This window comes from Raphanus sativus, chromosome 1, assembly GCF_000801105.2.
Source record: "Raphanus sativus cultivar WK10039 chromosome 1, ASM80110v3, whole genome shotgun sequence".
Taxonomy (NCBI): domain Eukaryota; kingdom Viridiplantae; phylum Streptophyta; class Magnoliopsida; order Brassicales; family Brassicaceae; genus Raphanus; species Raphanus sativus.
Window position 1 is genome coordinate 22,317,844 of NC_079511.1, and position 71,904 is coordinate 22,389,747.

A 71,904-nucleotide genomic window follows, 5' to 3' on the forward strand; every position below is an offset into this window, starting at 1 on the left:
AGACTAGTTTTTGATGCAGGATTTTTGTTCTTCCAAAAAATATTTATAAGAAACAAACTTTGATAATTATATTAAAATCTGTTACCTAATATATTTATCGTTGTGTTGACATGACCCGTATGTATGGTAGAATCGTTAAATCTGGTATATAATTCAGTTTAGATTTAAATAAACCTCAACTATTTAAAAGCCCGATTAAACTCGGTAAAAATCTAAAAACCTACTATTAACCCGTAACCAGGAACTAATTGACCCGTGTAAAACTAAGATATATCCAGTGACATATAAAACATGAAATCGAACAAACTATTTAATTTGCAATTTTTTATTTTAAACTTTTGTACAATGTCATAAAAATAAAGATAAATTTTTTAGAAAAAACCAAAATAAATTGATAGGTTTTGATTATTAATTATGTTCTTTATTGATAATTTTATACAAATTTATTAATTTATTTTATATTTTAATTGGTGTAGTAATTCAATTATGAATATATAAATCTTAATTAAATGTCAGGCTTTTAGCGCGGGTAAAAATCCAATACTACAAATTATTATTACATATATAATAAAATAATATAGTAAAATTAAAATTTATAAAATATTTAAATGTCTAATATGAATAATAATATTAAAGTCAAAATAAACTAAAAACAAAAACATCAAAAAATTCTAATAACATGTGAAAAATAAAAATAAACTAAATAAAATAAATAATTGATTATATTTATTTTAAACTTAAATTAATAAATTGTAATAATTGTATACAGATCTTTGATGCTCAAATCTATTTCTACTTTAGTATGCATCCCTCAAATAATGATCCATTACGCTTACAACAAAATGATAAATTAGCTTGACTAAAAATTTGTATAACTTTCATAAAATTGGAGCATCACATTCATATATATCCACTATTCATCTAAATATTCATGAATTAAAATACTTTAAATATGATAATTTAAGTCAAATTGTATTATATAATGGATCATAATAATATTATAAAAAGAGCGAGACTAAGATCGGTAAATATGTACACTTGGATGGAACTAAGAAAACATAAGGACCAATTCTAGAAATGTATCAAGAAGTTGCTTCATAAGGTTAGAGTAGCCAGTTTACTATGTTAGTTAACAACTGATTGGAATAAAAAGCAACAATTACATGACAACGTAACAATGACAGCAACCTTAGCAACATGGAAAACATTTGCAGCACCTGCTACTAATATAAACAGATGAAGTTTATTCTCAAAATTTAAGAAAGGGATGTAAGATCCAATTACTTATGGAAAAATTATAAAAAACAAATGATTTCAAATTAAAATACAATCATAATCTAATTGCAACAATATGAATTTAAATAAATAGTTGCAAAGTCTGGATAAGTGATGCAATAAACAACAAACCATCTAAGAACACATAAGAGTAGACATAGCACTAAATAGCATAAAGGAAATAAAATAGTTACATCATCTGGACTATCAATATTTTCAGATTATATATACACAAAACATCATGAAAATAATATCTTTTAAAAGTATATAATTAACCCTTTAAACTATTAAAAATAATAATTTCAAACACCTAAAATTTAAAATCTTGCGCGAAGCGCGGATTAACCTCTGGTTACACATAAAATAAATTGATAGATTGAAGCAAAATTTTCTCTTTTTTTTGTAAATTTTATTGAAATAATTTTATGCATATACCAAAAACACTAAATATATTTTCATGAAAAAGTACATAACATTAGTTGTAACTTCGTCACTAACTTTATGATAAAAATGAATTAACTAAATGTTAATAACATTATCATTAACTACTGGAAGGAGTAGTTTAAGGTAATATTGTTGTATAATTCAAATAAATAATCAATACATATTTAGTTATATAAGGAAAGTGGATTTGTTAGTCAATAATTCCCTTACTGATTTTTTTTGCTGAATATTTATTTACACTAATTATGGTTTAAATATAAAAATAATGACATAGATGTAAATACCTGTAAAAGCAAAGTGGACAATTTATGAATAAATAAAAAATAATTTAAAATATGAAAACCAGTGTATAAAGAAAAAAATAATTTAATTAATTTAATTATTTTAATAATTTTGAAATATTTATATATGTTATTTTTTAATTTTAGATATTTTGAGATTTTATATAATTCTAAGAACTTTTTAAAACTACTAAAAGATTCAAATTAGTATTCAAACTTAAATAAATATTTCAAGTAATCAAATCTAGATTTATTTTGATGTAATATTAAAAAAATAAACTGAAAGATTATTAAACAAATCCTAATTGAAATTTTAAATCATTTTTATACTATAAAATATAACTTGAGATTTTTAAAGATGTCTAGTTCAGAAAAATAATTCACCAATGAAATGTCAACGCATCCTCAAATTTTTTTTGCAGCGCATAAATTCTTTTGACGGCATAGTCAAATACTTTGCAGAATGTTTTGCTACAGAACACAATTAGGCCCGATAAAATATAATATATTATTATTCTAGCTTTCTTTATGTTCTGGTGGTGCTGAAACATAATGTAGAAGGCATCAAGAACAATTGGTATCAATTTCTTATTTATATCTTTAATTAAATTTCTATATGTCTACCTATTTTTGTTTGGATGTATCAAGCCAACAACATAGATTTGTTCGGGGCAAACAAGGTTGTGGCACTTCGAATTCCACGGATGGAGTATTGAACTATATGTGAAACAACCAATGATTTTGTTATTCCAATAAGCATGGTCAAAAGAGTACTTTTTAAAATAAAAATAAAATTATAATAGTATAACATGACTACAAATTTATATTGTCAAAAACTGATGATGTTAATTTGAGTTATCTAATAACTTTGTTCTTTTTGTATGTTTTAGACACTCCACAATGTTTTGAGATTAAACACCCTATTTTTCAACTTTTAACATCTATCATCATTTTGTCTTTGTTCCAACTAATAATTCAATGCACATTCAACTTCTACTCATAACAATGATTTGCTTAATAAAATTCAACGTTCAATTTTACTAATTAACAATTATCTTTCTATGTTTAAATTGGATTAAATTAATTATATTTATAGAGAATATATAAATTTTATATAAGTAATAAAAATTATTTAATTTGTTATCAGATAATTGATTTTACATGATTACTATGATATAATAATTTCAAAAGTCTTTAGAAAGTGACATGTGACATTGGTATTTTTATTTTTTCTCCATTCAACATATTGAGTGTTTTCAACATCAAATAACCCTCATCATCAATTTTCATTATTCAACATGATTATTGTAGCGATTTAACTATTGAATCTTTTATTCAACACTTCCATTGTAAATGGTTTTAGTCTAAATTTAGTAACACGTATTCAAATTTAAATTATAGTATAAAACTATTTACAATGAATGTTTTGAATAGAAGATTTAACCATTGAATCACTAAAATTAGTATGTTGGATAATGAAATTTGATGATGTGAATTTTTTATTTTATTTTTTACCATCAACTTAACATACTCATGAATGATGATGTGGATTATTCAGGTTTAAAGCATTAAACATAATGAATAAGAGAAATGCGGAAACCACCAACAACACATGACATTTTTAACGATTTTGACCTTTTCATTGTAGTTATTTGACATTAACTATCTGATTATATAATAAATCATTATTTTTATGTGAAAATTTATTATTTTATATGAAAATATAATATTTTTTAATTTTATATAAAAAGAGATTAAGTTTACTTAATATGAACACAAATAGTTATTAATTAGTAAAATATTTTGTTAAGTTTTATTAAACAAAACTAATGTTGTGGATATATGCTGAATATGAGTTGAATTATTATGTGGAAAAAATGATGTAGAATATTAAAAGATGAAAATACAATGTTGAATCTTAATGTTTCAAAAATATGTTGAATCTCAAAACTATTTTGGTTAATATACAATATGACTTACTATTTTTAGAGTGTTGGCAGAAGATTAGAATAATATGCATTTTATCTTTCGAATGTTGATAGGGGAGGTTATCTAACAAAATTGATTATGCTGTCAATTTAATTTTATGGATAAATTTAGTTCATCTCATGGATATTGCTCACACATGAAAGAACATATATTTTGGTCTTCGAGTACCATGAAAACTAAAGCATAAATTTGTATCTCTTTAATAGTATAACTTTTTTACATATAATTTTTTTTTAAATTAAACGTTCTTTTACATACCTAAATTAATTCAGTTACATAGTTCAAATTATAAGAATTACAAAGTTATATATTTACTAAGAAAACAAGTCACTTCAAAATATTGGATTTAAGTATGACCTAGCTCATTAGTAGAGAGTTTGGTGACCATACCCAAACTAACACACAAATTGCCGATGCAATTATTCAAAATATCATCATTCATTAATAATAAAGTTGCAAATAGTTTGAACAAAATACCTACAACTACTATAGAAGATAACTATTATAAAAACCGTTTTTTTTTCTCTCAAACCGGGTGACTTCTGAAGCGATAAACCAAAAGTTAACACCTTCTCCATCATAACCTTCGGGCGGCGCTGGCTCCGGCGTTGGTACGTACTCTTGTTTTCTTACTGTTTTCTAGTTTGTGTTTTAGTGTGTCAATAAAGTATGATTTCGTTGAAATCATTTTCGTCAACTTATCGTATCAAGCGACATGTGTTATTGTCACACAGTCTCTTCTATTCCGGCCAATGCCGCATGATGGTTTCGCAGTGGGCATACAAGTTTATGTTTATCAATTGGCTCACTGGACGGTTACAGAGTTTAGGCCAGATTTGTGACGAGTCCATCTTCTCCCTAATTGGTGAGTTTTTGATCTACTTAATTGTTGAGTGTGATATTCTGACAAACAAAACTTGGAAGTTCTGTTTTGTCGGTGTATTTCCATGGCTGGTAAGTCATGGTGGTTTATTCTCTCCAAGAAATTCATTGAAAGAATTGAGAGTCCTATGTAACAAAAAAGGAATCTCAAACCGTCATGGACATGGAATAGATTATGTATTTCATGTGCTTTAGACAATCTATCTTGGATAATTGTGACTCCACTATCTCAGAGAGATAACATTCAACATTATTTGACAATAAGAAGGAAAATGGATCGTTTATGCGAAGGCATAGAATGTAAGACGATGGAGTTTGATGATTATCACTGTCAACTAGATGAATTTGGTATGGTATGGATAGAGAGTACAACAAAGGATGTTATCTCCTGGTGCAAGAGTGTATGGAATGAGCAGCGATGTAACAGATGGATCATACCCACTGATCTGTTAAGTGACAAAAGGCGATGGATCACAATAGATGACAGTCGAACACAAGATCAATTAAGACCGAGAACAAAGATATATAAAGTTAGAGAATCAGTCTATCCTGCAAAAGAGTTAGGAAGCATTATGTTATTACTTTTCTATTATCATGTTCAACTTAAAAATGTAATTCTTGCATGTTTAGATTCATGTAATATGTTAAATCTGTTTTCATATTAATAAAGATAATATGTTATAAAAAATATTGCTAGATTTTTTATAGGATTGCTCTAAAAGTATTAATTTATCATGAATAATGATTTTTTCATAGCTTAAAATATTATTTATTTTAGTACTTATATAACAATGCTTTTATCATATTATGAAGAAAGAAAAAAAATTGTTGAGGTTTCTTGGAATATTACAATTATATAGTCCGGAAGTGTTAAAGAACAAATCAGTCATGAATTGTTCAAACATTACATCAAGATATCATGACAATCCAATGATCTTTTAACAAGGGATTTATGCACATGTTTGATATATTTTGAAGATAAAATCACCATTTTTACTCTAGTTACACATTGCATGACAGTGATGCGGTTCAGTTGCGGACAAAAGGAACTTGAAGATATGTATGTTTTATAGAGCCCATAATCTCTCATTCCCATGTACGGATAAATTTGATATCGATGCCCACATGAGACTAGTCAAAAGACATATTATGGGTTAGGTATGGGAAAAAGAAGACATTGTTGAAAAACAAAGATTTCCATCATTATTACAAAGCTATGTCAAATTTAAGTCTGACCAGCTATGTTTTAGTCATCGATTTTGTATATATGATTAAAAACATTAATATGAATTTTTAACCTTTATTTTTTACATCGGTTAATAAGTATCCATACTATTATAAAAGAAAATACAATACATAAAGGTATTTTTAATTTGTGTGCTTTTAATTATAGACTCAAACATTACTTTAAAAAAATTGTCTGCTTTTAGTTATAACCTTATACATTACGAATATAAGAAGTATCTTCTTTTGAATCTACACATTACTAATTTTTACATATAATATATATACACACATAAATCACCAATTCAAAATATGGAGAAATAACCAATATATTTTTACGGTTTCTTAACTATAAAAAAGAAAATACCCAAAAAAATAAAAATACAAAATAAAAATAAACTAAGATCAGCAGATTAACGAAAAACTATAAATAACTAATAAGTCATAAAAAATATATGTAAATCTTATATTATTTTAGTTAACTAATGGACGATTTCCAATCAATGAAAAAAAATATCTATTACTTTGAAATTTATGTACTATTGATTTTAATAAAAACATCAAAATGTAAAATTTAAAACATTATACATGAAAGTAACATAACAAAATATTTTTAAAACAATATAATTAAAACAAATAATAAGGAAATAAAATTTACGTGTAACATGAAAAAAATATTTAGTTTGGATAAAAATGAAAATTATATGTTTTTATGCCAACAATGGAATAGCTAACTTAACTTGTAAAAGTCACCGATTCGGGAAGCTAAACTCGTGAAACAAAATATATACTAGATCTTAACCCGTCCGACTGGTCGGGTCTTTGTTTTTATGATATATATATATATATATATATAAATTTTTGAGAAACAAAAAGATAATGGGCATAGTTTGTACTAGTTTAGTTTACTATCGTAAATAATATATTTTGTCACTATATTATGAAAACTTGGTCGTTTATGATTAATGTTTGGAGTTTTAAAGATTTTAGTACAGTTTTTACAAAATTGGTTGATGTTTCATGTATAATTTTTTTAAGAGGATGTTTCGTTTTTCTGTATAGTAGAACCACATGCACTTTTGTTATATTGAAGTTTCATCACATGTGTTGGATCAGTTATATATTTATATATATAGATGATTAATCATTATATTAAGAAATTTGATGATTATATTAAATATTAATAAGAACATAAATCAAAAATACAAAATATATTTTAGATATTCAATGTTATGTTGTTTCATAATGCTTAAAAATACGTTAAAATCATGTTACTATAGAATTTTTAATAACTTATCTTCTTAAACTAATAAAATTCAATCGAAAACAAAGATTAAATAAATGATTGTAATATGGACCACAATAGTCTATGATCCAAGTAGTGAGTCCATTAGGTTTCAGTTACTTTTTTCCGGGAAAAAACTAACTTTTGTGATACCACATGCCACTGTTTTCGTTCAGAACAAATCTAATCTCAGAAGAGCTTTGTGTCTTTCTCACTGCATCGTTAAATATAGATACCGATCACTTTTCACTTGAATCTAAACGAAAGAAGTTTTTGAAGATCATCACTAAATAACACCTATATACATTGATTTCTATTTTAGATGATATTAGGGTTTTGTTTTGATTCTCAGATATTTGATAGATTATATCTAAATCATGCAGATCGGCATAAATGAAATTGGATAAGAAACAACGAACCTCTATTTTTGGGTGACCAAGCTTAGTTCCTGAAACTGAAAATTTGTTCCATAAAAGCATAGGAATCTAAAAGACGTTAAAGGGAGACAAAGAACAGAGGCGGGATCAAAAAGAAAGGAACTTTAATATACTAAGTTGATATTGATCTGTGTGTAGGAGAAAAGACAAACTCATTTGGTACCTTTCATTTTGGTTGGAATATTGTAAGTGTCCGTGGAACTAACTAATGTTTCAATCAGGGGCGGATCTAGACACATTTAGAGTTGGGGGCACAATGTCAAAAAGCATCAAAAATATAATTAGATTGGGAGTATTTTCAATTTTTTTCACATAAACTATACAATATCTAATCAAATACACTAGAATTATTTAAGAGAAAACAAAAAAGAGTAGGGGGCACAGGACCCCATACCCGTATGTTTGCGTCCGCCCCTGGTTTCAATTCTTTTTTAACTTTCGGCAAGAGACACTTAGATGCAATAAAGTGATGATTCTATTTCGTCAAACATAATGCCGCTAGTGAACAACAAAATGTTTGTATTTCAGGTATACAAAATTTACATATTGTGATTAGTAATTATGTGCTGGTTACAATATAATCCAAGTTTTTGTTAATGCCAAACACTATAGCGTGTTGGAGAAAAAAAATAACCTGAGATCAAAGATGTCTGTTAATTTAATTGAGTAACTCAGCAGGTTATATATCCAATCAATCTTTATGTATATTTCACTTTTTCTTTGTACTCTCTGGGTGTCTATTATGATGAAAGGCGCCAATGATGATATGTGGTATTTTTAGCCACGAAAGTACATATTGGAGAAGAGAGCTCCCTAATCAATGGGTCGCAGAGAAGAAAACACCCTTGCAAACCTCACGGGAATAACACGGTTAGTAATATAGTCTCGTCTGGTACAGTATTGCAACCATTTGAAATTCAAGAATTAATTAGAAGAAAACAATTTAGACTAATATTTAGTTTAGAACTAAGATTGAACCTTTGCCTTATAATTTCTGTTTGGATTATCACTGATTCTTGCATATTTGTGATTACTTGGGTGACTGGGTTAGATACAATATTGGAAAATAATTGAATTAACAGCAAATAAAATAAATTACATACGCATAAAAGATAAACTGCCAAAATACGTAAAGGTTCTTTTGTCTTCAATACAAAACTAAATATGTAACGCCCCGACCCGCCCACGGCTAATGGGCCACCCACGCCCGCTCTCTCGGCCCGTGGGCCCCATCCCATCCGACGGTCGGTCGTTAATTTTCCAAGGCTCGAAATCATCGTTTACTGACCCTGCAATCACCACATGACCTTTCCCCGTGCTTTGGCCTCACTCACACGGTATCGCGAATCACTTCCCGATAGGTCACCCATCCTTTCACTACTCCAGCCCAAGCACGCTTAACTCTGAAGTTCTAAACGGATGTATGACGGAAAAGGTAAGTCAACTTTGGTGATATAGGTAGCCAAATCAATTCTCTTAAGCCTTTTCACATATCACAACTCGGGATGTTACAAAATAAGCAAACATAGCTATCATGAAACAATGAAATGTTTTCTTTATTAATCCTAAATGTAGAATCCATTTCCTCCTGCAATGAAATCTGCAAATCAAATAATGTATTAGAAAGATAACATAACCGAATGGATGGACTTACATTCTGCAAAGTTATTTTTTTCTTCTAGGTTGCTTGATCTTGAATATACTCGCCAATTGTCCTTGAAGGGTCTCACTTTCTGAAGAAAAACACAACTTTGCTTGTTTAACATTTTCTCTCTCTATTTTTTTTTTTTTTTGCGTATTCTGAATATGAAAAAAGATGGTAAAGGTGAGCAGTATATATAGGTCACGAGTAAAAATAGGGGATATCCTTATTTTTTATTTAATTGTTAGATTTAATAGTTAGATTTTGTGGAGTCAATCACGGTTAAGATCAAGTTAATATGCGTATCTAAGTAGAATAGTTATAATCGATGAGAATATTCCCTTTTTAAACTTTATAATTTTTTAAAATATCGTTACAATTTATTGGATAAGGAAGGTTTGAATGTAAGTGAATCACGTAATTAGGCTTTTTGGAACATATATGAGTTATTAGGTTGGCTATATAAGTGGAGTTAATGTGAGTAAATCACGTTGGACATGTTTGATTTTTTTTAAAATGTAAATATTAATTCAATGGCATGGATATCTATGTCTCCAAACAATTTTTTTTAAAGAATACTATCCTTGTTTCCAAACAACTCTAAAATGTAATTCAGCTTTAATAAGATACTAGATCTTGACCCGTGCGACTGCACGGGTATTAATTTTCAGTTTTAGTTTTTATTTAATCGTTTTATATTGACTAAGCTCGAGGTGGGTATTTGGGTATCCACTCGAATTCGGTTAAAATCTATTCGGATTTGAGTTTTTTGAGTTTAAAGATTCTAGCTCTATTCAGGTATTTATAACCTTTGGTTCCGGTTTGATTCAGATCTTTGCGGGTTTGATAAACCGTTTAAACTATTTTTAAACTTTCAAAATTTATATATCTTTAAATTTCTCTAAATCTAAAAATAAAAATAATATAACATGTAAATTTGAGTAATGCAAGCCAAAGTACATAAATTAAAAATAGGTTTAACTTGAATATTTGGATGAAGAATAAATATATATTTTAAGTATTTTTGGTGTTTTGATTATTATTTATCTACTTTAAATGTTTACTTTTGATTATTTTAATATTTCAAATATTTTAAACAACTTAAAATATCTTATATTTTGGATATTAATTTGAAAAATAGCTAACATATTGAAGTATATAAATATGATTTAAATACATTCGAATATCCGAAATATTTCGTTCGGATAAGATTTTGGTATAGTTCTAGTTTCGGTTCAAATTTGCTAATATTTTTGTCGTTCAGATTTTTTAAATGAAGAGTTGATTTATAATTTCCAGAATTGTTTGTCTAATAAATATGTATTTTTTTTTTGAATTTGATATTGATTTAATGGAGAAGTTAATGAAGTGTATTTAATTCAAATTTAATTTTGGAAAACACATTAATCTAAGTGGAAAAGACAAAGCATTAAAATAGGAAGTATCATTCAATTGTGTATTTAATTGAAATTTAATTTTGGAAAACACATTAATCTAAGTGGAAAAAACATCATTAAAACAGTATCAATTAAACAAAATAATGGTTTGGAAAAGAAAAAATAAAGAAAAAAAGAAATTGTTTCTTTTTTTTCGAACTGTAACCCACGGCCACAATCTTCATCCTTCCTCCACAAACTGTTTTTCCCTATTCTATACATTTCAAGAATTTGATAGACGAATGTCAGCAAAACTCTCAACTGATCAATATGTTGATTAGGAAAAGGTTACACACATTACACCAAAAAAGGTTACACACACTCTTTCAGTCTCAATGCCTAATTCCAATCTCTTCTGAGTTCTTTCCCATCTTTGGACGCCAAGTTCAGAAACGGACTCAAGTTAGGATGTTAGCTGCTTCCGTCGATGAAGCACGATTGTAAACGCTTCATTAAGTGGTCTTCTCAACAGGATTTTCTGATAATGGAGACTCGACGAGGCAACAATAAGCAGCAATCAACGTCTCTGTTAATCTCTTGGCTGACAGAAATTTTGTCTTTTTTTTTTTAATTCAGATTTGCAAGGGAGGATTGATCAGCAAGGAAAATCCATGGATTCACTTCAATGTGTAATTTTTTTCAATCCGTAGTTTGAGACTAAATTGTTTTGTTTTAACTATTTGATTTTTAATTTCAGGAAGTGTTGGTTGTTGTGAGAGAAGTTTGCAAGAGGTTCTTGACTCCAACCTTTCGAAGTGCAATTTATAGGTTGACGATTTTTGTGGACATTTACAGAATTATTTAGTCAACTTTATCGATATTCACTATTAGACAAGACATTAAATAAACCGGAAAAGCTTCAAACTGTAATATTTGTGTCCAGCACACCAATTAAAATCAATGTAAGTCTTTAGAACTAACCTAATTTAATTTTATGTGTCCAGGTTTTTTTTTTTTTGACAACAAAAAGCTATTCAATTACTCAAACTTGAGGTGGTCTGGGTAACCAGACCGGAATAGAACAACCAAAGTAGCATAATGATCTATGGAAAGTACGAGCATTCCTAACTAATGAATCAGCTATCACATTTTTTGTTCTTGGTACATAGCAAATCTTGAAGTCTGAATATCACATCTTGATCGTTTGAATCATTTCCAATTCAGTAATAACTGTGTTAATGTATAAACATCTACTTATGATCCTCCAGAATTATTTAATACATATATAATTGAAACTTGGTCTTATTTGGAAGCAAAAACATACCCGTACGAAATACTGGGATCAATACTAGTCATGTATATAAAGTATACCAAATTTAAAATATTAGTGATGGAATCCAAGTATCTAAAATATTAGTGTTGGAATCCGTCCTGCAAAGAACCCTATTAAACTAAATCCGAAAACTTAAAAACTCATATGAACCCCAACGGCTCCAAACGCCCATATGCCTATCAAGTATCATTAATCAAATGAGGGTATATATTAATTTTTTTTTGTCAACGGGTATATATTAATTTTAATCGCCAAAAAGTGGTCGTCTCACTGACCTTTTCCGAGCCCAAATTTACTCATCCCGTAATACAAGCTTTAATTTATAAAGCCGGCCATGAATCTATAGCAGCAATGTTCATAGATAAATCGGATCTTTTGACAAAAAAAAAAAAAAAACCGGATCTTAATCTAATTAATATCGATTCATGTTTTCCTCTACGTGGTGTCCGGTATGGTTTACACCCATTCTACCGAGTTGTTTCAACGAACAGTTTTTGGCATTTTACTTATTCACCCCTCTCCGAAATCTTCCACAACGGACAAATCATGAATTACCCCGAGAGCGAGAGAGACAAAACGAATGATGACTCAGTCGACATCCCAATGAACCTTCAAACCCCTTCCTCCTCATACACAGAGGCACGGATCGAGAACAATTGATTCCTACACTCACATTTACAAATCTCCGTCGTTCGTGGATCGATCGTACGATCTGATCCCAGAAATCTCCGAATTTCGTTGTTACTTGAGATGGAGGCATTGACGGAGCTTTGCGACATTATAGCGGATAATCCGAAGCAATTCTCGGAGAAACTAGCTTGGATATGCGGCCGTTGTCCCCAAACCGAATGGCTCCTCGCCGAATCTCCTAGGGTTTCTCGTAGCCATCTCAACGCCGTACTAGCCGTCGCTCGGATCATCTCCAAGAACCCCGAATCGACCGACAACCGCGCCAAATCCGCCGTGAACGATTTCCTCAGCGCTGTCCCCGCGTCGTTCCGCCGCTCCTTCTGGCCCCACTCGTTCCCTCCGCAGTCCATCCCTGCGTTCTACTGCGATTTCTTGAGCTATCTTTCGTGCGCGGCGGATCTATCGCCGGAGTTCGCCACCGAGGTTGCTAGGTTTACAGGCGAGGTCGTGGTAGCCGCCGCGAGGTGCGGCTGCGATGGGGATGGTGATGGTGATCCGTCGATTTCCAAGGCTTTCTTGGTGGCGCTCTCTCGGTATTTCCCGTCGGTTCTGCAGTCTGATGGGGATAAGTTGATAACAATGCTGCTTGATCAGTTTGTTGTGAGCCGTGCGCCTCACTCGCCCAAGGAACAGCAGAACTCGGCCAACTCTGAGACTTCTTCAGCGCAGAGCTCTCCCGTTAGCAACAACCCTTATCCCTCTGGGAAAACTGAGGAGTCGAGTCCTGGCGATGGATCCACCGTGAGTTCTTCGTCTGTTGTGGTGAATGGGGGTAATATCGTGTGGAAGAGTGGTGTTGATCAGCTGAGTTTCGGATTTAGTGAAGGTAGTGGAGGCTCTAACCCTGTGTTTAGACAACAAGTGGCTTCTTTTGAGGATGAATCTATTGAGAGCTTGGAGAAGCAAGAGATTGCCTTTAGGTTGATCACTCATATTTTGGAGAAAGTCAAAGTTGATTCGAAACTTCAGGAGCAAGTGCGGTTTATAGCCAAGAGGCAGCTACAGTCCATGTCTGCATTTCTTAAGGTACGGTGGTATACTTAGGCCCCTTTATTAGGTATGCTAGAGACGAGATATCTCGGTGAAGCAGTCGCTTGCTAATAATCCCTTTAAATGTAAAGTTTTCGTGAGGGTTAGTACTACAGTGCTTACTTTGCGGATCATGAGTGGAGTATGGATTTTTTAGAAGAGATGATGACTCTGTTCTGCCTTTCGTTTTGCAGTCAAGGAAGCGAGACTGGAACGAACAAGGTCCAGTTCTGAAAACTAGAGTCAATGCGAAACTGTCTGTTTATCAGGCTGTAGCTAAAATGAAAATCAAGAGCCTGGTGTCTCTGGAAACAGATGGAAAAACTTCTAAAAGGTTGGTTCTGGAGACTCTTGCATTGCTATTAGATGCTGCCGATGCCTGCTTGACATCTGTGTGGCGGAAAATGAAGGCCTGTGAAGAGCTGTTTGGTTCTCTGCTTTCTGGGATTGCAAAGATTGCAGTGGAAAGAGGAGGCCAGCCACTTCGTGTTTTACTCATCCGACTTAAACCATTGGTACTGGCAGTCTGTGCTCAGGTAAATTTTTGTTTTCACTCAGACGAGCAACATATTCTACTCTATCGCTGGAGCTCTATAGAAGTACAATCGGACACATCATGTCACAAGTTTTGACGGATATTAATATATTATAGTTCGTTTCCATTAAATTACTGAACGAATTTTCTATGTATTTCTAATTGTTTGTTGGAACAGCCTGATCAAGGGGCTTTGCTTGAGAGCGTATTTAAGACTAGTTGTGAGATTATTGAATCTGGCTGGGCCAAGGACCGAGCCCCAGTGGACACCTTCGTTATGGGGTTAGCGTCAAGTATTCGTGAAAGAAATGATTATGAAGAACAGGTAACTTTTCAACCTTTCTCTTAACGTGGAGAAAATCATTTTACTTTGCCAGCTGTTAATCCGTCTTCCTTAGGTTTCATTTTTATTTCACCTTTCCACTAAGGCTCATCATATGGTGTCCAGGCTGATAGAGAAAAGCAAGTGCCTGCTGTACAGCTAAATGTGATACGGCTGCTTGCTGATCTCAATGTTGCTGTGAAGAAGCCCGAAGTAGCAGACATGATATTGCCACTTTTTATTGAAAGCTTGGAGGAGGGTGATGCTTCGGCTCCTAGCTTCTTGCGACTCCAAGTATGGTTCCATTTTCTAGCATGATATCCTGTATATGTTACTTTATCGAACTTTGGCAGTGATACCTTCATCCTTGTTGACTTATTTATTTATGCATCTATGCCAATTTTGTGCAGCTTCTTGATGCTGTTTCTCGCATAGCAACGTTAGGGTTTGAGAAGTCTTACCGTGAGACGGTAGTTCTGATGACCAGAAGTTACTTGAGCAAACTGTCGAGTGTAGGATCTGTAGAAAGCAAAACATCAGCAGCAGAAGCTACAACTGAGCGTATAGAGGTATTTTAAGATGTTTGTTTTTGATCTTTTAACTGTTATACTGATCCTTACAGATCCAATTGTGCTGTAGACTCTTCCTGCAGGTTTTCTTACAATTGCCAATGGTCTTGCGGATACAAAATTGCGTTCGGACTATCGCCATCGTTTGCTTTCCTTATGTTCAGATGTAGGCCTGGCTGCCGAGTCTAAAACTGGCGGGTAATTATATCATCTTAGCTTTGTATAAACATTAGAGTTTTTTCACTGTTTATGGTTTAGTTTATCTTTTAACGGCCTAGTCATATAGTAATTAAAAGCTTGAACTACTGTTCGCTGTTTAATAAAGTATATATACAGAAGAAAGTCCGCAAAACTACGAGAAATCTGCTGTTAACAGCTTTTGCCGGCTACTATGTTCCCAGCAAGGTTTATGTATTGCAATGAAGGATGATCAATGTTGTAATCATGCTGTTAATATTATAGATAAAATAAACATTTTCCTCTCTACGATTGTCCTAAAAGCTTAGAATAATCGGAAAATCTCTAGCGGATGTTTCTCCAAAGTTTATTTCTCTCTTCATAATGACCTGAATATTTATTACGCGCTTCCTTTTCTTCCAGGAGTGGTGTGGATTTTTTAGGGCCTCTTCTTCCTGCAGTGGCGGAAATATGTTCGGATTTTGATCCTACTTTGGATGTGGAACCCTCACTTTTGAAGTTGTTCCGCAATCTTTGGTTCTATATAGCCCTTTTTGGCTTAGCACCTCCTATTATGAAAGCTCCAACACCAGCTGGGAAGTCAACCTCTAATTCAGTGAACAGTGGGAGCATGAATGCTGCTTTGCAAGCTGTGGGAGGGCCTTACATGTGGAATACAGAGTGGGTTCTTGCTGTTCAGCGGATTTCTCAAGGCACTCCCCCTCTTGTAAGTCAGTCTAGAAGGTCATCTTCAGAGACTAATTTATAGTTCACCATTTTATAAGCCTTCTGATTACTGATTCTTACATCTCCCAATAGATACGTACTTGTTCTGTAGATTAACTGAAGCTAATTGAGCATTGCTCTTTGTAGGTTGTCAGTTCCGTTAAATGGCTTGAAGACGAATTGGAACTCAACGCGCTTCATAATCCTGGTAGTCGTCGAGGAAATGGAAATGAGAAAGTAGCTTCAACACAGAGACTTGCTCTTTCAACTGCCTTAGGTGGCCGAGTTGACGTTGCATCAATGAACACCATTTCAGGTAAAACAAGGAGTTGTTGTTTAATATCTGCTTGAAGGAGTTTGGTTTGGCTATCTTAGATGCTTAGAACTTATTTTTACTTTATTATTTTAATCCTATTAGGAGTGAAAGCTACCTATTTGCTTGCTGTCGCTTTTTTGGAAATCATACGCTTTATTAGCAACGGGGGTATCCTTAACGGAGACTCAAGTGTATCTGCTTCTAGAAGTGCCTTCAGCTGTGTCTTCGAATATCTTAAAACTCCAAATCTTACTCCTGCTGTTTCCCAGTGTTTGACGGCAATTGTGCATAGATCCTTTGAAACAGCAGTCACATGGCTGGTATGTAAATACTTGGTCGTATTATTGTAGCTCATATTTAATGCTACTCTAGCTCGTTCATTCCTTCTGTCCTTTTATATATGCACTTTGATCATTTTGTCATTAACACCAGTTCTGCTTTTCTGTGTTTGCTGCATCCTCACTTATACATTCTAGCAGTATATGAATTTTACATAAAAATTCTATCTGCTTTCAGGAAGATCGAATATCACTTACTGGAAAAGATGCTCGTAATAGAGAATTGACAACGTATGCACATGCTTGTTTCCTCATAAAGAGTATGTCACAGAGAGAGGAACACGTTCGAAATATCTCTGTGAACCTTTTGACTCAGTTACGGGACAAGTTTCCTCAGGTAATTGGGTATACGTTCTCTTGTTCAAAAGCTTATTTGTAGGTTCACCATGTTTGTAAGAGAAAAACGAGCCGTTATATTGCATATATATGATGAATATACTATACTGGTAGATGTATGGAGAGGTAGAGTTATATTTATCCATGATAGTACTTTCAAGGCGAGTATTCACAGAAGAAATTTCAGGAATAAGGCCCAAAACCTAAGTAATATTATCAAATTAATAATTATAGGTTACGTTTAGCGTTTCATTGAACAATTGCAGATTGAAGTGTTTTTTTCCTACTGGCTTGCAATAATATCATGTGTTACCCATTGCAGATTTTTTTCCTTTCTTTTGCTGAATCTAGTTTTTCTCTTTCTATTTATCTCTACAAATACCAATTTTCTCATATATAGTTCCATTAGACACCAGTGGTGTAGTCTGTTTGTCTTACAAGGACTTCCAAATAAGTTGTGTTTGCTGTTTCACGTTTAGCATGGACATTTTTTTCATGGTTTACTTTTTGTTCTGCATATTTCCTCTCCGTTGTACATCTAATAATCTATTCTTTTCCTTCTGTTAACTGGTGTCTGTCTTGTTTCGGTACTTGCCTTTTGCCTTCTTCAACTGTTCTTTTTGAAGTTATCCCTCTGCTTTATTTATCGTCTGACAATGAGAAAATGCAGGTCCTCTGGCATTCTTCGTGTCTGGATAGTTTGCTGTTTTCTGTTCATGACAGTACATCTTCAACAGTTGTCAATGATCCTGCTTGGACTGCTGCTGTTCGATCTTTATACCAGAAAGTTGTTCGAGAATGGATCATAATATCGCTTTCATATGCTCCATGTACCAGTCAGGGTTTGCTTCAGGTTTCCTTTTGTTTACCAATTCATATTATCTTCTATTTTCACATTCAAGTTTCCTTACTACTATTACGCCAGTTCAATCTGTTAGTGTGACATTTTTAAACAGAGACTTACTGTGGAGATATAATTCCTGTCTCTGTTATGTTTTCCTTCCTTCTACTATGCTTAACGAACTTGTTTTTAGTTTTAGACTTCTCTATTTCTTATAATGATTCAAGAAGGTAGGATTCATTCAGTTGTTATCTCCCTTAACAACCTTAATTGCTGTTTCATTGTTTATGGTGTTGGTTGCGTGGTCCTTTTAAGATGTACATTTTTTTTTTTTTTACTTTAGTGTCTGAGATTGTCATGAGTCTGTTTTTTTTTTGGTGCACAAACTATGAATTGCTTTAGACATAGGGGCTTAAGTTGTTGTTTCCATGAATTTTTTTTTGTATATAGTCTCAAGGCTATGCTCATTCCTTGTATTCTGCTTAAGTTAAATTGTTCTTGCTGTTTCTCTTAGTTAAAATAGAGTTTCACGGTCCTCTCTTGTTTTTAATATCAACCACAGGATAAGCTGTGTAAGGCAAACACATGGCAGAGAGCACAAACTACAACGGATGTGGTTTCTCTTCTATCTGAGATAAAGATTGGAACTGGGAAAAATGAAATTTGGTCAGGGATAAGAACTGCAAATATTCCAGCGGTTATGGCTGCAGCAGCTGCAGCATCAGGGGCAAACTTAAAAGTTTCTGAATCCTTTAACTTGGAGGTACTTGGTACTGGTGTAGTCAGTGCAACAGTAAAATGCAACCATGCTGGGGAAATTGCTGGCATGCGAAGGTTGTACAATAGTATTGGTGGCTTTCAATCTGGCTCAGCGCCTAGTGGTTTTGGTGGTGGCCTTCAAAGATTAATATCTGGGGCATTTTCCCAGGCACCACAACCAGAGGATGACTCATTTAATGAGATGTTAATCGCGCGGTTTGTGCGTCTCCTTCAGCAATTTGTTAATACTGCTGAAAAAGGTGGAGAGGTGGATAAGACACAATTCCGAGAAACTTGTTCTCAAGCAACTGCACTACTTCTGTCAAACCTGGTAAGGTTTTCTAACCAAGAACAGATGGGTGGACGAGCACCTGTATTCTAATTTCTCTTCTTGTTGCATCAGGGGGCTGAGTCAAAAACGAATGTGGAAGGCTTTTCTCAGTTACTGCGTCTCCTTTGTTGGTGTCCTGCATATATATCTACTCCAGATGCTATGGAAACTGGAATTTTTATTTGGACATGGTTGGTTTCTGCTGCTCCTCAACTTGTTTCTCTAGTCCTTGCCGAGCTTGTTGATGCATGGATATGGACAATTGATACAAAGCGAGGACTCTTTGCGTCTGATGTGCGATATTCAGGCCCAGCTGCAAAATTAAGACCTCATCTTGCCCCTGGGGAACCAGAAGGATCACCTGAAAGTGATCCAGTTGACCAAATAGTTGCTCACAGACTGTGGCTTGGATTTTTAATTGATCGTTTTGAGGTTAGGATCTCTCTACTTTTTCTTATATAGACGGAACTCATGTAGGGATCACCTCAATTATTCATGTAGGTGGATCACCTCAATTCTTCTTAGTCGTCGGTTAAGAAGATCTAGAGTATTGTTAGTGGTGATAATTTTATAATACTAGTTGAATCAAATATCACTTTTCTGTGAACGACCGTAGGCGACAAAGTTGTGGTCTTGGAGTAATTTTGTTTCACTTAGGCATTTGCTTACTAATCATCAAGGAAGCATATAATTATTTAAGTGAGTTTCTTATTCCAAAATGCTTCTTTAGGTTGTTAGACATAATAGCACGGAGCAACTCTTGCTGCTAGGTCGAATGTTACAACGGAGTACAGACCTTGACTGGTGCTTTACTCGCCACCCTGCAGCTGCTGGTACCTTTTTTTCTTTGATGCTCCTTGGACTGAAGTTCTGCTCATGCCAAACACAAGGCAATATGCAGAAATTTAGATCTGGACTCCAGCTATTGGAAGATCGAATTTACAGGTCATTTTTTTCTATATATGGTGGACCATTGTTTTTTTTGTTGCACCATACATTTTGTTATTCTTTCTTTTCGTAGATCTACTATCCTGCGTCTTTGATCTGGCGGCACACATTTGATTTACTTTCTTTGCTTGACTATATATTAACGTTCATAGGCTCTCTTACTGTTTTGTCCGCCTTAGGATTTAACTTGAATTGCCTTTGCACACTGCATTGAACTTTATGGGCTAGTGTCTGCTATTTTAATAGCTATATCATAGACTGAGAGGAAACTGAAAGTAGCTATGTTTTAGGCTTTATTTTAATCAGCCATTTAACATTGCATGTCCAGGTGTTTTCAAATGGTTTAATGCTTAGGCCAATTTCTCTGTTATACCTTTGTTCTATTTCTATACGTCAATAAGAAATTTTGTCTTTTCTACTTGTTCCAGGACTTCCTTAGGCTGGTTTGCTCATCAACCAGAGTGGTATGATGTGAATATTCCGAATTTTTGTCAAAGCGAGGCTCTTTCTGTTTCAGTTTTTGTTCACTTTTTATCAAACGAGCTATCAGATTTAAGTCAATCTGATCCCAAAGGGAAACCTCGTGAAATTGGGAACTTGATTGATGTGGTACAGTAACCATCTGCAAACTTTTTTACTTTCTCGGAGTAGCATAGTTTTGACTGAAAAACATGATATTAACTTTTGCTGCAGACCGATCAGTATCATCCCGTCTGGGGTGAGATGGACAACTACACTGTGGGAAAAGAAAAAAGGAAGCAGTTGCTCCTAATGCTCTGCCAGCATGAAGCTGACAGGCTTGACGTATGGGCCCAACCTATTAGTTCAAAGTAAAACTTGGTTTCCTTTTATGACGCCTTCACTTCTCATTAGTTCTCTTTGACGTAAATGATATTCATTCTTCCAATTGGCAACCTATGTACAGGGACAGTCCATATTCGCGGCTGAAAATAAGCTCCGATAAATGGACCGAGCATGCTAAAACCGCCTTCTCAGTGGACCCTCGCATTGCTTTATCTCTCGCTTCAAGATTTCCGGCAAATGCTGCTGTGAAATCCGAAGTCACTCAGCTTGTTCAGGTATGAATTACAGATGCTACTCCTCAAAGACTGTAGAACGACAGACCTTTTATGATTTTTATAGTTTAAGAGGGGTATACTGTACCTTTCGTTTTAAGTTTACTAAGAGCTTGCACCATCGCATAAAATCAGCGAGGGTGGTGCAACTGGGAAAAAGTTTGGCCATGATACTTCTAACTGAATAATTTATCGAAGGGACTGAAATTTCTGTTAAGAATCAGATTGCTAGGGTTGTACATGCTCTAAACCTCTTGGTATACTAAACACAATTTTGATATCATGGCTATTTTTTTTTAATTGATCGTCTGATGTTTATGAGCTTTCTCACTGAGACTCTTTTATTCAGACACATATTGTAGATCTTCGTACAATTCCCCAGGCATTGCCGTACTTTGTTACACCCAAAAATGTTGAAGAGGACTCAGCGCTGTTGCAGCAGTTACCACACTGGGCTGCTTGTTCAATCACACAGGCTCTTGAGTTCCTCACTCCTGCTTATAAAGGTCATCCACGTGTCATGGCATATGTACTAAGAGTTTTGGAGTCCTATCCTCCTGACCGAGTTACTTTCTTCATGCCCCAGTTGGTGCAGTCTCTACGCTATGATGAAGGGGTACGTCTTATCTTAATATACGTAGAGTCTCTATAAGCAGTTTGGGGTCTACGATATTTCAATTATATCATTCGTCAATGGTCATGTGCTAGTTAACCTGAAGTTTTATCATATTGCTTTTCCAGTGCTGTCGTTGAAGTGTTTCATATGTGTTTTATATCTCAAAAAATAGAAATTCTGCATGTTATCCATTTATGATGTGAAAAAGAAAACCCAGGAACTTTTGTTGTGTTGGTCTTTTATCTAAAACTATTATTTTAAAAAGTAGAATTGGATTATCAACCTCACATTTTCAAAACCATGTCCATTCTTTTGTAATTAGGCCTCTGATTGCTACGGTTTTTCTTGTCACAGTATCCTCAAACTCTACAGAAATTATACTTCTTTCCTTTTTTTTCCTGGATTTTAAGATGTTTAACATTTTGATTTGTTTTTGAATGCAGAGGTTGGTGGAAGGGTATCTTCTTAGAGCTACCCAACGAAGCGACATATTTGCCCATATTCTCATTTGGCATTTGCAGGTAAATTTAACTTAGTGGACTTTGCGAGATCTTTGTTTTGCTTGTAACCTTTGTGGAAATTTGTTAATTTCAATATCTCCTGTAATGCCAGGGTGAGTCTGTTCAGGAAACACCAAAGGAGGGAGCTATCGATAAGGTTTGCCCATTATTATAATTTTCTGCTTATATTTCGTGGGTCTTAGTTTTTGTGGAGTCAGCTTCTTATTCCTGTTTGGCTAGTATGTTATATATGTTACTGCTGATATGTAGCTGAACGATCTTTCACAATATTAAATAGCTAATTGTGAGTATCCCGAGTTGCAGTATACGGTCTCTTGCAAAAAAATATCTTAAAAGTTTTCTGGTTAGGTTACTTTTCACATGTTATGCAATGCTTGAAAGCATCCTTGATTCGACATGTTGATCGCTGGTTGTAAGCACATAGTTCCAAGACCAAAAATGGTTTCATGAGTGCCTATAGTTCTGTATTAGCATGAATTTGTAAAGTATCTTCTGGACAAATAATTTAGCGAGACAAAGATTAGGTTGTTTAGACAGAGATGGCGGTAGAACTTTGTTCTATAGCTGTGGACTGGTCGGCTGTAAAAAATCCGAGCTCACCTGTTGTTTCTGTAATATTTCAGAATGCATCATTCCAAGAAATTTTGCCACAAGTTCGGCAGCATATCATAGATGGTTTCAGTCCCAGTGCCTTGGACATGTTCACTAGAGAGTTTGACTTCTTTGACAAAGTTACGTCGATTTCCGGGGTTCTATTTCCCCTTCCAAAAGAAGAGCGCAGAGCCGGAATCAGGAGGTATGCTTTTCTCTTTCATGGTATGGGTTGGTATGTTAGATGCAAGATTAATCTAACACTTATTTATGGCAGGGAGTTAGAGAAAATTGAAATGCAGGGAGATGACCTCTATTTGCCAACTGCTCCTAGTAAGCTTGTTAGGGGTATCCGTGTAGACAGTGGGATACCCTTACAATCAGCCGCCAAAGTCCCTATTATGATAACTTTCAACGTTGTTGACCGTGATGGTGACCATAACGATGTGAAACCACAGGCTTGCATTTTCAAGGTAAAGCCTTCGTATGATTTTCATACAGTTTTCTTAGGCTTGTAGGTCGACATGAAAGCTATTCTACTGTGATGTGTTTCCTGATTCTTAGAGCAGTTGCCCATACAAAATAAATCAATTTGCTTGTCATGCGCTTCCACTTGCTAAAATGATGGAAACCCAGCATAGCCAGTTTGTATTTACTGTCAGTCTGAGTCGCTCTTGTATTCAGGTCGGAGATGATTGCCGACAAGATGTTCTTGCCCTTCAAGTGATATCTCTTCTTAGAGATATATTTCAAGCGGTTGGCCTTAATCTTTATCTTTTCCCATATGGAGTACTCCCGACTGGTGACGAGAGGGGAATCATTGAGGTAAACTCAGTCTAAAATGTGTAAATCTTGAACTTATTTCTCTTGCTGATTAAACTAAATATGGTGGCGTAAGAACTATTCATATCTCTTTTCTTTCCTTATATGACAGGTTGTGCCTAATACACGAAGCAGAAGTCAAATGGGTGAAACAACGGACGGGGGTTTATATGAGATATTTCAACAAGACTATGGACCCGTGGGCTCAGCCACCTTTGAAACAGCAAGAGAGAACTTCCTCATCAGCAGTGCCGGCTATGCTGTGGCTAGTCTTTTACTCCAACCCAAAGACAGACACAACGGAAATCTCCTCTTTGACGAGTATGCTTCCTAACTCTCTCTCTGGACAATAAAAATATTATGTGGGCAGTTTCTTGAAAAATAACACCATGTATCACGCTAATGCAACACCATGTATCACGCTAATGCAGCGTGGGAAGACTTGTCCACATCGACTTTGGTTTCATATTAGAAACTTCACCAGGTGGAAACATGCGGTTCGAGAGTGCTCACTTCAAACTGAGCCACGAAATGACTCAGTTACTAGACCCATCAGGTGTTATGAAAAGCAAAACGTGGCATCAATTTGTGAGGTAAAAAAATCTCAGAAACTTTCTCAAAATCCTCTCTTTTTGTTACCAGAGAGATAATCTTAAGTCTTTTCTGCATAAAAAAAGCTTGTGCGTCAAAGGATACTTGGCTGCTCGCCGGTACATGGACGGAATCATTAGTACGGTGCAAATGATGCTAGACAGTGGATTGCCTTGCTTTAGCAGAGGAGATCCAATTGGTAACCTGAGAAAAAGATTTCACCCTGAGATGAGCGAACGAGAAGCTGCACACTTCATGATCCATGTCTGTACTGATGCGTATAACAAATGGACTACTGCTGGATACGACTTGATTCAGTATCTTCAACAAGGCATCGAGAAGTAAACCACAAACAAAGAAGAGGAATTTGATTATTGTAAACCATAGTTGCATTATCATTTGCAGGTAAAATCATCCGAATTAATATTCATCTAATTTTTATTTCTTTTCGTTAGTATTGTTATTTTAAGTAGTTTTATTTTCTCTCTTCTTTTTGTTCTCTTAGGGTTTTGCTATTCACAAAAACAAAAGGTAGGAGTGTTGTGTAACGAGTTTAAGATAACGTAAGGTGCAAGCTATTAATATATTTGATTCATTTTACGTATATCATTCCTGTTGACATCAGAGCCTATTTGGTTGTTTCACTAACCAGAAGATCTCCAGCATCAGAAAATGATGTTATAAACATGTGGGAAAAAGCTATTATTCTCTAACCCTAGTTGCTACCAACGAGAATCCTCGTCCAGCTCTCCCCCTCTTCTGGCTTCCCCTTACTTTTTTTCTATTCAAAGACATCGAGAAAGTTTCATTTCGATTCCAGCCTCTGCTACGAAGACTAAACAGTACCCGAAGTCAGAGCTCAAACTTTCATTATCCTCAACCACTTAGAAATGACTAATTATTAGTTGCTCACATTCATGGAACCAAGCCCTCAACAACAATGATGTTCTTGGATCGTAATATCACAATCTTGAATACATATGCGGGAAATTCTACATCCCCTATATTAACCTTGAAGACAGCGAAAAGGTGATCAACTCTACATTAATTATGGGGAAATCGACCAAAAAAACACTGAACTTTGCAGGAATTGCCAAAAGAAACCTGAATATATGGGCTGGTCAAACAAAACACAAACTTTTCATTGACTTTAGAATTAATTAACAATGTTTTCGTTGACTTGCCAATTTAGCACGCCGTCAGCAAATTTAACAGAAAAAAATGCCAAGGTACTTTACCACTAGGCTAATGGCTCAAACAATAAAACTATTAACACATTTAATTATATTTGGTACTGATTGAATATAAAAAAAATTATCTAAAAACATAAAAAGATCTTTTAAATTTCTAAAAACTGAAAAATTAATTCCAAAAAAGAAATATTTCATTTTTCGGATTATAAAAAAATTGAAAAAAAAATCGAAAAAATTCCCAAAAGTTAAAATATTTCAAATCGGAAAACATATAATCAGAAACTATAATTTTTTTTTATTATTATTATTATTTATTTTTTTATAGTTTCTTATTATATGTTTTCAGATTTGAAAATTTTTATCACTTTTTTTTTAATTAGTTTTCGAATTATTTTATTTTTTCAAATTTTCTTTTAATAATTTGAAAAATGAAAATTTTTCTTTTTGGCATTTTTATAAAAAAAATAAAAAAAAATTATTTTTTATAGATTCTGATTATTTTCAGATTCAAATTTCTTTATAATTTTTTTTTGTTATTTTTCGATTTTTTTTTTATTTTCAATTTTTTTAATCTTAAATGAAAATGTTCTTTTTTGGAATTTGTTTTTAAAAATGTAAAATTTGGAAGATTTTTGATTTTTAAAAGTAAAAATAAAATTTTATTTTTAATTTCAATTTCAAAATTAATTTTATAAAAAAATTCTTTATTTTTCAAAATTTTGGAATTTTAAAGACCTTTTAAATTTTTAGAGAATTTTTTATATTCAAAATCAATACCAAATAAAATTAAACGTGTTTGTTCATACATTAAATGTGCCACTAGCATAGTGGTAAAATACCTTGCCATTTGATCCAAACAACCTGAGTTCGAACCTTAGAGTCTACCTTTTTTATTTTCAAATCAAATAAAACAAAACGAAACCGTTAACGTTGGGTTAACGCTGTTTTAACTCTCATTTAACGGTGTGCTAATTTGGCCAGTCAATCGTAAGTTTCTTAATAATCTAAATAAGTCAACAAAAGTTCAGGTTTTTATTGGCCAGACAAGTATACAGGTTTTTGTTGGCAATTCCTGCAAAGTTCAGTGTTTTTTTGGCCGATTTCCCATTAATTATGCAAAGCAAAAAACGAAGAGCATTTTCGTGGTGGGTTAACAACAACTGGATCTTCCATCTATTAAAAGAAACATATTTTACCATGATAATCTTTTTTGGTGCAAATGTTAAAATTCATACCATTTTTTGAGTTTTACATTGTTGCAAAGCAACTTATTACAGAAAGCAAGAAAAAGAGAGCATGAACACAGGCAGAGAATTAACAAAAAGGATCAACAAACCAAAAATAAAGCTGAAGCAACGAAAGAGCTTGAGAAGGATCCCGGGGAACGGAAAGAAGCCTATCACGCAATGAACAATCGACAAACTTGTAGAAAGCCAGAGGAGAAAGGGAGACATTCTTGAAAATGGGAGCGTTACGGTCCTGCCAAAGGTAGTAAACAATGACCTGCAGTATGAATCTAAAGAGCACCTTAACTTGAGAGGAATGAATACCTTGGTACTGGGAGCACCAAAGGACCACCACCTGCATGTTTTCCGGAGAAGAAGCAATGAATCGACCGCAGAACCTAGACCAAATTCCAACGGCGAATGGGCATTCGAAGAAGAGATGCTGGTGAGACTCAGAGCCAACATCACAAAGAACACAGGAGTCAGGAACCTGAAGCACCCAAGACAGTAAGCGATCTCTAGTTGGTAATCTCGCCAGCATAGCAAGCCAAGTAATAAAAGAACACCGAGGAATCTCCTCCTTGAACCAGGGAACCAAAGGATAATCAGTCGATCATCCACAAAGTTTTAAATGGCCCATCACCCATGTAAGTATCCATAAATCCAAAAAGATTGCAAGAAACAAAAGAGACGTGTATGTACTTTCTTGAGAAATTTGGATCCATGTCTATAATAGACCATGAAATTAAGCATATAACCATAAGAAAATTTAGGTTTTATGATATTATGTAATAATTGCCATATTACTTTTGACTTGTACACATTTACGTTTGAACAATTTTTTTCCCTTTTACAAATATGTTTTCCCTTCTACTTTTAATTGTTTTTAATTTCTATTAGAACAATTGTTAAACTTTGTATTATACATTAATAAACAGAGATTTTTTCTACATAATATATTTTGAAACTTTCAAAGCAAACATATATTTATAAATTTTATACAATATTCCATAAACGCTATATAAATCTATACTATCTTACACATACGTATTGTGTAGTCAAATTTTATTTTCAAAAAAATTCATTTTTTTATATGTGCTTCATTCTATTTAGAAATATAGAATATAAACGTAGTATACAATTTTCTCTTGGGTTTATTGGTGAGATAACCAATTTTGTAGATAAAATTAAGAATATATCACTTGATTTGATATTATTTAATCTCCTAGCATTTTCTTCTATTTCTTTTGGTTTTATCCATTTTCTAAGAACATCTGTCAATTAAATAAAAACAAATAAAAATTATTGTTAAGAGAGTGGTATCGACGATGATGTGACAAAAGTGTTATGATATAAATAGAATAGAACATGGTAAATTGATATAGTTCACATTAATAAAAGCATAAATAGTTTAAATATATTATACTATCTATTCCAAAATTAACAAATAGCATAAACATAACTGCTATGACAGACAATTTAGAAATCTAGTATATAATCATTAATTTTAAAAAAGAAATATACTCTAAACCTAAATATCAACATGTACAAATAGAATAAACAATAAATAGCATAGTATATATTGTTCAATTTTGAAATGTTTACATTTGTAGGGAATGAAGCAATGCTTACCCCAACCTTAACCCAAAACTTCCATAAACTAAACCCAAAACAGTAATCACTAAACCGTAAAAGGAAATATAAACTCTAATCCAAATATCAAAATATGCACATAGTCCATAATATGAAGCATTATCAAAATAAAATAGTAACAAACGAAATAGGATAGTATATATTAATGTTCAAATTTTGAAATGGCTATGATTGCAAAGAAGAAGTAATGCTTACCCCAAAATTAACTCAAATCTTCCATTAAACTACATTAATCACTTCCCATAAAAGAAAACATAAATCATAACCTAAATATCAAAATATGCACATAGCGCATAATATAAAGTATTATCAAAATAGAATAGTAACAAACGAAATAACATTGTACATGTTGTTCAAATAGCATAGTACAACTGAAAACTTACATGACAAATGAGGGCACGTCGACCGTAATTTCATCATGATCTGTAGATTTCATCATAAGCAGAGACGACATATGTAGTAGAGATTATGGATTTGGGTTGGTAGTGGTGGCTATGGTGATGATAGCTCAATGATGAATGTGAATATGAATGAGGTGATTATAATTATGAAAAGATGAGATATTGATTATAGAAAAAGAAGTGGTGATTAAAGACACCATAAATACAAAATACAAAGTAGAGTCGTTGATGAGGGTTAAGAGGATAAGGCGGTGGATGGAAGAAGAGTGATGGTAGATGATAATCGAAGAAGAAGAAGAAAAAATATATATTTTCTCTTTCATTAACCGGTAACTAAAAAGGTAATATAGTATATATTTCATAAATAATGGAAGTACTTTTTTGGTTATATAGTTAATTATGGATTGTTTTGTGGTTATACATCCCAATTTCTCTTTTCTCTTTCTCCCACCCCTATATGCTGAACAACACTTTTTCCCCATTTTTTGTCCTCTTTCTTTTCTTCCTTGCATTCTTCATCTTCCTTCTCTTTTTGTCTCTTCCTTTATGATGTGTTATTGACTTGATTATTCTGTACTATCTATTTACAAAATAGGGTTGGGCAAATAAACCGAACCTGAAAATTCGAATCGAATTCGATCTGGTAAATATGAATCCGAACCGACCTGAACTCTACATAAATATCGAATGGATTTTGTTTTATGATATTTCGGGTTATGGGTATTATCCGAACTGAACCCGAATCTAAATGGATATCTGATAAAACCCAAACATTCAAAATCTCAGAAAGATCTTGTACCGAACATGATCTCAATTCCTAATATGTATTCAAACTACATTAAAATATATTGAACATCTAAAATACTTATCTATTACATGAAGATTGGTGGTTCTATTACACGAAGGTTGATGGTTAAAGATGATTGTTGAATTTTGAAATATTTAGATTTAGATTTTGTTTTCATTAAACAACATTTCTCATTTCATGAGAACATGATTTTTGTTTATGTTTTCATTTATTTGGTTTTTTATCAATAAATATGTTTTTCGTTTGTTTGATTTGAATGATCATTGTTGATGTTCTTTTCTTATTTTTGAATCGATTTTACTTATTTTTTTGTTACAACAAGGTACATAATAAGGTATTTGAAACCCGATAAAAACCGATGATATTTATGTTTTGGTTACAAAGTAGGTACAAATCATATATTTTAAACCGAATAACCGATTGGGATTCGAATCCGAAAGTACATTGAGTTGTACCGGTTCTTTGAAGATTTATTAATCTTGACCCAAACACAATAGAACCTGAACCGGTGCCGAACCAAACTTTCAAATAATCCGTATGAGACAGATTTTAATAAATCCGAAAAACCAAAATTCGATTGGATAAAACCGAAATTCGATTGAGACCATGAATGCCCAAGCCTTTTACAAAATATAGTATAGCATAATATCACACAATACATTAGATAGTCACACACAAAGAAATAAAGATAAATTATCACTCTTATCATTGCATGGCTAATTCCTAATTGTTTTTCCACAATAGTTATTCTATAGATTCACCAAACTCACTTTCTTTCCTTTTTATTGTTAAAAGATAAGTTTCAGAGAGAACAAAACTTAGGTTCACCCTTTGATAATCAACCAAAGTATCACATAGATTAATATTTAAAAAATATTAAATATCATTTTAACAAAATTAAAATAGTTAAAAAATAAATAATGTTAATTTTAACGATGCTGACACCGCTAACTAAACCCTAAATCCAAACTCTAGACCCTAAACCCAAATTCTAAATCCTAAAACCAAATACAAACCTTATACCCTAAATATTACATCCAAGTTCTAACCTCTAAACCCAAATCATATACCCTAAACTCAAACTCTAGACCCTAAACCCAAACCGTAAATCTTAAACTCAAACCCTATACCCTAAACCCAAACCCTAGACCGTAAATGTCTGGATTAATGTTGATGTTGTTTCTTTAGAAATTAAAGTTAGAAATTAAGGTTTAGGTTTAGAGTTCAGGGTTTGGGTTTACGGTCTAAGATTTGGGTATAAGATATAGGATTCAGGTTTGGGGTCTAGATTTTGGGATAAGGGGTTATGGTTTAGGTTTAGGGTTTATGATTTGAGTTTATAATCTAGGATTTGGGTTTAGAGTATAGGGTATGAGTTTAGGATTTAAGGTTTAGGGTCTACAGTTTGAGTTTAAAGTTTAATTGGCAGAGTTAGCATCAGTAAAATTGACACTATTTTGTTTTTTTATTTAAAGTTTTTTTGTTTTTTTTTTAAAAAAAAATTAATCTTTGTTAGTTATTAATCTATATAACACTTTGGTTGGTTATTAGAGAGGATGTGAATTCAAAGGCTCACCCTAGGGAAGGAACCTACGTTTTGTTCTTTTAGAGACATGCATGCACTTATTAGGCTCTACAAAGAAGGAAGTGACGTGAAAGCCAAACGCATATGTAGCGGTTTCAATTCCGACTGGTTTGGTTCGGTCCAACCCAATCCCACTAAGCCCGACAGAAATAATTTAGACTTAGAATTCAAAGCTTGATTTTTAGAGGGCCATAGAGTTCTTTGGGTTTTTGGGTTTTTCAAAAAGTAATTTGTTATTGTTACTTCTATATTATTAATACATTTGAATTTCCATAAGAAAACAGTATTACTTTTTGAATTTCCATAAGAAAACAGTAATTTGTAATTTTTTATTGTTACTTCTATATTATTAATACATTTGAATTTCCATAAGAAAACAGTATTACTTTTTTTTTTTTAAAAAATATGTATGTTTTAAATACATATTATAAAAAAAATATTTAATAAAATTTAGATAAACAAATATAAATTAAAATTTATGATAAAATTTATGATAACTAGGGTCAGATGTTTATAATTTTTTTTTTAAATATGTTATACATAAAAGAAGATGGTACATTTTCAAAATTTAAAATGCGACACTTGTAATGATCAAACAATAAGGTGCATTAACAATTTCCATGTTTGTTTTATTAGAGTTCGGATCAAAATATTAAAATAATATGTAAATATCAATAATGGTTTTGATTGCAAGAATGATAATATTTAAACTAAATAAGTTTAGCCTCAAAGGTTTAATTTTTTGAGACTTATAAAACTAAATCAAAACCCGATAAATCTTTAAGACCGTACTTCGACAATAATTAACACTAGGTGATTTTTCCGTGCTTATGGACGGATATAAATATTTATAAAATAAAATTATAATAATTTATTTCTATATATTTTAATTTTAAATTAATTTATAATTTTATGCGTAATTTATATTAATAATATTACAATACTTTAATTAGACATATGATTTTAGATATGTTATATTTAGTCGATTTTTTTAAATTCGATTTAATTATCATTTAGGTATATTAGATTACATTTATTTCTCTGAATTCAACTATAATATTTTATTCTAAATATATTAAAACTTTTATAAATTTTTTTATTTGCATTTAAGTTGGTTGTTGTCTTCCTTAATTTTAATATAATCTATTATTTTAGATATAAGGTTGATTAGTCGAATCACTCATATTGTGAGTATATTGAATTACATATATTCTTTCAAATTCACTAAAATATAAATTTTTTATTTTTTATGGTTTACGTGGTTGGACTAATAAAATAAGTATCTAGGCTCTGTTTAGTAAAAATCCAATTGATAATTAATATGTAATATATAAATAAATAAATATATATATATATAGTTAAGTTAAATCAAATTAATTTGTTTTATCGTTTAAATGTGCATGTATGATCATAATATTTATCAAATTAATGTTCATTTTACTATATATATATTAGAAAACAAAACGATGATCAATAGGAAGTTACGTACATACGTAATTGATACGTTTTTGCAAGCTCATGAACTCATATCAATATTTATAATAATTAAAATATTTTATAAATTCTAAATAATTTTATGTCTTAGATTTATTGAAAAGTAAACTAAAGTTTATTTTAAATAATCTAAAAAAGAGAATTCATATTTACTTTGGTATTTTAATTATGGTTATATTAAACTCCACAAACACAAAAACATAAAATTTAAAATAAAATTTAATATTAGGAAAACATATAATTGTAATAATGAAAAATATAATATATCTACCTCGTTAAAGTATATAGTGCTATGCTATTTAAAATATTTTATAATTATTTGATCAAAAGATGTTTATTGTTAAAATGATAATTTTTAATATATCTTAAAATAAGCAGTAAAAATTGTGATTTTATTTCAGAAATCATATTATACAAGTAAAATATATTTTATAGATATTGTTTCTATAATTGAAAGATATTATCGTCTAAATATATGAAAAATAAATAAAACATTTCAATAATACTAATTATAAATCATTTTTAGTGAATTAAACATATATCAGTTTATGTTACTTAATTATTTTATGTAATCATCTAAGAAAATAGATAGATATATCAAAAATATTTCTATTTTTTTTACAATATATATTTGTATTGTTTAAAATTATGTTTTAAAATAAATAATATTTTTCTAATATCAAGATTATCTTTCTGAAATTTTTTTTATGAAATCACATTATATACAAATATATATTTTTCATCTAAGAAATAATAGATATAAAGCAAGTATTTTATTACTTGAAAATTATACTTTATGTTATTTAAAAATATTTCTAAAATAGAATATTACTATCTTGTGAAATTTCCTTTTTAATGAAATTATATTATATATACATGTATTTTCGTTTTTAAATTTGATTTCTAAAATTTATAAGTGTTTCCTTTTATAATATATATGTTATACGGAAATTTTAAAAAGGAAACTAAATAAAAATAATAATAGTATTTAAATATAATATTTTTAATTCATTAAAAGTATCAGTGTAATTAACCTTTGCAAAAACTAACGTGAATGTGATACATTGAAAATTGACTTCTCAGATAATATTATAGAAATGTCTACGTTTATAGATGTTAAATGATTTCTCGTTGTATAGACATTTGAATCCTCCTAAGCTCTATATATATTCTTGTTTCCTGTTTTCACATCACTGAATACGTAAAGCACTAAGAACAAGTGTTCTTCAATGTATTTTTTTTTATTTTTATTTTTGTAAAAGTGTACAATTCGTTGATTACAAAGTATTATAAAAAAATCGTTCATACTATTTTTTTTCTTTCTCACCGTACTAGCAATACTTGAATCCAATTGTAATGATTTTCATTAATTTAAAAATATTTTAGTTAATATATCTCCAATTTTAGGAAAATGGTTTATTATTAGCACACTGAGTCAGCGGTCAACATATACCCAAACTATAGGATAACTATGGCACACGTATTTGTATTTATCTGGAAGTTGGTTTTCTAACATTTTTTGTAATTATCATAATTAGAATGTATTGATTTGGTATTTTTTTCTACATTTGTTTATTATTCTCCTAATATTGGAGATTTAATTTTGATAGTTTAAATGGAAACTTAACATTTTCATAAGCGAATCCATCAACTTTGGAAAAAATCTCAATGTAAACTTTGTTTTCTTATTTTGAATTATAATTTCTTTATTTTTATATAAGAATATTTAAAGGCTAATACTATTTAGCTTAGCATTACGTCATGTTATTATGAAACAAATCCATTTGTAGGGTAATATCTACATATATTATTTTCCAAATATTTCCTGGTTTATTTTTTTCATTTTCACTTTTAATTAATCATTATCTGGAACTATCAGATTTTACAGGGTTTTTTTGTTCAGGGTTGTGAAAACTCTATAAATACTAGACCATAGAGTGTTGAATTTCACACGCTCATAAACAAAGAAAAATCTAAAACAAATATAATAAGAAAATGTCTGCAAAGCAGATCTTCCATAAGTTCGACAAGAACAACGATGGCAAGCTCTCACTGGCCGAGTTCCGTGAAGCGGCTCTTGCTTTCTCTAAGAACATTCCTGATGAAGAAATCACAAGTATGTTCAAGGAATTTGACGTGGATGGTGACGGTGAGCTTGACGCTGGCGAGTTTACTTTGTGCATTAATAACATGTTGAAGGAAGCTTTTGATTTTTGTGATACTGACGGTGACGGAAAGGTAACAGCAAGTGCGTTCCATGCAGCCATGACTGGGCTTGGGGAGGAGTTCACAGAAGAAAAATGTGCAGAGATGGTTCAAGCCGTGGATGCAGATGGTGATGGTTATCTGAGCTTTGAGGAATTTATGGTTATGATCATTTGGCGAGTTTTAAGAAATGAGTGATATATGAGTGGTCTGCTTGCTTATAAAACAATGTTTGCTTATCCTTATTGATGTGTATTGTCATCGGTTCAGAGTTTTCTCGACCGTTTCTTGTCTTTAAAAATAATTTCAAGTGCATGCTGTTAAATACTGCACGTGCCATAAACTCATTCTTCCTCATAAACTCATTCTTACTCAACTGCCATCATTTACTAGCATGCAGTAAGAAGCATGATATGCATGTGGCTCCAGTTCCATGGATCCTTTGAAAATTTTGGAAAACTCTAAATGCTTTCTACTTTAAGAAAACTTTATCTGACACTGAATCAATCTTCTCTATGGAGTTCTAACTCCGAAATTCTAAGAACATATATATATATATATAAACCAAATGGTAGTAATCTAGTGGTAATCTCTTCAGACTTGGTGTATATCCAAATCAGTTATGGGTTTGATTCTTCTTTAAACTAAATTATCAAAAATATATATATATATATATATATATATATATATATATATATATATATATATATAAATGTAATTACCGGAACTCAACCAAAACATCTAAACTCTGGATATACACACATGTCTTTTCTTTTGGAACTCTGAATCTAAAACCCCCATTACAGGTGGTCTAAGGCTTGAGAAATCATATGGTTCCACCTGCAAAAGTCACTATGCTATAGATCCCCAATGCCACAAAAGAACCTCTAAAATATCCCCTTAACCACCTCAAATACTCTCTCTCCTCCCCTCTGGATCACCCCACCCACTCCTCTCCTTCGGACCACGTCGTGTACTTTGCTATGATTAGAGAACGGTTCCAACTTCTCGGAGTTTGATAACGTTGCCACTACTACATTTATTGTGTGTCAAAATGGTTAACTTAAACAACAAAAATGTTTTCGACGAAATAAAATGATTTTATCAATCCGTAAGCTAACGAAACAAAAAAATAGTAACTTGGAGAAAAACGATCCAAACAATAACAGAGAACAGTGGTGGCTTTAACTTGAAGGGGTTCATCTTCTACTGTGCACGGTTATTTCATTTTTTGTTAGATTTGCATAAGATGACTTTTTCGTTTCTTCTAATGTCTTTATAAACTGTATGATACCGTATCTTACATAGGATAATATAAGATGTATAGGTTGTAGGGGTAGTGTTGGGTCATAAAAAACAGGGCATTTGCTTGATTTGTTTTTGTTGGCATATACGACCTAAATTCTCCTTTTAGTATAATATCGAATTCAACGAATCAATCAGTTTTATTTCCTCGAATCTGGTACCATCAGAATAACTATCTTTGTCATTGATGCATGGTTCTTCTTACTGTTTTCTCTCAGTTTTGGTTTTCACATCATCGTTTATATTTTGCTATTTCTTGTTCTAGTTAATTTTGCTTTGTTATATTGATTAGAAAGTCTGCAGTGCACCTCCATTATTAATCACATAACGTAATCCAATGCGTATTATACAAACAGTTAACGTGCTATATCCGAGGGAAACATACGTTATCAGGGTTTAAATGTATATCCTTAATTTTCCATCACAAATGGTATAATTTTAAGATTTATTAGAAAATTAATATCTCAAAAATTGATCCAATAATCTATTTTAAATTTCTTTTGTTTAACCTGGTCTTACTAGCAAAACAACTATGAAGGCTAATTCAATACTATGATTTGTTGGTAGCTAGAGTTTTGAGAGAAAGATACTACATAATAAGTTCGCTTTTACGGACAATATCTGCAAATAGTCCTTCATACATGTCGACAAATATTTCAGCACCCCGAAAACTATTGGTGTTGGAAATCAGACAAAAGGCACACTCGGAATATGAGGTCAAAGTATGGAAGATCCGTGGATACCTACAATACCAGCTAGGCCGGCTCACTCCTTAGCTCCAACTTTACAAACCGAATATGAGAGAGTGACTTCATTAATCAGGAATCAAAAGAATGGTAGGTTGGACTATTGGAGAATTATGTGATCCTTGAAGATATACCTTTCAAAAGGAGTTTGGCCATAAACTCAGCTCATCGCCGTGACACATTATGTTGGATTTACACTAAGAATGGTCAATACACGGTTAAATCAGAATATTAGATGGCACACAATTTATTGAAAATGAGGAAGTGAAAGAGGTACTAGAGAAATTATTAGTGCAGGAACATCATGGACATTTCCAGCCGATACTAGTTGGCAGTCAATGGGGGTTTACCATAGTTTGCTATATCGATGGCGCTTGGAAAGAGCAAGATGTATTCACCGGTCATGGTTAGTATTGTCGTAAGATGAATTCGAATGACGTTACGATAGGGGCAATGAATCTTCGACGGAGTCTATCACCTTTACAAGTAGAATGTGAAGTATTGAAGTGCATGCAGACCCTGTATTTCTTAGATGTAGTATTTGTAACAAATTGTTCTCAACTGATGAATATGGTATCGTCACCTGAAGAATGGCCAGAGAAGAGTTTGCACACGGTGCGAGAAGTTCTCTTTCAACTATGTTATATGTTGATTCTCTGTCTCCGTCTTGATTATCTGAACTGGTGATTTCTTAGTAGAATAGCTTTTATTGTAAAAAAAAGTAATCACCATCATATGGAAAAATTGTAACATCCGAGTTGTGATATATAGAAAGACTTAAGAAAATTGATTTGACTACCTATGTCACCAAGTTGATTTACATTTTCCGTCACACATCCACCTAGAATTCTTTTTAGTGGTTTGGTTGAGCTAGGTTCAGTTTTTAATCAGTTAAAGTATTAGTATTGGCTTTAAAATCATAAATCTTTTTTCAGTGTCGCTAAGAATTATTTTTCTTTCTCTGGATATATGGAACTGATTACACCGAATCAGTCACATTGTTTCTTCGGGTTGGTACAAAAACCAATTATTCCATGCAGTTTTGGTTTAGTTTTCGTTCAAATTCTTTAAAACCATAACTTATAGCAGTTTATATGTATATACTAATATTTTATTAGATGTGATATAATTAAGAGCATCGTTAGTAACTATATTGTAAAACAATGAAACAAAAACATTTTGTAAAGCCAAAATTAAATAAACTAGTGAGATAGGTAACGTGTGTGATATCACGACTTCACATAATAGTGCAATATGATCCACTCTCATCTCCGTTCCAACCTCCACCTCCATAGCTATCAGGAATGGATCTTGAAACATATCCATTATGCATCGGCTGACCCCACTGCGGCTCCGAGTAATACCCATATTCTTGGTAATAGCCGTTGTAAGACCCACCATACATCGGGTGACCCGGCTCTGAATTATAGATCATTGTTTGAGAACTCGAAGCTGCTGGAGCTGGAGCTGGTTTTCGCTTGTCACTGTCTTTAGGTTGTCACCTTCTTTAGGTTTGTCACCGTCTTTAGGTTTGTCACCTTCTTTAGGTTGTCACCGTCTTTAGGTTTGTCACCTTCTTAGGCTTTTCAGGTGCCTTAGCCTTTGGTGCCATAGGGTTTCGATACCATACTCGATCTTCTTGATAGCTCCACCTCCTTTATGGCAGAGTTTCTCCGCAACTTTTCAGGACTGCAACAAACCACTTTGATCGTAACTGTTTCTTTTGACTTCTCGTCGAACAATTGGTCTTGTACTTCTGTAGTGTCATAATTTTTTTTTTTTTTTTGGCAAAGCAGTCAAAAGAAAACACAAACACAAATTAATCATTCTTTTTCAATATATTCAACGAAGAAAAAGAGAAAGGAAAGAGATAACTTACGAGCCAGGCTACAAAGAGCCCTCTTGACTTTACTGAAGTTCCCTCTTTATCAAGAGGTTTCGTCGTCAACTTCATCCATGTTACCTGTTTTTATGCATATATCATTATGGTTACTTTAGTTTTTTTGAGAACAGGCTTATTATGGTTACTAGTTGCTTATATATTATAAGAACAACTTTGTTTCAAAGAGAAGTTATTGGATTATTCATTACCTTCTCCTTGCCCACCACTGGCATGTTTCAAAAGAGATAACGAGAGAATTAAGAGGCAGCTAACAAGGGGAGAATGTGTGATATTCTTCTATGAAGTTATATATGCTTTATATGTGGAGTTTTAAGAAAGATTTTAATAGGAAAAATAGTTGAACAATGTACAATTTACTTCTTTATTAGATTTTTTTTTTACGTTCAAAAACTTAATACAAACATTTTGTATTATTTCCATTGCTATTACTAATACAAAGCCCGTAAAATGTAAAAAGAAAAAACTTTTTAGTCTGCGCTAATTATTCAAATATTACCTTTCCCTAAGCGTTGTGAAATAAATAAATCTAGAAAGTATAATTTCTGCTTCTTAATTTTTACTAGAGTTTTTTCCGGGTTACGTCCGGGTTATTTTCAAAAAAAAAATATTTTAAAATATTATGTTATTGTATTTAATATATAGTATATGTTGGAAACTATGATAAATATAAATTACTAAAATAAAAGTATACTTTATTAGAACGCAAAACGTATAGTAATGAAAAATAAATTATTTAAAATATATTACAGTAAGAAAATAGGTTAAAATTTCAATCATTTAAAATGTTGATTTTATAACTCCTTTGTTTATTCTATCTTTTGATTCGTATTTTATATTAGTGGCTAAGAGTTTATGTTCTTACCAAAAAAAATAATCTTTTTAGAAGTATACATGAAAAATAAAATGGAGGTTATTGAAAATTTTCTTCCAATTTCAAAAAGTGTTGGATATAATAAGTATTTCTTTTTGTAAATACCTTGATTAAAGGTAACATTTAATTTCTTATTGAATATTTTTCTGAAATATCATAAATGTTAAAAAATATACAATAGTTTTCGAAAGTGATTGGTAAGTACTCCTGAATGCTTCTCATTCTTTTTTCCACAACTAATTTAATTTATCAATCGTGCTCTAAGAGAATAATTTAAAGATACAGCGCAAAAGTTAAATTAAAAATTATATTGGCTTTAAAAATCAATTCCAAAATTTTATATTTACTTCTTTGATAGCTATTGATATTGATCTACATCAACTGATTCAATAGCTATAGTAGAAAATTTTACAACTTATATTCTAAAGCAAAGTAATTAAATCCACAGCTTCTACCAATCAAACACTTCATGAAGTTCTTATGTTATGAAGACTAAATATCTCTGCTATTATATTCTATATGTAGTTCCCTGATAAATATCTTCTTAAATGTTATTAGTTTCCACGAAGTTCCTATTTTTCATCATCAATTTCCTAAGATTGAAGATAGAAGACATTAGCGTTGATTGTATATTTGTGTATGCTGATACGCGAATCCTCCTATTGACTCCAATTAAGGAAAAAATACATGTTAATCAACATCTTAAATGGTACAATTGAAATAGATTATTAAATATAAATCAAATAATATTTTGTTAAAAATAATAATTAAGATTTGGCTGTGATTTTCATCCAGTTAGTTATTTAAGATTTTTTGTATTAAAATAATGCAAATGTTTGTAAGATACATAAAACGATCAAAATAGGACTCATGTGCATATTACATATTTAAATGTGATTAAATTAGAGGAGTTCTAATTTTACCGTATATTTGATAAGTTTTCTAAATTTATTTTAAAAATAATAATTTTCATAAGTACCCTAAATATGTGATGAAAATAAGACTAAATTAATTCTCGTAAGCTAATTATAAATGTTTAAGAATCATTTACAAATTTATAAACCCAACCTCATCCTCTTTTTTTTTTTGAACACAAACCCAACCTCATCCTCTAAATGCTAAGTACTAAACAATAATTACTAATTTATAAACTCAAATTCTATAAATTTTTACTTGAAAGTAGTATTAAAATATGGTATTTAAATTATGGTGTTTTAAGAAATTGCTCATTAAATTTGGATATTCTTTTCTAATGTGTTCTTTTCATTTTTTTTATTAAAAATCTTAAAATCTTCAGTATATATTGTTTTCAAATTGTAAGAATATTTACAAAAGAAATCATGGTTTCGTTTGCTGTAAGTTTGGAACATAAAATTATTTTTTCCCTTCAGCATACAATTTGTGTTATTATAAAATGTTCATGATTTTGAAAAAAAAATGAGTAATGCAGTAAAGATGGAAAATGTAGTTTCGCCTTCTTTCGAGACAAAAAGGTAGTTTGGTCTTCTTATTTGTGTATTCCACTTACTTCTTATCTATTTTGGTGTAGAATTTTTTTTATATTACAATTTTCCTTTAATTTTTTGTGGGGTAAAATTTCCTATTTAAAGTTCTAATAATATCAATGGAAGAATGGAAGTAAATCTTCTTGATGGTGTTAGCACACTAATTTTCCTGCATTGTTTTAATTAGTTTTTAGGATATGTTATATAATTCAAATGGGTTTTACATTTCTATATATTTTTTTTTTTTTTTTTTTTGATAATCCGGGGGTTCTCCACTTACGCGGATCATTCCCCCGGGCCCGGTCAGGCAGCGGTCCACTTCACCCGGGAGGGTTATACCTGGGCTGAGGACAAGGCCCAACACCCAGTACCGCATTTGGTGACATGGAAGAGGTAGTTCCCCTCCAGGTGGTTCGAACCCAGGAGCATGACCATTGGCCCCCAAGGCCCTTACCACTTGTGCTACCTCATCCCGTCTCATTGATACACTTTCATTTCTATATATTTTGAGATTGATGATTGTGATTACCTGGTTTTTATCGGGTTTAAGTGCTTAATAATTGTCTGATAACAGTTTTTTTATTCATCTTGTATAGAAAGACGGACAAATATGTTAGCAATGTACAAAAATTATCAAAGATTCATTATCACTCTTTTTTTTTTTAAAAGCTTCATTATCACTGTATGTATATATTTAGTTTATAGTGTTTGTTTGCTTAGATGAAAATCTATAAAGTAATTCATAATCAAATACTGTGTTCTTAGCTTGGATATAATTTCAGTTTGTTCATATCCAATTTATTTTTGTTGCACTCCCTTCGTTTCTTAAAAATAATGTATAATATATTAAATTTTCCTTATTTAATGTATGTTTAATTAAATAAAAATAATTAAAACAAAATCTATTGGTTATTTAAAAGATTAAAAATAGATCTAATGTATAAAGTTACATTAGAAATGTAAAATGATATTTTTTGAAAAATAAAATAAATCTAGAGTGATACAGTGGGTGTTAACTTAGTTTTTTTTTTTGTCAACTGGTCACTTTTTAGACCTTTTAATCCTCAAACTGAGGTAAGTAGAGGTCGAACCCCCGACGTCAGGGCCCGAAGGCAGAGCTCAGCAGCCACTAGGCTACGAACAACCCGACGGGTGTTAACTTAGTTTAAGTTTCATTTTAAGTGTAATTAACTCTCTCCTATTTATGTAAACACTGCATTATGACTTAGTTTAATGGTAAAATATTTGATCCACTTTATTTATTTCATCACAAATTGACATGCAGTCAAAACATTTCAAATGTACACAGATATAAACAACAATTTTTTAAAACGTAGTTCACTATCACGAATTCTTGCTTTCGTGTTAATCGCAACGACGACCTTTTGATACAGTTGCATATTTTCCATTCTTTCCTACTTTACTCAATATACTTGCAAGTTTTCCATTCTTTTCCACTCAACTACAATGCAAGTTGACTAAAGAAAAAACAACATGTATTCATTAGCTTTTATTCTCTAACCATGCCTTTGTCTCAGGATCTAAATTTGTGTGACAAACATAATACTGTATAAGCAGTTACTAAAAGAGAAAGATTTGAGGAATAAACATTGTATATCTCTAGACTATCCAGAACCAAAGTTTATGCTATATTCTATAAACATTGCATAGATTTTGCAGTCTCCATTATTATGACTTTTTTTCAAACCCAAGGTGATTGTAAACAACTAAACATAAGCATAGTAGTTAATCACATTTGTTTGATTGTGACTATTTCAAGAATTTTACTGTTTTATTACTTAATTAGATCACCTTGACTGTACAGTACTCATAATTCTTCTCCACTTATATATAGACAAAAATAAACATCAAACATTTTCTTAAAAGGAAAATCAGTTGTCTACGATTTTTCTGATTTAGCCTTCCGCGAGACAAATCGTTTTTTATTTTATTTTGGAGATAAGTAAGGATATCTACATTAGAGCATCTCTAAGCATTGCATATTTTCTCATCTAAAATAGAATTTAGAGTAAAAATCCACCAATTGTACTCTGTTTTTCATTGTATAATAGAGTAACAAATAGATTTACTCTATAAATATAATAACTCATTTATTTTTCATTCATTATTTATCTTTCATTCTAAAATATATTACTATTGGAGTAGATCCAATTTTATTATAGAAGAACTCTGTTTTGATGAAAAATATAGTGAACCATTGATAATGGTCTTTGTAAACATCTCATAAAATATCTCAACAATAATAAAAAATCAAAGTATCCTAATAATAAAAAGATCAAACGAAATGAAAATGAGAAGAAAAATAAATAGAGAATGAAGGAGTTCTACTATTTTGATGAAAAAACTCATTTTGTAGCTGTCAATTCTTAAAATATTAAAATCATATATAACTTTTATTTGGACAAATTTTTTTGGACAAATTAAAATCATATATAACCGAATTCGTATTTGGCTTGTAAAAGCTATTTTAGTGAGCTCTTGAGCATATTCTATTTTAATTAAATAGTTTGATATTCCGGAGAACAAATATGATTGGGTTAGCACAGCAACGTTGTTTATCAATCATATGTTATTCAGAAACGACGAAATACAATATCATGAAATTATTTATTAATTTTTGATTCCACAAACAGTTACATATGTTCATCAAATATGTTTTTTAAGTTCTCGGTCAAGAAATGGAAACAAATATAACTGTTGAAACTATTTTATACCATTATCTTGTAAGACCACCAGCAACATTCTTCAACTTGAAACTGCACATTCAGACGTCCTTTCAGATCCTGTGGAGAGCGCATACGGAATTGGTTGATCTTCCAACACATAAGCTCAAGAAACACTTATATGCAATGACCTTCACCTCTCTTGTTTTCAAAATACTTCAACCTTGGTGCCTTAGATTCATTGAAAGGGCCTTCTCTAGTAATCTTGCCTATCAAATGAATTCAGAAGTCGCCTAGGCTTCTCCGCAAACATTGCAACTGTACCGGAGCCTTTGATTTTTCCAAAGAAGCTACGTGGATTAAGAAGATGAACTATGGTGGACTCGTTCACTTCTCCATCTGTCACATTCCCATGATCCTGCTGTAAATTTTCTCACATATAACAAAAATAACCACAATAAGGGTAGGAACCTCTGAGTTCCTGGAGAAAGAAGTGACTGCAACTCAGTCATGCGATACACTGGCTTATGTTCTGCTTTCTATTCGGTTCCAAATATTGCTATCATCAATAACAGAAGAGTGTAAAAACTTACCAAATACATAACACGAACGAACCATCCACATAGATCACAGTCAATGAGCGTATTCCAAGAACCATTGGAAATCTAAAAATATATTTGTGAACTAATCTCAAGCTTATCTTAGGCTACTTGGTATTTAATTCGATGAATGGGTCCCTAAGGCTTGAAAATTGATGGTTTAATTCCAGTAATATGATATGTTTGAAGTCTAACAGGATAGATAAAAAAGCATACTTGTTTAAGCATCTGTGTAGGGGAAGGATTACACCCCTCTAGAGGCCCGACGAACAGTAGTACACGGCCTGAACATAACCAGAAGTGGGCCGAGAAAGCGGCCCGGGAAGGTCTCTTTTAGTCGACCGCGCGACTAAATGACAAAAGCCCAATAAGCCGGCCAACCGACATAAGCCCACCCGGACTAGCGGACGTGAGGGCGAACTCGAGAAGAAGGTCTATAAAAGGAAGAAAGGGGACAACGTAGAAGGGATCCACACTTTTACACACTCACAAGGCGGCTAGATCTAGGGTTTTACTCCTCTCTATCCGCTATCTTGTATCGTTTCCAGGCTAGCTCTTCGAGCTCTACTTTGTCTCTCTCTTTACACTTACTCTGTAACTGGTTCCTGATACCTTCATCTATAAAACGTCTTTGTTAGACCCACAGACGAGTTCTTCGTCTTCTCTTTACTAGTTTCGACCGAACTCGGTTCTAACAGTTGGCGCCCACCGTGGGGCTAGCAAAGTAACGTTAGCAAAGATGAGTCAGAACCCCGAAGGTTCCACTTCCGGCGACGAACACGACGCGCCGGGACCAACCCCAGTCACGGCTATCCCGATAGCCCCCGCCTTTGTCGATACCATCATGGAGCGCTTTGCCCGACAAGACGCCGCCCAAAAAGCAGCCACCGAGCAAATCGCCGCAATCGCGGCACTACTCGCTCCTCTCGCCGGCGCTCCAGACGCAGCCACCGACACCATCCGCAGGCAACTGTTCGCGAGTGACCTAGCTGCTAACCCGACGAGTCACGGCGCTCCTCCCAGTACTCTCAACCCGGACGCAGCGCCTTTCACCCCTGCGAACCCAGATCTACAGATGGTTCGCGAGGTAGCCGCACTCATACAGTCGCTCCTAGACATCAACTCCAAGATACACTGCGTCACCACCTCCGCGCCGCAAATAGAACGCGTTCTGGCGAACACCCTCCGAACACCATTCTCCCCGGCGATAACCGGCGTCAGACTGCGACACGTCACTACAACAAATATGTGTATTATTAGCATCCGAAAAACGCTATCATATCGTTTTCATAGCGTTTCGAAGAACGCCGTGACAGCCGCAGCTATAATAGACCCCCCTCCTAGCGTAGCGTTTTTCGCGTGCTGTAACAATTTAGAGATATTATAGCATTTTTGCTTTGTTATATTAAACTTATTTATAGCGACTGGTTTTAGCTATTTTAAATATTTATGTGGCAGTTTCTGTGTGCTATAAAATATTTTCTTATGACAATTATTTTTTGTCATGGATTACGTTTTTGTAACTCAGTATTTTTGATCCTGTAATAGCAATGTACGTAAGCCATTGGAAAGATTAATACAGCATTTTTCTCGTGCTGGGAAGTTTATATTCATAGCTAACACTGAATATACGATTTTTTCTATATTGACACATTTGTTGGTTTGATTTACTGAATTTTGTTTATTTTTTGGGTTATTGAAATGCAAAATATTGGAAAAAGGAGAAATGAAAATAAGATTTTTTAGTAATTGTAACGAAAATAGAAATATGGGAAAAGCATTATGATGCTGACAATTGATTAATCATATAGCAAAGAAACACATACATAAACAACATACATAAACAACAATTAGTAATGACGGCCAGACTTGTTTCGTGAGGACTGTCCTTGTGCTTGTCGTATGTGTCTCATAAGAGACGAGTTTCTGAACATTGGGTCGATGTCTTCTTCAGGTTCCTCAATGCGTGTCAAGTAGCCAAGAGAGCGTCTGTACTCTGCTCTGGTTATCTCCTCCACATCATTCCCGCCCCTGAACTCTGCTCTGGTTATCTCCTCCACATCATTCCCACCCGAGGACTGTCCTCGTTGTTGTTCTGTGTTGAGTGCTTCTTGTTGTGGTTTTTGTTTTTGGAGTAGTTGTGGTCTCACTCCAGATGCCGGCAGAGCACATACGATGATCTTCCTTCCTTCCATTAGATTTCTAGACTGTAAAGTTAACACAAGTTAGAACTGTAATTGATATTTGATTATGAATATCTTAACTTAAAATGAAAACTTAACAGTAGTTAGATAGATCTATACGGTTACAATACACATAATTTGAAGAAGAAATAATAAATCGAAGATGATATTTGAAGAAGAATAAATGGAAATCGAATATCTCTGACCTTTGAAGAAGTTCCAAACCCAGATCTCTAAGGCTTCGAATCTTTAAGGATCTGTTAAGAGTTGTTACCTTTTTAATTAGAGAAATGTATAATAATCATAAGGATGAGTTAAATCTAGGGTTTAGGCGTTAGAGGGCGCAGACCTATTGATATGGATGAGTTCGATGGAAACCCAGAGAGTGAAATCGAGGTTGCTTAAGAGAGATTCATGGTTGTTTGAGATGGAATGGTGATGTGTAGACAGTGATTAGTGGTGGGTCGAAGTGGGCTCGTGGTGGCACAGAGAGAATTGCGGTTGTTTGAGATAACTCTGTAACCTAGGTTGCGGTGGAGAAGGAAGGAGATAAAAGACAAAAACAATTGTGAACCGTTAGATTAACATTTACGAACGGACATGATTAGAATCCTTGCCTTAAAATAATCAACCAATAGGAAGAGAGGACGAGGATAGATGGATGGTGGATTATGGGCCTTTGATCTTATATCAAATCGATGGCTACTAAAAAAAGAAGAGAAATTATGTTTCTGGGTATTTAAAATTATTTTTAAAATATGTAAAAAAATTGTAAAAATTTATAATCATGATTTTAAAATATAAATCTAATTTTAGCATCAATTTGTCAAAATATAAACCACAAAACACTTTAACTACACCAATATACCCTAATCCTCAAACTCAACACTACATATGCTAACACTTTCACAACAAAGATAATGTGGAAAGGGGAACTACATCATATGTTTTGTGATTAACATATCATTTTGTCTTAGTGTGTGTTATAGCATCTTGAAAAAGACCTGAAAACTATAAGTGGAATAAACCTTAAAAGAAATCTCTAAACCTAATCACAAAAAAAACATGAGAATCCTAACCCCTATCATTACCCTAAATTGAAAATAGTGATTTTCTAGCTGAACCAACAAATGGACATTTAGTTTATTGGGCTTTTGTAAAATTGAAATGATAAAATGGATCAAACACAATAACATAAAGTCTTAATTTAGTAAAATCATCCAAACCATACATAGATTAAATTTTTCAACCGAGTACATGAAAAAGAGAAACACACGAGTCATTGAAATACAAAGCCATGTTCTGAAACAGCAAAGAACAAGAACTTAACTAAACAGGAAACACCAAGTCACCATTATATCAAAGAAACTTGGAGGAAAAAAACGCTCAAACATGCAGAGTGTTTCCACAATTTCCTCCTCCATTGCTGTAATTTTGTCTACATCAATTACCCGCTGACAGAGATGATGGAAGAAAGCACAGAGGCGTCGAATAGCTATCCTAACACCTTTAGGTAATAACCCTGTCCAAATTATAAATGGAGAAGCTGTTGCATCAGGACATCTAAATCTTGACTAATACAAAGTTTAAAGACTCAGTTGATACCTCTGATAGCAACCGGAAGAAGCTGTTGCATCAATACATGGTAATCATGTGATTTCAACCCTGATATCTTAGATTCTTCCAACTTCACACACCTTGATATATTTGAGCAATAACCATCCGGACCTCTGAAGTCTGATAACCGCTTGCAGAATACTTTTTTCTCTTTGCTGGACAGAGACCAAGGAGCTGGAGGAAGGTATGTTCTTTTTCCACGGGGTTGAGGATGTAAATCCTTCCTAATGCCAAGCAGTTCTAGATCTTTCCTCGCGTTAAGACCGTCTTTAGATTTTCCACAATGCAACAATGTTGCTATAAGGCTTGCAGCAACATTTCTTTCCACGTGCATAACGTCTAAGTTGTGTCTTACCGGTAGATCCTATACAAAACAAACAAAGATAATAGTGTCAAAGAAAGGTGGTGACTGCACAGGTCATAAAAACTGATATCTCTTCAGATTAGAAACATACCTCCCAATAAGGTAACTTGAAAAAGACTGACCGCTTCTTCCATCTAGATAGCTCTTCCTCATCAACTGCTTCTTCCTCTTCCTCTTCCTCTGAATCACTGGATTCATCATCCGTATTGGAGTCTGATCCAACCGTCTCATTAATCTTCCTCTTCCTTCCAGTTACTTTCACTTTTCCAAAATCATTCTTGTAGTTTCTGAGTATATGACTTATGTTATGACCACTCAGAATTCTACCTTTTTTCCCATGCTCTGCTTTCCCATCAAACCAAGCTTTCTTTCCTCGATAAGGATGTGTGGGAGGAAGACCTTTCCGGTGGGACATATAAACGTGCTTCCTGCAGTTAGTCAACCACATCGTGTCTGTGTTTTTCCCACACACTGGACAACCCATTTTCCCCTTTACTTTGCAGCCTGCGAGATTACCATATGCTGGAAAATCCTGAATGGTCCAGAGAAGCATTGCTCTTAATGTGAAAGTCGTGTGGCTGACTGCATCATACGTTACCTCTCCTTTCTCCCACAGGTGGTTAAGATCCTCTATAAGCGGTTCTAAGTACACATCAATGTTGTTACCAGGTTGGGTTGGACCAGGAATGAGCAACGACAACATGATGTTCTCCTCCTTCATACACTTTTCAGGTGACAGGTTGTAAATGACAAGCAAAACGGGCCAGCAACTGTAGTTCACATTCTTCATGCTGAAAGGATTGAACCCATCAGTGGACAGCCCAAGCCGAAGATTCCTTTCTTCAGCGGCAAATGAAGGATATCTGTCATTCATCTGATCCCAAGTTACAGAATCAACCGGATGTCTGCTTTTCCCATCAGTGCTTTTATTACTAAAATGCCACCTTAAGTCCTTTGACATGTCCTCTGACCTGAACATCCTCTTCAGACGTGGGATTATGGGAAAATACCTAAGAACTTTCTGTGGAATACCTTTCTTTACATCACCTGTGCGCAAGTTACTCTTCCATCTTGATGCATTGCATTTCGGACATTTGTCTAACTTCTCAAACTCCTTTCTGAATAGACAGCAGTCGTTCACACAGGCGTGTATCTTCTCATAACCCATATCAAAAGATCTCAAGAACCTCTTTACTTCGTACAAGGACGTGTGCAAGACATTATCCTTGGGTAGCATCTGTGGCAAAGTCTCAAGCAACAGATCAAAGCTTCTATCAGACCAACCATTCTGAGTCTTTATCCTAAAGAGTGAAACAATAGCAGAGAGCTTGCTGTGGTTACCACAACTTGGATACAGAGGTGTTTCTGCATCGGCTAGCTTAGCAAGAAACTCATCTTCTGCCTTATCTTCACCTTCAGCAACCTCACTTAAGTCACCATGCCTTAGAAACTCTTCATCAACATACGCTGCTGCTTGGTATAACCCTAAAATCTCATTGCTCTTCTCACTTGCACTGCTTCTGCTGTCAGTCCCTGATATTACTTCTCCATGGTGATACCAATCCTCCCTCATTTTGTAACTCAAATCCATTCCCCTAGTTACTAAATGATCCACAATAACACTGGCTGAGTGACGATCTACGTTGCGACAGTCAATACATGGGCAGATGATCAACTCAGACTCTCGCAAATCTGCAGCAACTGACCTCACAAATTCCCATGCACCTCTCTCATAATCAGGATCAGCTCTTCGGTTTAGAGACATGAAAGCATAATTTAAACACTCTTAATCACACACAAAATATAAGTTCCTATAATATATATTGTTTTTCCATACCTGTTTAGATGAACCCATGACTTTTCAACCATTTTATGTCCTAAGTTTCTAACCGATAAACCAACAAAATCAAGCAAAGCCATAAATTATAAGTCAAACATACACCAAACAGACACATTGTTATTCAAATAAGTACCAATAAACTATCAATTATTCAATCGCCAATCTATCAAATACTATAACTCAGTCATTCACTACCACCTACAAGAAACAACTTCTATTGGGTGAAAAAGAAAAACCTCAATAAGCTCCTTCCGATTTCAACTCCACTTCACTCCAAAACGGACAATCAAAAGCTCAAACCTGCAAAGCAAAAGAGAACAGACAAGAACCACAAATCAATTCGCGTTCGGTCCAAAACAATCAAACCATAAATCAATTCTCCTCACGATACAAAATACGAAACAGAACTGATTAGCTCTAACCTGACTTCTCTCCTCCTAATCTTCGGTTAAATCAAATTTTTAAAACCTGTAACAAATCAAACGATCGAATTCATCAAAGAGAAATCATATACATTTAAGTTATCGAAGGAATTAATCAGACAAAATGGAATCTGGGTTCACCGGGAAGCTGTCCGCCGGCGATGAAAGCACCGTACCGTACGGATTCTGGTCAAAGATCGGCGAGATTGAGCTTCCCCATTCTTTTTTTTCTTCGATAGTTTCTAAGTGAAGAGAAGGAGAGGCGGAAAAGGTTGAAACAAACCTTAGGTCTTTTGCATCGCGACACCACTTTACTCTTTTTAACTGAATTTTTAATTATTTTTTTACCGGGTTACTGATAAATATAGCTAGCGAGTAAATAACGCTACCAAAAATATGGGCATAACTTTTGGTAGCAGTTCGTGAATTCGTGCTACCGTGAACTGCTACCAATACCCGTATTTCTTGTAGTGCGTCGAGAAGCTCCGACTACCGACGTACGAAGGCCTCACCGACCCGACGACTCACATCACGTCTTTCAACATCGCAGTACGCCGTGCAAACTTCTCCGACGAAGAACGCGACGCCGGCTGCTGTCAACTTTTCGTTGAAAGCTTGAAAGGACCGGCCCTTACTTGGTTCACGGGCCTCGCTGAGAACTCTATTAAAGATTTCCACGACCTGTCGTCCGCCTTCCTGAAGAACTACATCATGTTCACTCAAGAAGACGCAACGGTGTCTGATCTTTTCAACATCGCCCAAGGAAAAGATCAAAGCCTGCGCAACTTCATGGAGAAGTTCAAAGCCATAGTCTCGAAGGTCGTCTTACCCGACAGCGTCGCGGTCGCCGCGCTTAAAAACACGTTGTACGTCCACTCGGTCTTCCGTGATGACCTCTACAGGAACCCCACGTCGTCTCTTTCTGATGCCATCGCGCGTTCCCATAACTTTATACGCATGGAAGAGGATACAAAGGCTCTGCTAGGCAAGTTAAACGCGTCTAAAGCTGCAACAGCCGACAAAACCGGCGCGAAGAACGCGGATAGTCGACACGAGCCACGACAGCACTCATCAGGCGACCGAGCCGCCCAAAAGAAGAACTTCGTGTACGCTGTTGACGAAGAGAGCTCCCCGGCGTCAACGACTGTCGTGCGCGAGAAAGGATGGAACGTTTACAACCGCGAAACCGACGGAAAACCGCCGGATTCCTCCGCAGCAGTGAGTTCTCGGCCCCCGGGAGCCGAGAAGTGGTGCGATTACCACAACGCTAAGTCGCATAACACCAGGGAATGCAAGACGCTCTTCGAGCAATTTCTCTCCTCTGTCGAGAACGGAAAACTCGAAATCGAGCCTCCGAAACCTAGAGCCCGAGGAACGGCGAGCTGGAGTAAAAACAAAGACAGGAAAACCAGCAAGTCGCAAGGCAAAGCCCCTCAGCAAGAGAGACGAGCAACGCCCGAAGAAGCAGCTCCAGCGTCCCCGGAAAAGGGTAACTCGTCTAGCGACGAGGAATCACCGAGAAACCGGCGACGCGTCGAGACCGTCTTCACAAGGCCCGCCAAGGGCACCGGCGATCATGAACTTCCGAGAGCGAGAAGACGCATCAACGTCGTCCTGACGCAGCTGGAACCTCCAAGCGACGAACCTGAACAAGTTTCTCCTCCAGACCTGCGCGCTCAGCTGAGCCGTCCAGCCCTTGGCGACCTACGGAACATCCTCAAGCGGAAGGAGAAACCAGCGGCAGATGCGGCCGGTCATGTCCCCGATCTTCGCGAGAAGATAAACTCCTCTAAGACTCGCCGGTTGAATAACCCAAGTCCCATGAAGCCCCGCCCCGTGGATCTGCGAGAAAAGCTCAATTCCAGAAAACCAGATTTGCGAAGCCAGCTCGATCGCCCCCTGTACTCCGATCTTCGACAAAAGCTCGACGTCTCTAGAACTCAGCATCCTAACCAAGACAAAGACACCGTTATCAACGTTATTATGGGAGGATCTCCGCCCTGCGGTGACTCCGTCAGGTCCATTAAAGACTACCGTCGTCAGGCAACTTCCTCGCGTAAGTGGCCAACAAAACCCGAGAACGATTATCAAATCACTTTCTCGCCTGACGACGCCCTTGGCATCCACATGCCGCACAACGACCCCCTCCTCGTTGAACTCGGAATCGGCGACTGTCAGGTCACCAAAATTCTCATCGACACTGGCAGCTCTGTCGATCTGATCTTTCGAGACACACTCGACAAGATGGGTGTCGATACGGGAAGTATGAAACCGTCATCCCGCTCCCTCACAGGCTTCAACGGTTCCTCCGAGGCCATAATCGGCACAATCCGCCTTCCAGTGTACGCATGTGGCACGACACGAACCGTGAAGTTCTCGGTCGTCGACTCTAAAGCCCCCTATAACGCGATCCTGGGCACCCCTTGGCTGCATTCGATGCGAGCAATTCCATCGACTTACCACCAATGCATCAAGTTCCCGGGACCAGACGGCAAAATCCGAACGCTACGGGGCGATCAGCAAGCCGCTAGAGACATGTTAATCGCAACCATCAAACTTCAGCGACAAACCTCGCATGTTAACACCGTCTCAAACCCCTTACAGAAAGTGTTTCCCCAGCAAGAGGAGGTCATCGATATATCCCTCGACGTTGCTGACCCTAGTAAGGTGATCCGCATCGGAGCATCCCTGCCGGACGATATGCAGCAGCAACTCGCCGAGTTTCTCCGTCAGAACATCTCCACCTTCGCCTGGACTACATCCGACATGCAAGGGATCGATCCAGCAATCACCTCTCATGAGTTAAACGTTGACCCCACCTTTAAGCCTATCCGCCAAAAGCGCCGAAAAAGGCAGTCAACGACGAGGTAGACCGACTGCTCGCCGCCGACTCAATCATGGAAGTCAAGTACCCCGACTGGCTCGCTAACCCTGTCGTCGTCAAGAAGAAAAACGGAAAGTGGCGAGTCTGTGTCGACTTCACGGATCTGAACAAGGCGTGCCCAAAAGATAGCTTTCCCCTCCCACACATCGACCGTCTAGTCGAGGCGACCGCCGGAAACGCCCTCTTGACGTTCATGGACGCATTCTCTGGCTACAACCAGATAATGATGCACCCTGACAACCGCGAGAAGACGGCGTTCATAACGGATCGAGGAACCTACTGCTACAAGGTAATGCCCTTCGGCCTAAAAAACGCAGGAGCCACCTACCAGCGCCTTGTCAACCGCATGTTCGCCGACAAGCTAGGTTCGACGATGGAAGTATACATCGATGACATGCTGGTCAAGTCGCTCCGAGCCGAGGATCATCTCACGCACCTCAAAGACTGCTTCACGACACTCAACACGTACGGCATGAAATTGAACCCGGCTAAATGCACGTTCGGTGTTACGTCCGGCGAATTTCTCGGATATATCGTCACTCAGAGGGGCATTGAAGCTAATCCCAAACAGATATCGGCGATCCTCGATCTTCCAAGCCCCAAGAACAGCCGAGAAGTGCAACGCCTCACTGGACGAATAGCAGCGCTCAACAGGTTCATCTCGCGATCTACTGATAAGTGCCTTCCATTCTTTGAATTGTTGCGAGGAAACAAACGATTCATTTGGGACGACAAATGCGAAGAGGCCTTTGGACAACTCAAGCAATACCTGACTACTCCTCCAGTGCTCTCGAAACCAGAAGCGGGTGACATTCTCACCCTCTATATTGCCGTCACACCTATCGCCGTCAGCAGCGTGCTGATACGCGAAGATCGGGGGGAGCAAAAACCGATCTTCTACACGAGCAAACGCATGACGGAAGCCGAAACCCGCTATCCCACCCTCGAGAAAATGGCGCTTGCAGTGGTTCACTCGGCGAGGAAGCTCCGCCCGTACTTTCAGTCTCACACGGTTGAAGTCCTCTCCAATCAGCCCCTCCGAACAATCATGCAGAACGCTAACCACTCTCGGCGGCTAACGAAATGGGCGATGGAGCTCAGCGAGCATGACATCGTATACAAGAACCGAACAGCAGCCAAATCTCAGGTCCTCGCTGACTTCCTGATCGAACTCACACCCGAACTCGAGCAGGATCTGGCCGTGTCATCTCGCAATTGGATTCTACACGTCGACGGCTCCTCAACCAATAAAGGATCCGGCGCCGGCGTTCAGCTTCAATCCCCAACAGGCGAACTGATAAGACAATCTTTCAGCTTTGGCTTTCCCGCTTCCAACAACGAGGCTGAGTACGAGTCCCTCCTCGCAGGATTACGCCTCGCCAAGACCGTCCGAGCCAAACGCCTCAGCGCCTATTGCGACTCTCAGCTCGTCGCCAGTCAATATAACGGCGAGTACGATGCTCACAACGCAAGAATGGATGCCTATCTCAAGCTTGTTCAGAACCTCACGAAGGACTTCGAATTTTTCGAACTCACCAAAGTCCCGAGAGGAGAGAACGTCTGCGCTGACGCCCTAGCAGCCCTGGGGAGCAAGCTACACGATCAGATCAAGCGGATAATTCCCATTCATCGGATCGACAGCCCCAGCATCATGGCGCAAGACGCGAGTGCCTCCTCCGTCTCTGCGGTAGCTGTTGCAGCCAAGATGGACATCGACTCCTCACCAGACGAAACCCCCGACTGGCGTACCGATCTAATCAACTACCTCGCACACGGCACACTTCCAGATGATAAGGGGCTAGCGCGAAGACTGAAGGCGCGCAGTGCCCATTACGTCGTCATCGACGGCGAACTACACCGTTGGAGCGCCAACAAGGTCCTCCTGAAATGCATATACGGTGACGAAACGCGACTGGTCATGGCTGAAAATCACGAAGGGGCGGCCGGTAATCATTCCGGAGGACGAGCTCTAGCACTTAAAGTTCGAAGCCAAGGTTTCTACTGGCCCACACTAAACACAGACTGCGAATCCTACGCCAAACGCTGCGATAAATGCCAAAGACACGCACCCACGATCCACTGCCCCACCGAGCAATTGCGCACTCTTACGGCACCATATCCGTTTATGCGTTGGGCAATGGACATCATTGGGCCCATGCCGAATTCACGAGGCAAGCGTTTCGTTCTCGTCCTGACTGATTACTTCACCAAATGGATCGAAGCAGAAGCGTTCGCCAACGTTACTGACAAAGAAGTTCAAAAATTCGTCTGGCGCAACATAATCTGCCGTCACGGCCTCCCTTATGAGATCGTGACAGATAATGGATCGCAGTTCATCTCACATCAGTTCCGCGATTTCTGCGATAAGTGGAGGATCCGCCTGAACACCGCAACACCGCGATATCCGCAGAGTAACGGCCAAGCTGAATCGTCTAACCGTACAATCATCGATGGATTGAAGAAACGCCTCGACTTGAAAAAGGGTTGCTGGGCCGATGAATTAGACGGCGTTCTCTGGTCTCACCGCACAACGCCGCGTTCCGCGACCAAGTGCACTCCATTCTCCATGGCCTACGGCGTTGAAGCGATGGCTCCCGCAGAAGTCAATGTCACTAGCCTCCGCAGGTCCCGAATGCCTCAGAACGTCGAGCTCAACCAAAGTATGCTGCTCGACGCCCTTGACGCGATCGAAGAACACCGTGATCAAGCCCTACTCCGAATCCAGAACTACCAACATCAGATTGAGAGCTACTATAACAAGAAGGTCAAGTCGCGCCCTCTTGAACAAGGTGATCTCGTTCTTCGAAAAGTCTTCGAGAACACTAAGGAGTGGAAGGCTGGCAAGCTTGGAACTAATTGGGAGGGGCCATACAGAATCACACAAGTAGTAAAACCTGGGGTTTATCGTCTAGAAACGTCAACCGGTGAAGCAGTCCCTCGAGCATGGAATTCCATGCATCTTAAGCGTTATTCCGTCTAGCTCCGTTACGTCCCGCTTCATCTATCATACAATCGTGCAAGTGCGCTTCACGAGCCACTCTTGCTCTATTGTCAAAAAAAAAAAAAAAAAAAAAAAAAAAAAAAGTCGACGTCGAGTAAGTGCACCCTCCGCGTCACTCTTACTCGACTCCAACGAACTACGAATGGCTTGATCCTCCTCAGAGGTACGTAGGCAGCCTTAATCGGTGCAGCTATAACAAAACAAAAAAAAAACACATCGAGTAAGTGCGCATGACGAGCCACTCTTACTGTGATACGTATGTCATCGCGACACTAAGCGGCGCGCCTCGTCGCCACAAACCGCGACTTGGTGAGCAATATCAGCGACTAAAATTGTTTTTGAAGGCTGCGAAGACACGACAAACGCCGCAAGAAAAGCGGCTGAGTAGCGCGCCTCGTCGCCGCAAACATCGCGACTTGACGAGCAATGTCAGCGACTAAAATTTGTTTTCGAAGACTACAAAGGGTAAAAGACTGAAGGATCATCCAATCGAAGCCAAAATAAGTCAAGTTCAGACAGTACAACAACAAAGAGGATTCCAAGAACCTCAAGAAGTAAAAGCAGCAGAAAGAAGGAAAAAAAAAAAAAAAAAAGAAAAACATCCTAAGGTATTTAAATCATACAACAACATAAGGATCTAGCAAGCCGGATCTTTTCCCTGCCCCGCGAAGTCCTCTGACCCAGCTGATTCCACGGTTAGAGCATCCCCGCGAGCAGTCGAAGGAAGTGTTGTCGCGTCCGGGTCCGACAACAGATTAGCACCTTCCCCGCCCTTCATCGCTTCTTTCTCTGCCGGCTCCTCAGTCGTTCCCTGCTTCGCAACACTAGGATCTTTAGTGCGTTCCTTCATCATAATATCAAAGGAGTCATCGGGAGACTGCATCCTCTCCAAGGTCCCCGGGTCGATAAAGCTATCGTTTGTTCCGTACTTGTCCAGACCGGCAAGAACCTCTTCACTCACAAATGTGGAAGAAAGAATAAGCGGTGAAAGAGAAAGATCGGACTCAGGGATATCGCCGACCTTGAACTCATCCATTTTCACCTTGTACAACTCTTCCTGAGTCTTGTACAAGTCAATCAACTCTTGAGAAACATCGAAGCCCTCCTCTTTGGCTGCCTCAAGGCATTTCCGAGTTCCAGACGCCTGCCCGAACAAGTTATGAGCTTCCTCGAATTTGTCACGACGAACAGAATAGTCTCGGATATTGTCAAAACGCCGTTGGGCCTTCACAACCATGGCTGTCTCGACTCTAGCCCTCTCGAGAGTCACCTCGAGGACGCGGGAATCCCTAAGCCGTTTCCTCTCCGAAATAAGTGTGCCAACTACGGCATCCCTCCCCTCTGCCAGCTCTCTCTTCTCCCTCTCCAATGAAGCCTTTTCGCGAGTGAGAATCTTGACCGAAGATCGAGAATTCAGCACTTTAGCTTTCAGGTCTTCGAACGTCACGCGAAGAACCTTCTTATCTTCGGCAGCCTTAGCCATCGCAGCATCGTGCAGTTTGCGCAAACGGGAGAGTTCTGCTTCTGCAGCACGAGCTGACGCTTCCGAGGCCCCCAGCTGCGCCTGCGTTCGCCTAAGCTCAGTTTCGTATCTTTCCACCATACGATTCATGCTGCCATCGCTCTAAGATACAGAGAAGAAAATCAATAAATTAAACAACAGAAGCAAGCGAAGCAACGGGTCAATCGAAACCGACTATAAAGAAGAACTTACTCGTTTTCTAGCGTGAGCAGCCTCGATGTATTCCTCCTTAAAAAGGAGTTCCTCGACCGGTGACAGACTGATAGGACCGCCCCTTACTTGTCGTGTCAGTTCCGCGCACTGAACCGGGTTAGAGATCAGGAGAGCGTCCTCCTTATATGAGAAGTTAACCGTGTCAGGAAAATTCGTTGAAGGCCCTCTGGCGGCAAAGCTTTCGCTGGCGCCTGCACTTAGGGATGGAGCACTTCGAGAGACACCAGTCTTATTTTTAGCAACTTTCTTCTGCTTAGAGGTGGAAGAATCGGGAATTGGAGCGGACTCGTCTCCTTTCCCCTTCTTGTGCGCTGTACTGTCAACAGGGTCATCAAGGGAAGCGCTCTCAATCGGGGGATCCTCCTGACGAGAAAAGCTATGCTCGGTCCCCGCTGGTTCTCTTTTCCGCCTCTTAAGCCTCTCCTCAGAAAGAACCTTTTCAGGGGACTTAGCGGGATCCTCTCGACTCACGTTCAAATCTTCTATCCCTTCCTTGGAAGAAGCTTCGCGAGATCGTTTCTTCCCCTTCTTCTTCTTCGACGACTTTCGCTGCACTGACTCCTCAGGTATCTCAGAAGGACCATCTTCAGGAACGACGGACTCTCGCTTTTCCTCGGGAGGACCATTTTCCTTTTTCTCCCCCTTCTCAGCTGCAGCCGCGGAATCATCGTTGTCCGCAACTGGAGACGCAGCCAGAGGAGAATCAACGTGCGCTGCTTCAACCGACTCATCATCAACTTCAGGGACCGACTTCTTCTTCTTCAACGATCTCATTTGCCCCCTTAAGATGGCGCTCAGATCAGGAGTCTGATTCATCTTTCTCGCTTTGTTCACAAGCCTCTGCTGTTTCCTAGTAAATAACGACAAACGTTTCTTCCCCGGAACAATCACGCAAGGCAGTCTTGATCTCCAAATCTCTGTAACATAGGACAAAGATTTATGATAAGCAGTCCAGCAAATGAGAAGGCACGATCAAACAGGAATGAAAGCAAAAAAAACAGAATACCTCTGGCTACGCGATCTTGACGACGGCGTATCCAATCAGCGCTAAGATCGGCCCACCGACGGTGGCTGAGTGTCGCGATAGCTTGGGCGTGTTCGAAAAAATCTTCCGGATACGCGATCGTATTCGGATGCCGAACTGCAAAACAAAAGAGGGGGGAAATCCACGAATCAGTATCAAAAAGGGCAAGAAACTCAAAGATAACTACGATCTACCAATCTCGCGATCCCACAGGACCAGGAAGTCATCCTTTGGCGGTTCGTCAAACGCGTGTTCATCCGACTTAACAAAGAAGTAGTATCGCTGCCAATCCTTTGTCTTGTTTGGATGTCCGGTCAAAACATTGTAGGACGGACGCATCTTGATTGAGTGCGTTCCATGGGGCATAGGCCTCAAGAAAGTCAGCTCCTCAAAGGTCCTAACGCTCATCGGGATGTTAGCTTCGGCGGCCATAACCATTAAAGCAACCGCAATTCGGAAAGATCCATTCAGAAACTGGGTTATTGCCACTCCCCGACGGAGCGTATAAGCTGTAATCAGGCGCGGGATAGGGAACCATAACTTCGTATCTACACCAAAGTAGGATTCATAGATACACTGATACCCCACAGGCGGTGACCAAGGTCTCTGCCTAACCGACAGAATAAGGTAAGTCACTCCAGCAGCTCCGCAAGACTTCAACAAGTGTTTCACGCTACTGTGCGTAGAGTAGCTGGGAAACACGTTCGTCCAACACTGTCCTGCAATTCCAGGGTCGCGTAAAGTATCGCGAGAAATCGCCGGAAGCTCCTCGAAAAGATCGCCCGAGATATAACGTGTAGGCTTGTACTCGGGAGGCTCCACACTCTCCTTTCGGAGTCGTTTAATCGGAACCCTGAAAGCCCGCGCCTGCGCCTCGAGCCCATCGTTTCCGGCAACCTCGCGAGAAGAACCAGCGTTTTCCAACGCTCCCTCTCCACTGTCTCCCCCGTGCGCATCAACAACTGCCGAATCCCTCCCAGAAGCCGCATCCATCGCATCTTCCGAAGTGTCGCGGCGCAGTGCATCGGGATCGCGGCGCAGTGCATCGGGATCGCCTTCCGGCGAACCGCTCGGCGACTCGATCGCCTTTGGATCTGAAAAGCTGACTGCAGCCTTTCCCTTCTCTTCGCGGGATAATCTCCTTCCCGACGCCATGACGACCAACCGAAGCACCAGATCTTACCGGAGGGACTTAGAGAGAGAAAGACTAACAAAGTTAGAGAGAAGGGAGAGAGAAAAGGGAATACCTGAAACTGCAGAGAAGAATAACAAAAGTGAAGAGAGGCCACCCATTTATAGCAAAGGAAGAAGCACGATTCCCAAAACGTCATTATTAGGTCTAAATAGGCCTAAATGGGCCTTAATTAGGCCCGTAATCTCTCCTTCATCACTTGCAACAGTCACATCACCCAATCAAATCGAGGATTAGGATCAGCAGAAATCAAATCGGATCGTACCAAGACCAAACCGGTGTGAACCGGCCCCCGGTCTACCCCGTCGCCTAACTCATCCGGTTAAGAAGTCACGACCAGTGCGCTCACCTTTGATTCTCCTCCGTAAGCTGCGAGGACGATTAGCAAGTAGTCCATTCTCGAAGTTGCAAGGGAGAATCGCAACTCGACGAACACAAACAGATGATCTACATCCTGAAGAACGACAAAGCCGAGAAGATGTTTTCATCACCTATTTGTCACGATCAAAACTAAGGTTAGCGAGCAAACTCCCCCTTTACGGGTCAGAGGAACATCGCGACCAAGGGAGCGGATTAGCGAGTAAATTCGCCTTCAAAGGCCCCGCCTGCTGAAGTAACGAAACGGGTCGCGGCCAAGCAGGCCTCTTGGCAAGTAAAGCCACTCTTGGGGAACCACGAAGGCAGCGAGTAAACTCCCCCTTTACGGGTCAGAGGAACATCGCGACCAAGGGAGCGGATTAGCGAATAAATTCGCCTTCAAAGGTGAGCGCCTTTTGAAGTAACGAAACGGGTCGCGGCCAAGCAGGCCTCTTGGCAAGTAAAGCCACTCCTGGAAAACCACGAAGGCAGCGACCGAATCCTCCTCCCGAAACAGCGCGACTGGATAAGCATCCCGGCGAGCAAACTCGCACTTTGAAGTGCGAACAAACAAGCATCCCAGCGAGTAAAGCCACTCCTGGAGAACCACGAAACCAGCGACCATGCGTGCATCCCAGCGAGTAAACTCCCCCTTTAAGGGTCAGAGGAACATCGCGACCAAGGGAGCAGACTAGCGAGTAAACTCGCCTTCAAAGGCCCCGCCTTCTGAAGTAGCGAAACGGGTCGCGGCCCAGCAGGCCTCTTGGCAGGTAAAGCTACTCCTGGAGAACCACGACGGCAGCGACCGAATCCTCCTCCCGAAATAGCGCAACTGGATAAGCATCCCGGCGAGTAAATTCGCACTTCGAAGTGCGAGTAAACAAGCATCCTAGCGAGTAAAGCCACTCCTGGAAGAACCACGAAACCAGTCGATGAAGAGGGAATCGGCGAGTAAACGCACCTTCAAAGGCCCCGGCTAACCACCGCGACAAACCGCGCCTACCGCGACTTGGTGAGCCATGTCGGCGACTAAAATTGTTTAGTTGGCGAGTAAAATCGCATTTCTGAGCCGAGGTGCGTCACGACTAAAAACAGCCTCCAGAACACAAGTCAGCAACAGAGTCCGCATCCAACGCAATGCTGGGACATCTCCAAACCAGAATCCATCAGTTCATCGGACCCCTCCAATGCAGAACAGTCCGTCAGGATTAAACTGTTACTAATCACAGACAGACTGGGGGGACTTACTGTAGGGGAAGGATTACACCCCTCTAGAGGCCCGACGAACAGTAGTACACGGCCTGAACATAACCAGAAGTGGGCCGAGAAAGCGGCCCGGGAAGGTCTCTTTTAGTCGACCGCGCGACTAAATGACAAAAGCCCAATAAGCCGGCCAACCGACATAAGCCCACCCGGACTAGCGGACGTGAGGGCGAACTCGAGAAGAAGGTCTATAAAAGGAAGAAAGGGGACAACGTAGAAGGGATCCACACTTTTACACACTCACAAGGCGGCTAGATCTAGGGTTTTACTCCTCTCTATCCGCTATCTTGTATCGTTTCCAGGCTAGCTCTTCGAGCTCTACTTTGTCTCTCTCTTTACACTTACTCTGTAACTGGTTCCTGATACCTTCATCTATAAAACGTCTTTGTTAGACCCACAGACGAGTTCTTCGTCTTCTCTTTACTAGTTTCGACCGAACTCGGTTCTAACAATCTGGTTCTCGTTCTGCGAAGTAGAAAGTCTCTCTTCAAGTTCAGAGTTTCTGTTCTCCAAGTATTTCACTCTGTTTCCCAATTCACCCAAGTAAGCTTTCTTCCTCTCTCTTGCTTGCTGTGCTGAAACTCTGTTCCTCAACAACCTTTTTTATTCACACAAAATTACCAAACAATCCCTATCACGAAACCAACCTTTATTTACCACCCTCTAAACAATAATGGTAAAAAGTGTAAAAAACTGTGTATACCTCTTTAGCCGCTTGGTCTCTTTCTCAGCCGGAGTCCTCCCTCGCTTCCTTTGACCCTCTCCTCTGACCGTTATTTGTGTCTGGTCCGGACCAAACTCCGGAACTCTCCGTATCTCCTCATCGCTTTCAATTCCTGAGGGATAACAAAAAGAAAGACTTTTAAAACGGATCGAAGTTTACGGATCTTTCTCGGGGAAGACTAAAGATCTTCTGGCCAAATTGATAAAACCAATGATAATTTACTTAATATCCATTGCATGAGGCTAAAAATCGATAAGATCAAGCGTTGGAGAATCAAAAGTCGAATTTTAAATTGATAATTATTTTACCTTCTTTGATATCCAAATGAGGAGCAGAGCTTGAGGATCTCTCGCTGCTGGACGGTAGAGAGCTTGCATCAAAGTAGTCTGGACGGAAAAGGTCAGAAGTTGTAAACCTTACTGCGACGAAAACTAAAGAAAGAAGGATGCTTTAAGAGATGGGGTGGTGTGTCATTGATCTCCGATCCGTTGAAGAAGATGAAACGATGTAGATGGGAGATCGTCGAAGGGATTCAGCGACGTGTTAGGGTTATTGTTTGATTGGGCTTATGGGCCAACCAATTCAATTACGGATCAATAAGAAAGACCAATCCACACTGGTGTGACGTGGCCAAAATAAAGATTTCTCATTAGAGGATTTTTCAATCCTACGTGGACATGCTAAACGATTAGAGTATTCTCTTTTAGGGGGGTGTATTAAACTGTGGATTTTAAATGCTTGGATGGATTTAAGATGATCTAGAGGTTTAAAGTGGTTCGGAGTAAATTTCGTTTATATAGGTGGGATTTACAAAAACCAAAAAACAAAATTGGTGATTTTTATTGAGATTTTTTTTTTTTTTTTTTTTTTGATCAACCGATTTTTATTGAGATTTCCTCTCAAATTTCAGAGTACTTTAGATCAGTGATATATTAATCTATTTTTATTTTTGAATTAAAAAAACGTTAAGGGTTGTTTCCTTAGTTTAGTAATTTCTTTGGTTGGGATTTGATCTCGTCGATCAGAGCTTCTATGCTTAGTTTCTCTGTTACTTTCCTTTGCTATGTAAGCTTGGCTCTAGACTCAATATTAATGACAACCCTTTCTACAAAAAAAAAAAGAAGTATGTCTTCAAGTTTTGGTTTTGGAATGATAGATCATTCAAAAAGACTTATTTATGATCTTAAAGCAAGAAACATAGCTTTAGCCCTCCTCTGTTTTCTAGTGGAAGGAAAGAACCAGAGCACCTATCTACTACCTTAGTTTGCATATTTAGAGCAAGTAGTCTTACAGAAGCACAAAAAAAAAAAGAAATCGTAGTCTCGCAGAAGCTTTTGAGTGTTGATTCAGTCATTACATAAACACTTTCAGCTAATTAGAAAAAACTTCTAACAATAAACACAGAGACCTGAATCAAATCGACATTAGCAAGCGTCCCTTGGAAACATTCAGTTAACTTCTGTTGAGTTATGTTGACTGAGCTTTATATAGATGCTGGAACTTGGTGATTACTTGTGAGACAAGTATGTGCAGAATGATATGGTAGCTGAAGCAAAAACGTGATGGTACGTGAGTTGCTGAGGATATATGATGCAAAGGCCACATGGGCTTTGAATTAATAAGAGAAGTCATGTGGGCCTTGGTGATTTGTACTAAGCCCAATTCCGTGGTTAGGGTTTGGCGTTTGAGTATAAAGACAACGAGACGGTGACTGGAAGTGTTACGCGTCTAGGGTTTATTGAAGATGCACATAGATGTGTGTGACGTCGTCCTACCAGTTGAGAGATCTGGTAGTTTTGTTATAGAGAACTATACTCGTCAAGAAGACAAGGAGTAGTAGTTGCTCTCATCATTGTAATTCTAGATAAGAGTGGTCGGCACGGGTGTGTGCTGGTACCATATAGCAATTGTAGTTGCGATCTTTCTAGTGAATGAGTTCTGGACGTGGTCCCGGGGATGTAGGAAACGAACCTCGTTAACAAATTTCTATGTGTTTTTTACTTTATGCACTTACATACTTGCTCTCTAACATATTTGCAAAAGAATACATAGATTAGCCACAAATCTGTTCTTACATTTGGTATCAGAGCGGGTTCCCGCTATAGATGTGTCAGATCTAGTTTTGATTCGGGTATGATCCTGGAGATGGTATTTGTGGCTAAGATAGAAGACTTCAGCGAAGGTGTGGAGTAGTCGGAAACGCTAGGGCTGAACGAGAAATATGAAGCCTTGATAATCGACTTCTTACGTCTGTGGGACGTCATGGCAGTGAGAGCTCTATGAAACTATGGCTGCTTTGTTAGAAGTGACGATTTTAAGAACCTAGAAGAGAAATGCAGAGAATCAATGGAGAAGTAAGCTCATGAAGTTGTGGTGTTGACAAGAGGCTAGCCGTCGAAGTTTGAAAAAGGTTTTTGGTGGTTACAAGTGTGTAACTTGGAGATCAAGGAACATATAAAAATGTGTTGGCTTGAGCCTTAACGATGGTTAGAAATTGGTCAGTCGAGATACAACAGGTGTTTGTAGTCTCATAAACCTGATTGAACGACTTGAAGAGAGTGTTCAAATGATTTCTAATACAAGTTCATACTCCAATCTACCAAAGACCACTGAAACGATTCGTAGGAAAGTCTCAAAGGGGGCAGCGTAGAAGATGAAGACGTGTGTTTGTCAAGGCAGATCATTGATCGTATATAAAGTGTGGAGATTTTTTGTAGTGCATGTGGGTGTTTTAGAGGTCAGCGACAACATTTACTGGAAATCGCAGACATGTCATCAAGATTTGATAGAGAGAGAGACAAACTGGCTTGCGCTTGGGATCAATTTAAAAACTTATGAGAAAGAAGAGCTGGTTGTGAGCGTTATCTTAGTGGTGATCAGATTGGTACCGAGATGTGTGAGAAGCCATGATAAGTTGTGAGGTCTCGAAAGACTAGCGGCAGGAACATGCTTTAGAGGAAGCTAAGAGAAATAAATCATCTCCTGATAGGTGCAGAGAGTTTGGATCAGCCCAAGTGAGTAGTAGCATGAGCAGTAAAGTGTCAGTGAAGATATAGTCAGCATCAGGACTTTCAATTGAAGAGTTAGGATTTTCTGTCAACAGTGATTGGTTATATCTGCCTATAAGAGAGCTGTGTCGAAGATGTCTTTTTTTTCAGTCTCATTGTCATAAAAGAAAGAACTGGATCCGGATCAGTCTACTGGCTACAGCTCAGAGGGTTTGAGTTTGGGTTGGCTAACCTGAGTTTTTGGGAGAAGATGAAGTGTCATGCGAGTTCTCAGTGGACGAGAAATGTATCAAGGAGAAGAAGAAGATCAAGGTACTTTCGGATCATAGGGAAACAAGCTGAGAGTTTTCAAGGTAGATTGGTGCATTCAGAAGCATATGCAAAAACTTGTGATGTCTCCTGTCAGAATTGATCAAAGGTTTCAGAATAGTGTTTGAAAGCTGCTTGGAGTTGTCAATGAAGAACCATGGGTCTGTGTTAAATTATCTCCTAAGCTGGGTTCAAGAAATGTTAATGGTGAGTAAGATACTGTCAGTCTTAGTACACGGAAGAATGTTGTAGAATGCAGAGATTTTGGTCAGAAATGATCAAGTTCAGCCTGGTATTTATAAGGTTGACAAAAGGCTGAGATTCATGGCTAATAAGTGTGAAGCACGCAAAATCAGAATGAACATGAATGATGAAGTATTGAAATCGTGGTGTGAAGCGTATGGTTCTGTTCTTGTTAAGATGAATCAAGAAGTGAGTGTGATTTCAGATCAAAGAACAGAATATCTGGAAGCAAAAGAAGTATACTGCCGTGTCAATGGTTATTATCTCTGGAACATGAGAGTTCAGTTCATAAAGCAAGGGCAGCATCAGAACTGCTGGTATAAGAAGACAGTATCGAAGTCGATGAGATTCTATCAAGTTACTTGCAAAAGGCTTTATGTTGTAAAATATATCAAGAGATGCAGTACTAGTGTTGCAAGTGAATGTTGCAAAGACTAAAAGTAGATGTCATGGGTGGTCAATCCAGGTTTCTAGACTTGCAGAGAAGTGATTGGAGATGTATCAGAATCGCTTCAAGAAAAAATCAGAGAATTATTGAATAAGTTGACGACCTAAGTTTCAATAGTGCTTGCTAGTGGTAAGTTTGTGTACCACCAGAAGGAACATTTGCAGAGTCAATAAATTCCTGGAGGCTGCAGAGATAGTTCTTCATGATGCTTATAGAATCAAGGGAAGAGTTACAAAAGATTTACATATAAAGCACAGAGACAGAAGAAGAATCAATCGATAGTATTTGATCTGATCTGAAAAGAGGCTTAGGGGTCACACTTAATACAATGGAGAAAGCTTCAGTTGCAGAAAGCGTTCATGGTATTCTTCAAGATACATAGTCGATTTGAGAGCAAGCTAAGCTGAAACAGAGATAAGATTTCTGGATGTTATATTGGGTGCAGCAGTGAAAGAAGAACAGAAATCAAGATTTGAGTAGTTAAAGAGATCACAAAAAGTCCTCAAGGCAAGGCACTAGCAATCAAGCTGTTAATAAAATACAGTCACTCGCTGTGTTGGTAATGCAAGCAACTGGTGTACTCTCTCTTGGTTAAAAGTCATTTGTTCAAAGACCATTTTAAGAAGAAAACTCAAGTATGCTCGCTGAATTTTCTTTCAATATGGTGTCGTGAGATCTGGCTACACTTGGTTCTGGTCTACAAGTCAAGTAGAAGAGATATGGCCTTGCTGTTGATTTCAGAAAGATCGGCTTATATTAGTGCAAAGAGTTTTTATGCTGCTTGACTCAAGAATCTCAGTTTCGTCTCTGTAAACACGATATGTCTCTTGTTTCCAGACTGAAGGGGAAAGATCAAGTAATCAATCTTGTTAGATATGAAGCGAGTAATACACATGCTCTGAAGAAATCAAGGGAATCAGTGACTGAGAAATGAAAAATGCAGAAAAGGAAGAATTCTTGTCTGATTCAGTTTTCATAGCATCTAAGATAAGTGTGAAGCTGTGTTAAGCAGATGGGATCCCGGGAAGCAGTTAGCGTCAAAGTTGGTATATCTGGGTATGGTGTCGAAGAATAAAGATGGAAAAATTATCTTGTCTTGAATTTGGCTAGAGCACGGAGTAAGAAGTAGAACTTGTGAGGGAGCAAAACAGAGGATGGTTGCAGGTTTTGCAGAGTTCGTTTAAAAGAGCATGCAAGGGTTATTGTTGTCAGACAACATGTACTTGGTAGCTTGGAAAGGTGATTACTACAGTATGTGAGTTCTGTCAAGACTCAAGCGGAAAAGAAAACAAGAATTTGCAGATTTTTGTTAAAGGATCGTACTCATCTGAAGCTTTGAGAAAACTTATGGGCATCTCAAGTCAACAAGAAGATAAAAAAAAAAAAAAAATTGATCCAAAAACTGTTGCATCAATATGTTCTAAGATGGGTGTTTCAAGGCAACGTGTTGAGATTCAAAAGTAATCTGATTGAGCTTAAACTTGGTGAAAATCCTCATTACACTACTGTCTTGAAATTCAACGGTGGGATTGTGATTCCAACGGTTGGTTTAAGTTGTGTATGAGCTTCGTCAACTCCCTCCAGAGGCTTTCTAGACATGTAAAGCTGGATTTCAATAGAAGGAATTTGTTGCAGAGACCTATGTCTTGGTTGACTGATGGAGCGCCAGAACAGTTGATTAAGAGTCTGCAGTCATGTTTTTACCAAGGGTTCTTGCACGTGACCCAAGTAAAAGAGAATGTTTTTGATAAATACAAGAAAAGCAGCTTGTGGAATCATGGTCAAAGGCAAGCTCAGACCTCTAAATTGCAAAGAGTTGCTAAACAAAAAAAAAAAGGGTTCAGAGTCTGAAGGATGAAGCAACATTCTGATTCTGTGAAGAGAGGGATCATCGTAAGGCTAAGATGCAGATTTCCACCATCAAAATCTTAGACTATTGTAAAAGTCATCAAGAGATCTCAAGGTGTCAGTGAGTGGTTGCTTGAAGTGATATTCAGTCTCAGGAATATATTTGTTCATCTTTTCATTGTTGACGAGTCTGAAAACTCAAGAGTTCAGAGGTTGAGAGTTTGAAATCCAAAGATGCTCACTGTGGTCTTGAAACTAAAGCAAGGAGATGACTGTGAAGTGAAGTTAGAAGGCTCATGTGGCTACCTCAAAGGATAACAACGAAATCAGAGAAATCACTGGTCTTTAAGGTGAAATGAACAATAGAAAGTCATTGTGTCTGGTGCATGAGGAATGATGCTCTCGGGGTTTTATAAATTATAGTTAAATGTGCGAGCTAGTGCTTTTAGGATGCCTCCGCTGGGACGAGATCAGAGTGCTATGTTCTTACCGTTACGTGTGAACCGCTTAGTCAGCAATCTAAAAGGGGTCAAACTCATCGGAACACAAGAATTTATTGGAGAATCAGTTTGGTGTCTTGTGATGATTGTTCTTTGGTGCAGTTTTAAGATGGAACACAAGATTTTCTTGTCAGTGTTGAGATAAGAGTTGTTCAAGGTGCCTTTCTGATAATGGAACAACTTCCTTTGAGTTTCTTCACTGTGTTTTCAGAAGTTTGATTGAGATCATACGAGTGATGGTTTCTCGGAGAAGTTTCTCCTACTGCAGTCTTTGACATGATCAGTGATACTTTCACGAGAATATTAAAAGGGCTAAAGATTGATGACATGTGGTTTGGAGCAGTACTTTCCAGTGTGTCCTGAAAAGAATGAGCAATGGACGCTTTCAGAAAATGGTGATGCGTAAGATTTGTTTTGTTCCTCTGTTTCAGGTTCTTAAGATTTGAGAGAATGTTGTCAAGCTGGGTCTGATGCTAAATCATAGAAAAGATGATGAATAAATATGTGTAACTGGACAGAATCACATCTTGGTTACTCTTGGTAGCAAAACGTCAAAGATATCAGTGTCTTACTCGAGAAAGCAAAGGGGAGCTGAGTTTTTCTTATATGCCAATGGCTACAGGATTTTTTTTAAAAAGGGAGGTTAAAGTGATTGAGTACTGTTGTAGCAGATACTTGATTTTGCTTTAGATGCTTTCTATAACCAAGTGGTTGAGCCTACACTTGGTTTGGTGTGTTGCAAGTTATCTGAGTTAGTTTCTGCAAGTGTTACATAAAACTCTACGTGCTGATTCCTTGACGGGGTTCCAAGAGTTCCAAGAAGAAAAAGAAAATTAGATCAAGTTATTGCAGAGAGAATGTTGGGCCGAATGGTATTTTGATTTGACATGCTGTCAAGATATCTCCACATATGTCTGGTCAGCGAGTAGAAGTTTGAAGAGAGAATGGAACAAGAGAAGAATGAAGCTCAGAACTGCTACTGCATCAGTCAGAGACTGTTATGTGCATACGTCAGGCTCCGATCCTGTGCTATTGGCGACAGCGGTATCTGTTTGATGTTGGGACAGCTGATTCTAAGCAAATAGCATAGATGGGGACTACATGTTATAATCCGATTTTCTGTTTTTCTCTAGTTCAGAGAAAGAATGTGTGACAAGGACATGTTACTTTGGGTACGGCTAAAATGAAGGTGGATAGTATCAAAGGAGATCAAAGATTTTTGATTAACAGCAGAATTATAGAAGAACAAAGCCAAGCTTATATCATCTAAGAATCAAAGAAGAAGTGTACCGAGTGTATGGATTCTGTCAGACAGTAGTTGCAGCATGAGTTGATGCGACATGAGATCTTGAGAAACAGTCAGACCTTGAGAAATAGTCAGACCTTCCGGAAGCTAGAGACAGATCTAAAAACGACTGTGTTATATGAATGTGCACTCAAATAGGGAGAGAATCTAACTGATGTTGGGAGAGAAGTTCTAAGTGATCATCAGTTTTACGCAGAATTTATTGGAAAGTGACGTTGAGACAAAAGTATGAATGTGTTCTACTTCTAAGCGTGGTAGTTTTATGTGAGTGTGCACTCAAGCAGGGAGAGAATGTCATGCAATAATTTAGGGAGAGCGTTTGATGCCTTCAAAGTTGAGCATGAGTTAACACACTCAAATAAAAAGGGAGAGAATGAAGAAGATTGATCTTTGAGCAGCCTTATTGTTGTTACGTGAGGAGCATATTTAGATGTTGTTTGGATTATAAAACTCAGAAAACAAGGGAGAGATTGTTGAGTTATGTTGACTGAGCTTTATATAGATGCTGGAACTTGGTGATTACTTGTGAGACAAGTATGTGCAGAATGATATGGTAGCTGAAGCAAAAACGTGATGGTACGTGAGTTGCTGAGGATATATGATGCAAAGGCCACATGGGCTTTGAATTAATAAGAGAAGTCATGTGGGCCTTGGTGATTTGTACTAAGCCCAATTCCGTGGTTAGGGTTTGGCGTTTGAGTATAAAGACAACGAGACGGTGACTGGAAGTGTTACGCGTCTAGGGTTTATTGAAGATGCACATAGATGTGTGTGACGTCGTCCTACCAGTTGAGAGATCTGGTAGTTTTGTTATAGAGAACTATACTCGTCAAGAAGACAAGGAGTAGTAGTTGCTCTCATCATTGTAATTCTAGATAAGAGTGGTCGGCACGGGTGTGTGCTGGTACCATATAGCAATTGTAGTTGCGATCTTTCTAGTGAATGAGTTCTGGACGTGGTCCCGGGGACGTAGGAAACGAACCTCGTTAACAAATTTCTATGTGTTTTTTACTTTATGCACTTACATACTTGCTCTCTAACATATTTGCAAAAGAATACATAGATTAGCCACAAATCTGTTCTTACAACTTCACGCTTTAAGATTTTAAACACTTCCCCACCACAAATTTTTTAGCCCTTCTTTGTTAATTCCATC

General features: G+C 36.8%; 5 protein-coding genes and 1 long non-coding RNA gene across 7 annotated transcripts; 3 read left to right on the plus strand and 3 right to left on the minus strand.

Moving 5' to 3' along the window:
- The first annotated feature begins 12,709 nt into the window (after window positions 1–12,709).
- LOC108805592 (phosphatidylinositol 4-kinase alpha 1) lies at window positions 12,710–24,906 on the plus strand. 2 transcript variants are annotated; one of them, XR_001942419.2, is made up of 27 exons: window positions 12,710–13,884; window positions 14,082–14,423; window positions 14,601–14,747; window positions 14,871–15,038; window positions 15,155–15,313; window positions 15,384–15,511; window positions 15,914–16,217; window positions 16,364–16,532; window positions 16,635–16,852; window positions 17,049–17,207; window positions 17,877–18,059; window positions 18,610–19,137; window positions 19,210–19,569; window positions 19,868–20,082; window positions 20,514–20,694; window positions 20,779–20,915; window positions 21,011–21,164; window positions 21,511–21,777; window positions 22,221–22,298; window positions 22,390–22,434; window positions 22,922–23,094; window positions 23,167–23,362; window positions 23,574–23,714; window positions 23,824–24,032; window positions 24,143–24,304; window positions 24,389–24,707; window positions 24,808–24,906. XR_001942419.2 is itself a non-coding variant. In XM_018577517.2 (26 exons), exons 1-26 carry the CDS (start codon window positions 12,919–12,921, stop codon window positions 24,645–24,647), a joined length of 6,048 nt encoding a protein of 2,015 aa, XP_018433019.2. In that variant the 5' UTR covers window positions 12,710–12,918; the 3' UTR covers window positions 24,648–24,906. The 2 variants fall into 2 exon arrangements, 1 of the variants encoding a protein (XP_018433019.2); XM_018577517.2 differs by having other exon boundaries at window positions 24,389–24,906.
- Window positions 24,907–34,585: 9,679 nt separating this feature from the next.
- Window positions 34,586–35,186, plus strand: LOC108860051 (probable calcium-binding protein CML34). The gene has a single exon (XM_018633962.2). The coding sequence runs from the start codon at window positions 34,658–34,660 to the stop codon at window positions 35,063–35,065; it is 408 nt and encodes a 135-aa protein (XP_018489464.2). The 5' UTR covers window positions 34,586–34,657; the 3' UTR covers window positions 35,066–35,186.
- Window positions 35,187–38,111: 2,925 nt separating this feature from the next.
- On the minus strand, window positions 38,112–39,079 carry LOC108848662 (uncharacterized). The gene is made up of 3 exons (XR_008940832.1): window positions 39,010–39,079; window positions 38,798–38,881; window positions 38,112–38,674 (listed from the first exon to the last, which is right to left on the minus strand). It is a non-coding gene; the product is annotated as an uncharacterized LOC108848662 (long non-coding RNA).
- Window positions 39,080–48,032: 8,953 nt separating this feature from the next.
- On the minus strand, window positions 48,033–51,359 carry LOC130496104 (uncharacterized). Its single transcript, XM_056987893.1, has 3 exons — window positions 50,907–51,359; window positions 48,736–50,784; window positions 48,033–48,644 (listed from the first exon to the last, which is right to left on the minus strand). The coding sequence occupies exons 2-3, from the start codon at window positions 50,407–50,409 to the stop codon at window positions 48,258–48,260; spliced, it is 2,061 nt and encodes a 686-aa protein (XP_056843873.1). The 5' UTR covers window positions 50,410–50,784; window positions 50,907–51,359; the 3' UTR covers window positions 48,033–48,257.
- LOC130497649 (uncharacterized) lies at window positions 51,031–53,777 on the plus strand. Its single transcript, XM_056990619.1, has 2 exons — window positions 51,031–51,078; window positions 51,378–53,777. Exons 1-2 carry the CDS (start codon window positions 51,031–51,033, stop codon window positions 53,775–53,777), a joined length of 2,448 nt encoding a protein of 815 aa, XP_056846599.1.
- Window positions 53,778–62,785: 9,008 nt separating this feature from the next.
- On the minus strand, window positions 62,786–65,350 carry LOC130497652 (transcription factor HY5-like). The gene is made up of 4 exons (XM_056990629.1): window positions 65,335–65,350; window positions 63,395–63,505; window positions 63,066–63,198; window positions 62,786–62,960 (listed from the first exon to the last, which is right to left on the minus strand). The coding sequence occupies exons 1-4, from the start codon at window positions 65,348–65,350 to the stop codon at window positions 62,786–62,788; spliced, it is 435 nt and encodes a 144-aa protein (XP_056846609.1).
- Window positions 65,351–71,904: the final 6,554 nt, after the last annotated feature.

What these genes read in the sequence shown, in the direction of transcription:
- LOC108805592 (XM_018577517.2), top strand. Translation starts at nt 12,919, where the DNA reads ATGGAGGCATTGACGGAGCTTTGCGACATTATAGCGGATAATCCGAAG. An exon ending in CTAGCTTCTTGCGACTCCAA is followed by an intron (nt 15,039 to 15,154) that starts GTATGGTTCCAT and finishes AATTTTGTGCAG; the next exon opens with CTTCTTGATGCTGTTTCTCG. An exon ending in CTACAACTGAGCGTATAGAG is followed by an intron (nt 15,314 to 15,383) that starts GTATTTTAAGAT and finishes ATTGTGCTGTAG; the next exon opens with ACTCTTCCTGCAGGTTTTCT.
- LOC108860051 (XM_018633962.2), top strand. Translation starts at nt 34,658, where the DNA reads ATGTCTGCAAAGCAGATCTTCCATAAGTTCGACAAGAACAACGATGGC.
- LOC130496104 (XM_056987893.1), bottom strand. Translation starts at nt 50,409, where the DNA reads ATGTCTCTAAACCGAAGAGCTGATCCTGATTATGAGAGAGGTGCATGG. An exon ending in TCAAGTTACCTTATTGGGAG is followed by an intron (nt 48,645 to 48,735) that starts GTATGTTTCTAA and finishes TGTTTTGTATAG; the next exon opens with GATCTACCGGTAAGACACAA.
- LOC130497649 (XM_056990619.1), top strand. Translation starts at nt 51,031, where the DNA reads ATGGAATCTGGGTTCACCGGGAAGCTGTCCGCCGGCGATGAAAGCACC. An exon ending in CCGCCGGCGATGAAAGCACC is followed by an intron (nt 51,079 to 51,377) that starts GTACCGTACGGA and finishes TATTTCTTGTAG; the next exon opens with TGCGTCGAGAAGCTCCGACT.
- LOC130497652 (XM_056990629.1), bottom strand. An exon ending in TCATTTGGATATCAAAGAAG is followed by an intron (nt 63,199 to 63,394) that starts GTAAAATAATTA and finishes GTTATCCCTCAG; the next exon opens with GAATTGAAAGCGATGAGGAG. An exon ending in GAGACCAAGCGGCTAAAGAG is followed by an intron (nt 62,961 to 63,065) that starts GTATACACAGTT and finishes TGAATAAAAAAG; the next exon opens with GTTGTTGAGGAACAGAGTTT.